This window comes from Rhineura floridana, chromosome 3 (genome assembly GCF_030035675.1).
Source record: "Rhineura floridana isolate rRhiFlo1 chromosome 3, rRhiFlo1.hap2, whole genome shotgun sequence".
In the NCBI taxonomy this organism is placed as follows: domain Eukaryota; kingdom Metazoa; phylum Chordata; class Lepidosauria; order Squamata; family Rhineuridae; genus Rhineura; species Rhineura floridana.
In genome coordinates this window covers 215,150,526-215,218,067 of record NC_084482.1, presented here as the reverse complement: position 1 = coordinate 215,218,067, position 67,542 = coordinate 215,150,526, and the positions used below count along the sequence as shown (strand labels likewise).

Sequence of the window (67,542 nt, the reverse complement as noted above, 5' to 3'; positions counted from 1 at the left end):
GTGTGGCAAACAGAAATAACAAAACAAGATTTCTTGTGAGAGTGACTGGCAAAGAGTGTGTGGCAAAGAGTGAGTGAACTCAAACACCATGGCTGAATACATAAAAATGAAAAGAGAGGAGCTGGTGGAGAAGTGCATAACATTCAATTTACCTCATCAGGGTAAAGGGGTAGATGAATTGAGGGTAGCACTTATAGGATTTGCAACTGCCCAGCAAAAACAACCTGTCAGAGAAGAGACCCCAGAAGGATATTTAAGCAGTCCCGCTTATATAGAGTACTTGAGAGAGAAGTTGAGGATGGAAGGTGCAGAGAAGGAAAAACAGAGAGAGTTGGAAGCTGAGAGATTGAGGATGGAGGCTGAGGAAAAAGACAAGCAGAGAGAGTTGGAAGCTGAGAGATTGAGGATGGAGGCTGAGGAAAAAGATAAACAGCGGGAGTTGGAAGCTGAGAGATTGAGGATGGAAGGTGCAGAGAAGGAAAAACAGAGGGAGTTGGAAATTGAGAGAATGAGATTGGGGTTTGAGGAGAGGGAGAAGCAACGAGCATTGGATGCTGAATTACAAGTAGAAAAGTTAAAATTTGATAGAGAGAAAGTTCACTCTGAGGAGACAAGGAAAGAGAGAGATGGAGCAAAAATAAAAATTACTCCAAAGGACTTTGCTGTCTATGAGCCTGGTCAAGATCCTCAAATTTACCTCAGCACCTTTGAAAAAGCAGCTCAGTTGTGGGGGCTACCTGAAGATAAATACATGCAGTATTTATCAAACCTGATTAAAGGGGAATTGGCTGAGGTATACCAATATTTCCCCTCAGACAAGCCCGTCACCTATGCTGAATTCAAAGAAGCAGTGTTTAAAAGATTCAGACTGGGGCCTGATTATTTTAGAAAGCTTTTCAGAAATTGCCAGATACAGACAGGGAGGTCTTTTGTGGAACTGGGAGCAAAGTTGATGGATATATTTGGAAAGTGGGTGAGTAGTGCCAAAGCTCAGTCAGTGGAAGAGGTGAAAAGCCTCATGATACTGGATCAATTATACCATCAGTTACCACCAGAAATAAGGCTCCTGGTCAAGGACCGTTCCCCTACATCTGTGCAGGAGGCCGCAGAGATGGCGGATCACTTCGCCTCCAACAGAACTGGCTGGGTGGGGAAAACATCAAGAGAGTTTAAACCCAGACCATATAGTGCTGGCAGAAGGGATGTGGTACCACAGCGAGTGAGTCCTCCATTGAAATCTGAAGGGCACAGGACACCCCAGAGTGGATCTGTGTACCCTAAAAGTGAGGAGAAATTATGCTACAAATGTGGTAGACCGGGGCACCTACGTTTTCAATGTGAGGTTACCAACCCCAGTAGTAATCCTGCTCAGACAAGGGCAGTGAAAACAGAGCCCAAGGCTTTAGAAACAGCGAAAAAGGTTCAGTTTTGCCAGATAAACTGGACAGAAGTAACAGACCTTGATTCAAGTCTGAGAGAGGAAGTGAGAGTACAAGGGGCAAATTATTGGGCATTGCTTGATACTGGTGCCGCTCAGACATTACTGAGGCCAGATTTAATAAAATCTGAGGTAATATTACCTCAGGAAACTGTGACTATCCAAGGAGTGAGGGGTCAACCAGAAAGTTTGCCTGTGGCCCTGGTGGAAATGACTTGGAGAGGCCGAGAGGGCCGATATAAAGTAGGCATTAATGCCCAGCAACAAGAACCAGTAATACTGGGAAGGGATGTAATGGGCACCCAAGGAAAGATCTATGTAGTGACCAGACAGCAAATTGGCAGAGAAAAAGAAGCCATATTAAGGGGGGCTGAAACAAACAGGGTGGAATCTGTTAACCAGCCTCAGGTCACCATAGCAACCACTAGCAGGCCTGCTGAAGAAGACAAACTGTATCAAGTGGTCTCTGGGGAAGAAGCAGATCAATTCAGGGAAGAGCTGCATAACGATACCAGTTTGAATCAAATAAAGGAACAGGCTCTGGCCCAACAGATTCCTTTCACTGACAAACTGAGGAATCAAGTTGTGTGTGAGAATGGGATTTTATATATGCCTGCTGAGAGAAAGGATGAATGTGAACCAGTGAAACAAATGATGGAGGTGGTGAAAAAGAATTTGAGTCATGCACAGGAGAAGCAAAGTTACTGGTATGACAGAACAGCCAGAGAACGTGTGTATGATGTGGGAGATATGGTTATGGCGTTCATACCCAGGAAACATGACAAATTACAGGCTAACTGGGAAGGACCATATACCATCAGAGAAAGGCTTGACACAGTGACATACGTAATCACCACAGACCAATTAAACAAAAGCAAAGTGGTTCATGTAAATATGTTGAAGCCTTACCATACCAGGGATGCACAGGTGTTGCAAGTTACCTTATTCCCTGAGGGAAGTGGGCCTGAACTTCCAGATTTGGTACAGGAAAGCAAAGACAAAGGAGGGGTAGATCAAGTGGAATGGTCAGAGGAGGTAGAGGAGGAAGTAAAAGAAGAGATTCTGAGAGTTTTGAAAACCTATAGGAATCTCTTTAGCAACAAACCTGGCCGAACCAGTATAGTTATACATTCCATTGATACTGGAGATCATGCCCCAATCAGATCTGTTCCGTACCGTGCGAATGGGAAAGTTTTGAATGAGATCAAAAAGGAGGTGGAAGATATGCTGGAATTAGGAGTGATCAGGGAATCCATCAGTCCCTGGGCCTCAAGTATTGTCCTGGTTCCGAAAAAAGATGGCACGACAAGGTTTTGCATTGATTATCGGCTAATCAATAAAATTACTGTCCCAGATGCGTATCCTATGCCTAGGGTAGACGCTATGTTAGAGTTATTGGGGGCAGCAACCATTATCTCTACACTAGATCTCTGTAAAGGATTTTGGCAAATGGAACTAGACGAGCAATCCAGAGCCAAAACTGCCTTCAGTACACCAGATGGGTTATATGAGTTTGTGACCTTACGCATGGGACTAAGGAACTCACCAAGTTCATTTCAGAGGCTAATCAATACTGTGTTGCGAGGCATGTCAGATTTTGCAGTGGCCTATATCGATGACGTGGCCATTTTTAGCAAGTCGGTGCCTGAGCATGTCCAACACCTGACAACAGTATTGGAGGCCTTAAGAAAAGCAGGCCTCACAATAAAAGCTAAGAAATGCCAGTTTGGACTAAAGGAAGTAATCTATTTAGGACATAAGGTGGGGAGTGGGAAAATCACCCCCTTATGGAGCAAGGTGGAGGCAATACAAGCCTGGCCGATCCCCTTAACCAAAAAACAAGTAAGGGCATTTCTGGGTGTGGCTGGTTTTTATAGGAAGTTTGTGAGAAATTTTGGGGAAATAGCAACCCCCTTGCATGAATTGACCAAGAAGAAGTGTTCTGAGCGTGTGGTATGGACGGATGAATGTCAGAAGGCTTTTGATCTGCTGAAGCAAGCCTTGTGCCAAGGACCCATATTAATAGCACCAGACTATGAGCAACCATTCATCGTGGCTACAGATGCGTCAGACCTCGCGCTGGGAGTCGTCTTGCTGCAGGAGAGAGAAGGCACCAGACATCCAGTGGCGTACCTGAGTCGCAAGCTGACGCCGAGGGAGAAAAACTATTCGTCGGTCCAGAAGGAGTGCCTAGCGGTCGTGTGGGGACTGAACAAGTTGCGCCCATACGTGTGGGGACGAAGATTCACAGTGACTACGGATCATCGGGCCTTGTTATGGTTGCAGACTATGAAAAACCATAACACTATGCTGCAGAGGTGGTCCTGGGCCCTACAGGACTATCAAGTGGACTTCCAGTTCATCAAAGGCAAGGACAATGTACTGGCCGATGGACTTTCCAGGCAAGTGGCTGGGACTGCAGTGACGTGACCAGACAGAGGAACAAAGAAAGACATTTTCCCCATAGAGACTTTTATTTGTTAACGCGACGTATAAATCCTGGAACAGGAATAATACTCTGCAGTTGTTTAAGGGGGGGGAAATGTGATGTTCCTATATATTAGTGTATATATGGTAAGTGCTGGTTGTTTAGAGTATACATGGTAAGTAGTGAAAGAGGAGGGGGAGTGAATGGGCAATAGAATGCTTGATGATTGGCTGAATGTTTAAAATGGCTGACAGTATAAATGAAAGGATGACAGGTAAATCTGGGTGAATGTGAGGTGGTGAATTGTGGAATCTGGGGGGAGAAGAGAAAGAGTGGATTGCTTGGTGGGGTTTAGAGAGTTGTTTACCAGGAGGGAGGTGGAGTTCGGATTAGTATTGAGTAAAACCATATGCTTATGTGCCTTAAGAAGAAATCTTGTTAATTTTGTTAGCTTTGTTATCTGTAATAAATACTTAATTTGGTTTACCAAAGGCCTGATCCTTGGCTGGGGTTTCACAGACTAGAAGGGAGGGTAAGGTAATGACCAAGGCTGAAGGGGAACTGTAACAAATGGTGGCAGCGGTGAAGAGAATAACAATACCAGTATTCAGAGTCTCTGGGAATACTAGTATTGGGACGTTACTGGTGGTTGCCTAGCAGGGGGATCTGTTGAGATCTGTGCTAGAGCGGGGAGAGAAATCATAAGAGAGAGCAGTCCGGACTGGTGGAGTCCCTGGTGGTGCCTAGAGACAGGCAGTAACCACGAGCATGTAGGAACCTGACAGGGAGAGCCAGGGAAGGACGCATCACAGAAGGCGCCGGGGTGGGTTGGTCTGTCTGCGTTGCTTTCCCCACCAGGCCAAAACTCTCTCCTGTATTGGCTTTCTGAAAGTATTTCTGTGCCGCCATCGCGGCAAGTCTCCAGGCGGGGTAGGAACATCTCAATGCAGCCCAAAGTGGATCGCCGTTAAAAAGAAATCCCGGGCAAAATCCTCATGGAAACGGCGGGCCAAGCTTCGGCCTGTCTTGCGCCGAAAGGACTTGGCAGGGGCTCCGCCGCGGGGGACCCGCCGACGCGGCCGGGGGGATGAGAAGGAGAAGCGGCTACTTGTCTCTCTCTCTCCCGGCTGGGCGCAGCGCAGCTGCCTGTGAACTCCGCCCGTCTCCAAAGGGGGAATCGCCCTGGAGTGAACCCTTGGCGAGGGAGACGAGAGGAAAAGGTGGATCAGCGGGGAGGGGAGGGGGTCCAACCTTTGGGGCGGGGCGGCAAGAGCGGAGAGGCAGGAAAGGGGGAGACGCCTCCCGCCTCCCCTTGCAGCCCCCGAGGGATTCTCCCCGCCGGGCAAATGCAAAGCGGAGCCCAAACCCCACACGATGTATACCTGTCGGTGGGTCTTGGACTTGGTTTTCCTTTGGCACATGTGAACCCAGCCTTGCAGTATATATGTATTCTTCTTCTTCCGAAGAGATTTGCAGAAATACTTAACGGAGAAAATCCACCTGGCTCCTATTATATTATTAAGCGGGGTTCCCTGCCCTTCATCTACAGATCCCAGGGCTGGTTGCAACAGTTTAAAATTCAGTGCTAAAAAACGAAAGAAACTACAATCACAGGAATAGGGTGGGTCCTTGAAAACATACATTTAATTTCAAAAGGCCAGGGTAAAAAAGTGCTTCCAACACCTGGCTTGCCTGAAACCTCTTCGCGGATTGCATCCCATCATTCCCAAACCTTCCCTCCCATCGCTTCACTGATCTAATGAAGGAGGCTTTGGAGCTGAATGCTTCCCCACTCCTCCTCCTCATACAGCTATCGGGGTCGTTCCCCACAATCGTTAAATTCCCCAAACACATTGCCAGTTGTCAATCTCAGCCAATGTATTTTGGGGGATATAAGGTGACCTCCTGTAACTGAGGATGGGAGCTTAGGGGGATTCCCATACAGAAGTTGCAGCACCCGCAGGCCTGGCAGCAGCAGTTGGTCAGGTCAGGCACTGACCAAGGGCCCACATGTTCAGAAGGGCCCTCACCAGGCCTGAGGTTGCAAATGAACAGTGAAAAAAGCGGATAAGAGAAAAATCAACTCATTTGAAATGTGGTGTTGGAGGAGAGCTTTGCGCATACCATGGACTGCGAAAAAGACAAATAATTGGGTGTTAGAACAAATTAAACCAGAACTATCACTAGAAGCTATAATGATGAAACTGAGGTTGTCATACTTTGGACACATAATAAGACACGATTCACTAGAAAAGGCAATAATGCTGGGGAAAACAGAAGGGAATAGAAAAAGAGGAAGGCCAGACAAGAGATGGATTGATTCCATTTCCTTGACAAGGTGCTCCTGGAGCCAACAGTGTTATCTTTTCTATGCCAGGTCAAGACTTTCCTCTTCTCCCAGGCATTTTAGCATGTGTTTTTAAATTGCTTTTTAAAAATGTGTTTTTAAATTTGTATATTTGTTTTTAATGTTTTTAATTGTTGTAAACCACCCAGAGAGCTTCCGCTATGGGGCGGCATACAAATGAAATAAATAAATAGATAAATAAATAAACAAAGGAAGCCACAGACTTCAACAAACAAGATCTGAACAGGGTGGTTCATGACAGATGCTCTTGGAGGTCACTGATTCATAGGGTCGCCATAACTCAAAATCAACTTGAAGGCACATAACAACAACAAACCAATATATCACAAGTTTTCAAAGGGGGTTCTGTTTTCTTGATTACAATGTTTATCTTGCACCTTAATCTTTTTTTCTCAGAATGCTGCTGCTGTTTTTCCTCCTCTGGCAAAAGAACTCTGTTCAAGCTCAAAGGCATGCAAGTTTCTCATTATCTGGGGAGGAAAGCCTCTTCACAATTAGTTGCTGTTGCAGAATTTCAGTGACTCCGACAATGTGGTTTTGTGGAGATAAATATCTGCAAGTGAGAGCTGTCTCTGAGAGCTGGGCTCTTTAGAGAGGACAGGCAGGAGAGAAATCTTCCTTATCTTGGCTGACAAATGTTGTTGCACTTTAAAGAAAGATTAGAAATGGCCAGGGAGAATCCATTTTTGGTAAGGGAGGTGTTATACTTGGGGACAAAACTACAGTACACTTATGTTCAAAGAGAGCCTCAGGCCTCCTTAGATTTTAGTGTGAGTGAAATAAGTTATCCTGGGTGTTAAGTTGATGGGCGAGGAATTCTCTCCCCCCCACCCACTTCTGCATATCAATAACTGCAGCATCAAACCTACCCTGAAGATCCTGAACTGCAGCACCTTTTCGTTTCTTTATTTAAAAGAATCTGTATGCCACTTAAAGGTCAGAAATCAAAAACAAGTTGACCTTAAGAAAATAGAAATATGAATAAAATTAAAATATATATTATAAAACAAAACAGTACAGCACAGGCACCTGCCTAATGTCAATGGGAAGGGAGTTCCAGAGCATAGGTGCTCTTGCATCCTTCTTCTCTTTAATTAAATGGACTGCCTTCAAGCCGATTTTGATTTATGGCAACCCTATGAATAGGGATTTCATGGTAAGAGGTATTCAGAGGGGGTTTACCATTGCTTCCCTCTGTGGCTGAGAGGCAGTGACTGGTCCAAGCTCCCAGGTCATACTCTAACCGCTACACCACGCTGGCATTCTCTCTTTAATACTTCAGGGGGAAAAGGGAGGTACTCCTAACTTCAGCGAGCCTGCAAAGATGGTCCACAAGGCTCGGCTGTTACCAGATGAACCAGCCCCAGACAACAGATTACAGTAGAGCTCACTCAATGGCACACACAGGCTACCTCTTGGCAGAATTGGAAGGGCTGGTTATGACCAGGGGTTGTGTGGATGCTGCAACTCCAGGACAGCACAATAAAACCCAACTGAGATACTGAGTAAACTAAACAAAAAAAAAACTTCCTGTCACTATCAGCTATCCTTTTTCAAAAATGTCAAGTTCCTAGTCCTTAAGGCCTGGTGGACACCTGAAAGTGGTCTGACAATGGCTGTCGAATCTAAGAAGCCAGAGAGGGAGGTGGATCAATCAGAGCTCCAGTGCTCAGAGAGGGGGGAGGGAGCGGCTTCAGGGCCCTCCGGAGCTCCTTGTCCCTTCCTCAGATATACAAAATCAGAAAAAATTACGCAAAATGTCCTCCCTATAGAGAAATGTAGCTTTTTCAGGGGAGGGGTGCAGAATATTATTTTGCTTTTTAGCCTGGTTGTTACTTACAAAGTGTCAGCTATTCTCAGAGAAGATATTCTCCCAAATGATTAACTGAAGATTAGGTAAAAATGAAGAACACAGAAATGATTATTATTATTATTAGTTTATTATATATAAAGCATCTAAAATGTACTAAGGAGCACAAACTGAAGATGCATGTGGAGAGAACTAAAGATGCCAGGACAGAGCTGAAAAAAAAACTCTATTTCAACATGAAATATTTCAACTGTCCATTTTCTAAGATACAGACTGACAACAGATACGTGAATATTGGTCTTGTTTTCTTAATTGCACATACATGTTCAAAACTAAAATATGTATTTTTGACATTTTTCCATTATCCCTTTCTTAAAAATAAATATTAAATTGCACATATATTCAGCGAAGAAACACTTCAGTGAGAAAATCCCCCTCCTCCCTACATCTCACATTTGCCTGGCCATTGTTCACCAATATCTGATGATGACCTCCCCTCCCTCAGTTCCAATGGTCCAACATTGGAGTGGTGTGATGACAAGGGCCTTTTCCGTGGCAGCGCCTCACTTGTGGAATGCTCTCTCCAGTGAGGTCCACCTGGTGCTACCGCTAAGATCTTTTTGGCACTAGGCAGAAACATGCCTCTTTCCCTAGGCATTACTTGGACTATTATGATGTGCATTGCTGGCACTTCTTGATGAAATGTTGCTGCCAAAGCTTTTGCTGCTGAGTTATTGGGGGTTGGCTGCATTTTTTAATGAGCTATTAACACATTTTCATTATGCACTGCTATTATTTATGCTTTATTTTAATATTTATAAACTGCCAAATGATACAAAATATCAAGGCTATGTAGAGTAAAATCATTACAATCAGAGTAACTTAACAATTTGTTGTTATGTGCCTTCAAGACGATTATGACTTATGGTGATCCTATGAATCAGTGACCTCCAAGAGCATCTGTTATGAACCACCCTGTTCAGATCTTGTAAGTTCAGGTCTGTGGCTTCCTTTATGGAATCAATCCATCTCTTTTTTGGCCTTGCTCTTTTTCTACTCCCTTATGTTTTTCCCAGCATTATGGGATGCACACCTTAACGTGGTGAGGGGGTTTGAGAGGGTTGAAGAAGCTGAGAGCAATGCCGTCAGGAGTCTAGTACAAGAAGCTAGACTCCTAGCAGGGGCACCCAAGGTGGAATGGTCAAAGCTGAGACACCAGACTAAGATGCATCCGAACTCAGAGAAAGGCAATGGTAAACCACCTCTGAATACCTCTTACCACGAAAACCCTATGAACTTAGCAATATCTACTATATATTCTGGGTTTGGGTACTTCTCGAGGTATCATTACTTAACTTGGTGTGATGGTTCCTGAGGTGGAGGTGCTTGTCATCTATGTTTGGATGCTGTCAGGTGCCATTTTGATCCAAGATAGTGGATGCAACTTTCCAGAGCAGACCATTCAGAAGTGTCCCTGATGATAATGTCATCCAATTTGGATGGTGGGCCAAAACTTTCCAAACTGCACTAATTTGGACACTTCTTAAGATATTATTGCGCAATTTGGTGTGATGTTTCCTGAGAGTGAGGAGCATGTTTTGGCCTACATTTGGACATAGTTGGAGATAGCATTTTGAACCAAGATGGCGAACCAAACCATTCCAAACTGTGCGGGTTTGTATACCTCTGAAAGTATTGTTTGGAACAGTTCAGTCCAACCATCTTGATTCAAACATAGGCCAAAACCTGCTCCTCACTCTCAGGAAACATCGTGCGAGTGCCAAATTGAGTGACAATATCTTCAGAGGAGATTACGTTTGCCTGCATGACTGAGCCCAGCAGGCAGTACAGGCATGCTGTCAAACTAAGCAGGGAACACACTGGGGGAAGCAGACACCAGAAGAGATTGAAAAGGGAGTGCTGTCATGAGCCCCTTAGAGACCTCCTGGCAGAGTGCACCAGAGGAGGAGGAAGGCTGGGATCTTGGGAAGGGGCCCAGTGGTCTGCAAAGGAAGGGGGTTGAACTGGAGAGGACTTCAGAAGTCTACCCAGCAAAAGCCTCACCCTGGAGGCACAGACTGCAATAGATGAGACAGTGACTGACAGTGATTTTGCCCTTCCAACCCTGCCTTGCCTCCTGAACCGCTCCCACTCCGCCCCAGGAGCTGGAGGAGTTGGAGATGTGGGCTGAGGTGGAGTCTGGAGAAGAACTGAGATCTCCTCCCCCATCATCAACGACACCCCACCATATGTGCAGGCATGAACAGACTAAGCCCACACACCAGACCATCTGCAGGAGTGCCCGCTTCTTGGTCCAGTCCCTACCTGGAGAAACAGTTCCTGTGCAAATAATGTGCCTGCTTAAGTGATCCAGGGGGGTGTCAAAAGCACATCAATGATCCAGAGTCTGATTCCGATGGGATGAGCCAGGGCAGGTGGCTAAGACTGCAAAGTTCCCAAAAAGAGGAGACTTACCCCAGGACCACCAGGGTGGACAGGGGGAGAGAATGACCAGCTACCACCCGTGTTGGCCCATCACAGGGGTTGGCTGATCTCTTACCATCAGTCATGGCCGCCATGGGGATGGCTGATTCAGGAGTTGATTTGGATGGGGGGCAACAAGAGAGGTGGGTCCCCATAATGTACTGTAGAGGAACTGACAGCAGCCATGGAGTGGAAGGAGGTGGCGCTGTTGTTGATGGTTAGGGCTTGAACCGCACTGACCCCGGACACATTGGGGATAACAATGTGGGGGGACAGCAGAGAGGGCAAGGGTGCCTCAAACGGAATGCACTGCTGAATCAGTACCCAGCAAAATTAAACCCTCTTGCTCTCTGCAGTACAGTCAGGAGGGGGAAAGGAGAGGCCCCAATTCAACATTAGCCCTCCCCCACAATTGATTTATGGCCAAATCCTGATTGGGTATACCCACATCGGGTTGGGGGGGAATGCCAGCCCAAGAACAGAACAAATGGCATACCCAAATCTCAATTTTTTTTTCCTTTCTGAGAATTCCCGAACAATGCCTGGTACTTTCCGCTGTGATCAATAAAGATGCTCCCAGGATTATAGTCCAAAAGACACCACACACACAGGAAAAGGATATCAGGAGGGAAAGGGGGAGGAATAACAACCAAGACTGTATTTCTTTGTTACAGAGTTATTGTGATGACCAGCTGGAATGGAACGAGTTCAAGGAGAGTAGATGGAACCAAACATGGCTGATCTTTCCGAACAGTCAAGAGAGGCCCTGCAGCCTGATGGAATAGCTACTGCTTGGTGGCATTTGAGGAAGGACCCTGGTGAAGCTCACCTGATGGAAACTAAGGCTGCAATCCAATACATGCCTACTCAGAAGTAAGTTCTGTTGGGTTCAATGGGACTTATTCCCAGGGCAGTGTATATTGGATTGCAGCCTAAGGTAACTTTCTGCTAAGGCTGAGAGTGAATTGAAGCCCATTTGATAAATTAAGCAGAGGATCTGAAGATTCCTATTCCTTTTTGCCAGCTGGGAGTATCTATGGCAGGGATTGTTAATCAGGTCATCATTGCTGGACACTACCCATTTACATGCAGCAGTCAGGTTAGAAGTAGATGCACAGGACAGAGCAGCCAGAGTGAAGCCATGATGGATTAAGATGGTGGACAATTATGTGTGTGTAATTTCTGAAGGCGGCTTGCAATTCTGTAAACGTGGCACTTTCTACTGCCGGAGAACAGCTTCTGATAAGAAGTTGGTACAAACCTGCTGGATAGCCAAAACAATACCTTAGAGGAAGAATTATGTACATGTGTGGAGGTGACAATATGCAAAGAGGCACTGCTTGGAAAATCACTGATGCAAGAGCCCCAGGTATTCATTTTATCCCCCTCCCAATCAGATTATGGTAATTCATGGTCTGCGTATTTGGGGGGCCCACCCTAAATTGCTAAAATTCATGTTCCGTGATTGGATAAATTCCAACCTCCTCATCCTACTTTGCTGGGTGATATAAAGGAATGTATTAAAGTTTTAGAAGAAAGCCTGATGGGACGGCCACTGCTCAGCGGCACTTGAGGAAGGTCCCCGGTGGAGCTCATCCAATGGAAACTAGATGAATTTCTTCCTAGGCTGAGAAGTGAACTGAAGAGCATTTGATACCTAGCTGCAGAACACAATCGTGCAGTCACATTAAGTAGGGAACACACTAAGGAAACAGATCCCAGTGGGGACTGAAGAGGGGGTGGCTGAGGTCACAAAGGTCCAAAGGCAGGAAGTTGAGACTTAACCGCAGGACGGGCAGGGTGGAAAGGAAGGATGAGCAGCTACCATCTCAACGGGGATCGGTCCACCTTTCACCATCGGTCACGGCCCCCACGGTGATGCTGACGGCTGAAACAGGAGTTGGTTTGGGGGGCGGTGAAAGACTTGGGGTCCCATAGCATAGAGGAACTGGTGGCAGCCCTATGGGGAGCAGCAAGGGAGCGGAGGTGACAACGCTGTCATTGACAGTGGGGGTGGCGAGGGCCTGAACAGAATGAACAGCAACAGCAGGGGCATGTTGGGGGGTGGAATGAGAGAGAACAGAGAGCAAGGATTTCCTGAGGGGAACACCCTCGTGAAGCATTCTCCTGGAGGAGAGGAAGCAACTCGTTCCCCCGCTGCCATTCTGAACGAGAAATGGAAATGGACTGCCTTCAAGTCGATCCCGACTTACGGCGACCCTGTGAATAGGGTTTTCATGGCAAGCGGTATTCAGAGAGGGTTTACCATTGCCTTCCTCTGACAGGCAGTGACTGGCCCAAGGTCACCCAGTGAGCTTCATGGCTGTGTGGGGATTCGAACCCTGGTCACCCAGGTCGTAGTCCAGCACCTTAACCACTACACCACACTGGCTCTCTGCCATTCTGAACACATAGGGTTTTAAAAGCACCGATTCTTAGAATTCCCAAGCAACGCCAGGCACTTTCTGCTAGTCATTAATGAAGACAAGATTCTCCTCTCAGGGTTATAGTCCAAAATACACAACAGACAAGGAAATATTGGGGGGGAGCAACAACCCAGAGTTTTATGGAATAGCTACTGCTTGAGGAAGGTGGAGCTCAGCTGACGGAAACTAAATAAGTTTCTGCTAAGGCTGAGAAGTGAATCGGAGCACGTTTGAAACATTAACCAGATACTCCTTTTTCCCAGCTGGGAATATCTACGGTAGGGGTCTCCAGAATTATGGGGCCTGTGAGCACACTGGGAACTTAGAAAAAGTACCTGTGGAGAGCATGGACAATCGTGAATTTTCTGCATGGAGCAGGCCAAATGGTAAGGAGGCAAAAATCAGAGCTAGGAAATAATAAAAAAAAGAAACATCATGGATTTGCATGATATTTTAAAGGAGGATACTCTCTCACCTCCCAAATAATCAAATGAAAAATTACTTAGATGTTTATTGACTGCACAGTAAAAATCACCGGTGCTTGCCAGTACCACCAGGACGCACCAAAAAAATCTATTGAAAGACAGTGTCAGCTTTAAACTGATGCGACTTTTCAGGGGATGCTGAGCTAAAAATCTTCCAAATTCAAGAGGGCCCATTTTATTAGCACTGGATTCAACTTTCAGCCAAACACCAGAGTGTGTGTGTCTGGGCGGGGGCTTTGTGGGAGTGTGTTTTCGGGGAGCGGTTTCTCTTCCTCTGTCTGTAGCAGGGGTGGGGAACCTCTAGGTTAGGAGATCAATGTGGTCCTCCAGGCCTCACCTTCTGGTTCTTGGATCCGCACCCAAATGATGCTCCATCCTTCTGGCCACAACCCTCACCAGCCCGGCTCCAATCTGAAGTGGAAGTTAAACTATGCCAGAATCATACTCCATATTCAGACCCCTTCTATAGTTTCCCTCCTGTATTACTTCCATTAGGAGTTGCATAGTGTTTTTTTCCATGCTGCAAGCATTTATGTGGTTTCTTCCGTATGATTTGTTTGATGAGTAGTGACATTTATTTTTCTTGTGAAGCTCTTTCAACATTCCAGGCATTTATATGGTTCTGTCCCTGTATGAATCCTTTGATGAGTAATGAGGTGTGTCTTCTGACGGAAGCTCTTTCCACACACCAAACATTTGTATGGTTTCTCCCCTGTGTGAATTCTTCGATGAATAGTAAGATGTATCTTCTGTGTAAAGCTCTTTCCACACTCCAAGCATTTGTAGGGTTTCTCCCCTGTGTGAATTCTTTGATGCCGAGAGAGATCTCTCTTCCGACAGAAGCTCTTTCCACACTCCAAGCATTTGTAGGGTTTCTCCCCTGTGTGAATTCTTTGATGCCGAGAGAGATCTCTCTTATGACAGAAGCTCTTTCCACACTCCAAGCATTTGTATGGTCTCTCCCCTGTGTGAATTCTTTGATGCCGAGTGAGGTCTGTCTTCCGACAGAAGCTCTTTCCACACTCTAAGCATTTGTACGGTTTCTCCCCTTTGTGAATTCTTTCATGCGGAGTGAGACCTCTCTTCTGAAAGAAGCTCTTTCCACAGTCCAAGCACTTGTAGGGTTTCTCCCCTGTGTGAATTCTTTGATGCTGAGTGAGATTTCTCTTCCAACAGAAGCTCTTTCTACATTCCAAGCACCTGTATGGTTTAACCCCTGTATGACTTTTTTCATGCAAAGTGAGAATTATCTTCTGCTTGAAGCTCTTTCCGCACTCCAAGCATGTAAATGGTTTCTCTGCTGTGTGAATTCTTTGATGCGAAGTGAGATTTGTCTTTTGCGTGAAGCTCTTTCCACACTCCAAGCATTTATATGGCTTCTCCCCGGTGTGAATTCTTTGATGCAAAGTGAGAGTTACCGTATGCCTGAAATTCTTTCCACATTCCAAGCATTTGTATGGTTTCTCACCTGTGTGAATTCTTCTATGTGTAGCGAGGTGTATCTTCTGACGGAAGCTCTTTCCACACTCCAAGCATTTAAATTGTTTCTCCTCTGTGTGAATTCTTTGATGCAAAGTGAGACTTACCATATGCCTGAAGCTCTTTCCACATTCCAAGCATTCATATTGTTCTTCCCCTCTGTGAATTCTTCGATGAGTAGCAAGATGTGTTTTCTGACAGAAGCTCTTTCCACACTCCAAGCATGTATTTGTCTCTTTCCTTCTACTGATTTTTTCTTGGACCAGGATAGGATGGTAGTCACAGCCCTGAGAAGTAAGAGATTTCTTCCTCTTCTTCTCTTCTCCTTCAGTTTCCCTTCGCTGCTGCCCCCTCTTTGTGCACATGGGGCCTGCTGGGAACACCCCATGTAGTTCTCCCGGATTCTCTAGTTTCCACTCATGATCTGATGCAAAGAAGAGAAGAAACTGTTAAAAGGGAATGGAGCCTCAAATCACTGAATACACATACACGTAATCCTTGTGATAATGGAAGAATGGGAAAGCCTGAGCTAGGAGGCAGACCTTACCATCTCCTACTGCAAACACCTAAACACACAGCCGGTGTACTAAATACTATTTGATTGGCCTCTAGAGACCAGAGCATCTCCCACCTTAGACATCAAGCTCAGTGGGCGGACTTCAGGAATCACTCTCTCTAAACTTAGCCTACCTGACAGAATCGTGGCACAGAAGAACCCCGTGCATTTCTTAACTGTTTGCAGCAATATCAGGATATAAATATATTAAAACAAAAAGGAGGGGCTCTGTCATTCAGTGGCAGAGCATTTCACTTGCGTACAGAAGATCCCAAGGAACGCTCCAGTAAAAGGATCTGTAAAGGAGCCCTTGGATATGCGTGGTATCAGAACCTGGAGACATTCTGCCAACCAGAGTGGACAATAATGGGTTAGATGGGTCAATGGCTATGGCAGAGCTGTTCTGTCAGGCTGCTGGGATTCCAGAAAAGATCAAGTTTCTATTTGCATTTATTGCAGCCCTCAGTCTTTCCTGCTGCTGACTGTAAACTTCCCACTAGGCAAGAAGAAAAGTATTTGAGTATTTGAAAGTATCCTAATATGTTTAGGAGCATGGGTGATGCCACCTCAGTTTCAGTGATCATAGGTAGAGGTAGCCATAAGGAGGTGACTAGTTACCTGCTGTGCCCATATGGATACTTAGTGCAACATCAGCACAGTCTGCAGGGACTGAGGGGAGTAGCTGATGCACTTGGCGTTGGGCCAAGGAGACAGCAACCTAGGGTTGCTGATGGCATATTGTTCACCATGCTGCCCAGAAGTTTCTCCGACCAAGCTAGCGGAAGCAATCTCACATGCGCTGTTGGAGGAGTCCAGAATTATCATCACAGGTGAGTTCAATATCCAGGCTAGGGATGCCTCTTCTGCCTCGGGACTTCATCGCCTCCATGAAGATCATGGGGCTGCCTCAAATTGTCATTGATTCCACACAAAGGGCAGGGCGCGTCCTCTGTTTGGGTCTTCTCCAGATGGAAGAAGGCCTGGTCTTGAAATAGGAGGGTAGATATCACTCATGGTCAGATGACTTCTGGTGAACTTTGGACTAACTGCTTTGATCCTCCCCTGCAGGGGTGGTGGACAGAATAAGATGGATGCAAAACATTCCTGAATGTCCTGAGTGGGTGGGGAGTTCCAGTAGAGCAGGTGATCCTGTTGAAGCCCTTGAGATGCAGCAAGCTCTAGACATAGTTTTCCTTGAGCACTCTCTCTGGCACTGTGGAGCCCATTCTGGCTCCTGCTGGGAGGAACAGCGGGATATAAATCAAATAATAAATAAATACCGTATGGTGGTGAGGATGGCCAATTAGGCCCACTTCTCTACTTCCATCACATCCTGAAGTAGCCATCCAACAGACATTTTCTTATTGTCTGGGGTCTGTTAAAATCTACTGCACGAAATAGTTGTTTGGGACCCTTTGGAAGCCCACTGTGAATTGTTTGCAAGTTGGTTCGGAGGGTAAAGTCGCTCACCTCCATAGCAATCTTGACACCACAGCCACATTCACTGCAGTCTCCAGTGAGATGTCCGGTACAACGTAAGGTGTAACTTCTTGGGATCAATTTTCAGTTAATATGGCCTGATGACATGGGCAAAGCGCTCATGACAATGTGGCCAGCAACGTGTCTCCTCAACCCCCACTTCTCCTGGCTTATTAAAGCTTGTCAAGGGGTATGACCAACCCAGGGAGTGGTCAACACATATTTATGGGAGGGAGTGGCTCCAGCAGCCCTGACATAGGCAGTGATCTGATTGATTCCTGGACCCAATATGTTTGTGAGAACTACCGATCGGGGGAAGGACAGGGAGATTCTTATTTGATCTCTCGGCGGCTTTTCATACCATCTAGCTTGTTATCTTGCAAATCTGACTTAGTGAGATGGGTATTGGAGGCATTGTAAGAACATAAGAAGAGCCTGCTGGATCAGGCCAGTGGCCCATCTAGTCCAGCATCCTGTTCTCACAATGGCCAGCCAGGTGCCTGGGGGAAGCCCGCAAGCAGGACCTGAGTGCAAGAACACTCTCCCCTCCTGAGGCTTCCGGCAACTGGTTTTCAGAAGCATGCTGCCTCTGACTAGGGTGGCACAGCACAGCCATCACGGCTAGTAGCCATTGATAGCCCTGTCCTCCAGGAATTTATCTAATCTTCTTTTAAAGCCATCCAAGCTGGTGGCCATTACTGCATCTTGTGGGAGCAAATTCCATAGTTTAACTATGCACTGAGTAAAGAAGTACTTCCTTTTGTCTGTCCTGAATCTTCCAACATTCAGCTTCGTTGAATGTCCACGAGTTCTAGTATTATGAGAGAGGGAGAAGAACTTTTCTCTATCCACTTTCTCAATGCCATGCATAATTTTATACACTTCTATCATGTCTCCTCTGACCCGCCTTTTCTCTAAACTAAAAAGCCCCAAATGCTGCAACCTTTCCTCGTAAGAGAGTCGCTCCATCCCCTTGATCATTCTGGTTGCCCTCTTCTGAACCTTTTCCAACTCTATAATATCCTTTTTGACATGAGGCGACCAGAACTGTACACAGTATTCCAAATGCGGCCGCACCATAGATTTACACAACGGCATTATGATATCGGCTGTTTTACAGCGGTTCCGATTTTATCTCCAGGGTTGATTTCAGAGAAACAGTATTGGGTAATGGTCTTTCAGCCTCTCAGCAGTTGCGCTGTGATGTGCTGCAGGGCACCATCTTGTCCCCAGTGCTGGGTAACATCCACATGAAGCCATTGGGAGCAGCCGTTAGGAAATATGAAGTGAGGTGTCAGCAGTACGCTGTTGATACCAGCTCTTATTTCTATGTAGTGTTTGAATTGGGAGAGGCTGCGCAAGGCCTGGACTGGTGCGTGAGCTGGGCTGAAGGGGCCAACAAATTGACTCTGAATCCTGGAAAGATGGCGGCGCTGTGGGTTGGTTGTTCCCCAGTCTGGACAACTGATCAATTGCCTGCTTTGGATGATGTCATACTCCCACAGAAAGAGCAGGTTCGCATTCTGGGTGTGCTCCTGGCACCATCTTTGTCACTAGAGACACAGGTGACCTCAGTGGCTAGGAGTGATTTTCTGGTTTTGGATCAGGATAGTCTGTCCATGCACTGGTCATATCCATAGGTCTGGACGCTGCAGCTGGGGCACATTACAGCGGCTCAACTGCTCACTGGGGCACAATATTGCCAAAGGGTCCTGACTCCTAAATAAACTGCAGTGGCTGCCAATTATCTACCAGCCTTATCTCAAGGTGCTGGTTTTGGTGTATTTATTTATTTATTTATTTTGTTGCATTTATATACCACCCATAGCAAGTAGCTCTCAGGGCGGTAAACAGAATAGGATAAAATACATACATCATCATAATAAAATCACAAAACATATAAGACACAATGAAAACAAAATACAATTAAACAAAATATAAGATGATAAAAGGATTAGTATGACAAGATTAAAAAGATTAAAATGATTAAAATGCCTGGGAGCATAAGAAGGTCTTTACCTGGCACCGGAAAGATAATAATGTAGGCGCCAGGCATACCTCTTCGTGTATAAAGCCTCATACTGCTTGGGACCATTAAGACCTGAAACTGCCCCTCCCCTTATACACCCAATCGATCACTGCACTCTGCAGGTGACGGATGGCCTGCAGATACCATCTCATCTGGCAGCTTGTTTCACACAACATAAGAATCAGGCCTTTAGTGTTAGGGCACCTACTCCCCTTAAATACTAGACAAGCCCCATGTCTGTTGTCTTTCCATCACCCGCTGAAGGCCTTCCCCTTTCAGCAAGCCTTTTAAGTCGATATCTTCATCCCAGTCTGCATCTGCATTGCAATTCTTTTTAATATCTCTGCTATCTTTTCGGCGCCTTTTGAAGACTTTCCTCTTTCCACAAGCCTTTTATGTGGAGACCTATCCCAGTCTGCATCTGTGTCAGAATTGTTTAATATGTTTTTAAGCCTTTTTTTAAAGTTGTTTTTTTTTAAATGTTTTTAATGCTGTTTTGTTTTAATGTGTTTTAAGATCTGTTTTTATGATGTTTTAAAGTGTTTCAGTGCTTTGTTTGCTGCCCTGGGCTCCTGCTGGGAGGAAGGGCAGGGTACAAATTAATTAATTAAATAAATAAAATAAAAATATGCTTCTATTGTTTTATCAGTTGCTGTTCGCTGCCCTGGGCTCCTTTTAGGAGGAAGGGTGGGATATACATTTAATTTAAAATATAGGAAACGTGCAAAAATATTGTTATATTTTCTAAATGATAATATTGTCAGCTATGTAGCCAGGGAGCCTTACCAAGAGAGATGACAATCTGACAATTCTCCTCCATGACTTCCCTGTGCAGCGCCCTCTGTTGGGGATCCAGCAAAGCCCACTCCTCCTCCGTGAAATACACAGCCACCTCCTCAAAGGACACGGGACCCTGAGAGGAAAGGAAAGAGTGGCCCCTTTATAGATAACATAAAGATTATTAGCTGCTAATCTCCAGAAGACTCATCAAGGAAGGGAGGCCAAGTACTATCCTACAGAAACGAGACCCGGAGTGGCATTTTCAGCCTCCCACGTGAGCAGCTTTGACAGAGGAAAAGAGAAGGAGAGGCATTCATGCAAGCCTAGAGAGGTGAGCAAAGGACAGAGGCACCTGGCTGCCCCCAGCCTCTCTCTCCACTGTTAAGCACCCTACCTGATCGTCTTCCTCAGCAGCTGCTTCCCTTATGCCACCAAGAAGAGATGAGTGAGGAGGTCCTGCTGACTCCAATTCATCACCTGTGAGAGAGGAAGGTGGTGGGAAGCCAGTAGCCCATCCTTGTCTCAGAAGCGACGTATCTCTGAGTACATGCTGACATTGCAAAACATCTCATCCATTGGCCATATTTTGGTTCTTCCTACATATCCTATAGTTTAGTTGCATGAATGAACAATTCTCCCCATTGGGACTCTTGAACAGAAGTGCAAGTAGTGGTTTAAATCCTCAACTAGTGGAAATGCTGTTGTTGAACTGTGGAAAAGGCTGCAGAGAATAATCTCCCACCACCAAAGATTCAGGAGAACATAAAAGCACAGGAGAACCTCGCTATAATGCACCTCCGTGTACCACAGAATCAGATATACCACTGGTATAACCATCTGACCCGAGTAGAATATACAGTTCTGCAGTGCAAACATCTCTTAACTCACAAGAGCTGTTTGGCTTCTCTCTAGGAATCAGTACAGTACTCACTGGCTTTAACCCGTAAAGGTGAGCCTGAGCTGAAATGCAACCGGGGAAGGTTCTCCAAGTGCTTTTGCAGGAAGAGGGGTGGCAGGATAGTTCCCACATGGGAAGTGGAGGCTGCCCACAGTGCACTAATGGGGAATCTTACAGCAAATGATCTGGCCATGTGGACTGAGGTGGATGCGGGGGTTCCTACAGCACAGGTCCAGAGCGAGGAGGAAATTGTGGCTTCTGTGATGAGCAGCATGAAGCCAGCGACATAGGAAGTGAGTTGGTGACAATGATGAGGCTTTCTCTGAAGCAAACAGGGTGCTTGAAAGTATCAAGGAGGTGGTTGGAGCGGCACAGCTATTGTGAGCGTCTTCATCTACTCCATCTGAGCAGCATCAAGAACTATACGCTCAGAAAAGGCTCTGCTCCATTTTGCCAAACCAAAGTATCTGATTACTTCCAAAGGAAAAAGGAAACCGAAAATGCAAGTACTGTACTGCACCTTTAAAAAGTTTCACAAGTACTGTACTTTACTGTTGTTCGTATGCCATTCTAAGTGCAGTTTTCATGATAACGTGGAAGACCTATACTGCAGGTGCATTTTTTGACCCCCGACCTCCATGTTATAGGGAGGTTCTAAAGTATCCTATGAATTTATGGCCAAATCAATAGAGGAATATCAAATCAATTCTTACCAAGTGAGATGGCATGTCTGCCACTCTCATGAACGTTCTTCCTTGGCAGGGGACTCTCCAACGCAGCCTTCTGTGAACCAAGGACATCAGTAGCCACTTCTGCAAACAGACCCTTGACCTGAAAAAAAAACAAGGACATAGAAGACCTTGAATGGGGAGAACGATTAGACAATGCATGATATTGGTAAAAGGCCTTGGGGAGTTTGGGACACTCCTCTGTGAAAAGTTTGCAGAAAAGGTATGACAATTAGAGAGTCTTTTAAGTTCTTCCCCTCATATTCTGGGCCCCTTGGAAGAAGCAGGATGAAACTCTCTCTCACCTGCTGCTCTGCCTGCTTCTTGTCCTCTGCCTGACTCAGGAGGAAACCTTCAGCCAGGGCCACCGCCTGGGAACTGGTCTCCGCACCACAGTCCCTCACCCAGCTCTCAATTTGTTCTGGGAGGATGATCAGGAACTGCTCCAGGATCACCAGGTCCAAGATCTCATTCTTCGTGTGGCGTTCTGGCTTCAGCCACTGACAGCAGAGATGGTGGAGTCTGTTGCAAACTTCTCGGGGCCCTTTAGCCTCCTGGTAGCAGAACTCTCTGAAACAGTGGCACTGTGTATCTGAGCTGAGCGTGACCTCCTTACCCAGGATATTCTGCCCTGTTCTCTCCCAGAATTTCCAGGGACTCCCAGCATGGATGATATATGGACTTGTTGTTGCTTCAGGACCTGCTAACTCTTGGTCTTCCATCTTTGATCGCTGTTCCAAGGAAGCCTCCAACTGGGCCCAAGAGACTCCTTCCTCTACTGCCAAAGGCTGCCCTAACTGGAGGTGCAACCTGTTGGAAGTGCAACAGCAGAGATCATTCAGTTTGTAACTTACGGGTTAATTCTGTGATTAGTTAGACAGCCAACCAAAGGTTGTGCTAATTAGAGGTATTACCAAGTCCTGCAAAAACAAAGCATTATTCATTCAGTGAATTATAACACTTTTAGGAGAGGCTTTCCCTGAGAACATGTGGATTGTCTGGATAGCAGCCAAGTCATCCCCCAGAAGGAAAGGCTGTTGAAACTAAGACCACAAAGAAAAATGGGAGACTTATTTGGGAGTTTCCTTCAGGTGAGGTCCATGGATTCAAAGCCTTCAGTCTGGTTAAGAACCAAATGGTGCAACATCCATTCTGGTGGTCCACCCCTTAGAGCTCATGGGAACAGCCCATCAGCTTAAATTGGTTCAAAGGGCAGCTGCCAGAATGCTAACAGGAGCTGACCTACGAGCCCATACAACCCCACTCTTACAACAGCTACACTGGCTACCAATCTGCTACCGGACTCACTTGAAGGTACTAGTTTTAACTTTTAAAGCCTTACACGGCTTTATCTGTCGAATCGTATTTCCTTTTATGAACCCTCTCGGCTCCTGAGATCCTCTGCGGACCCTGGTCTTATGATCCCTCCTCCCAAATCCATCAGATGGGTACTAGAAACAAAGCTTTTTTGGTGGTTGCCCCTACACTTTGGAATGCCCTACTGATGGAGGTACGCTTCTCCTCCTCTCTTGCAGTTTGTCGCCACCAGGTCAAAACGTTTTTATTTTGTCACGCTGTTTAATTGTAATGTTTAATTGTTTTAGAAATTTTAATTTGTTGTTGTACTAATTATATAACTATGTTTTTATTATGTTATTTTAATTGTATGTATATACGGTAGTTTCTGTTCGCCGCTCTGAATTCTTCTGAAATAGAGCGGGTTATAAATATATTAAATAAATAAATAAATAAGAAGAATCATGCCATGCAGAAGCAAGGAGAAGCAACCAGAAGGGCATCCATATTGCCTGGGAGATTGTCATGAATGTTGTTAATGGAGCTGGTGGGAACTTTATATTCAATATGAACAGAGTGGGAGAGTGTGAACTTTTATTAGAGCACTGTTTCCTTCAAAGCTTTCCGTGGAGGCCTTAATGCTGAGTTATATTATGACTTCATCTAGCAATCCTGGGAGAGAGCATTCCATAGATAATGAATTGAGTCAATGAGAGAGGGGGGGTTAAGCTGTAAGAGAAAAAATTTCAACTGATTTTTGAGAGTGTATACTCACCTGTTTTGAAGTCCAAGTGGAATTTGGTTAGATAGCGGGAAGTGGATTTTTTAAAATTACATTAATTGTATTTTTATAATAGCTGATTATGAACTATGGTCCATGGACTATGAACGTATCATTTTTATAAAACCTGCCACTAAGAAATTAATATCTATCTTTGTTAAACAATAAAAGAGTATTAACTTGAAGAACCTCAAACCTTATTTTCTCTATGGGTGCTCTGCAAAGAGCCACCTAACTGGGTTGGATCTTGATTGCTTTGAGAAGTTTGAGGCACCCGTGTCTAGTAAGGGGCCTGTCAAGTTACAGCATAAAGTTTTTCAACCACATAGGAACCAGAGAGCCAGTGTGGCGTAGTGGTTAAGGTGTTGGACTATGACCTGGGAGACCAGGGTTCGAATCCCCACACAGCCATGAAGCTCACTGGGTGACCTTGGGCCAGTCACTGCCTCTCAGCCTCATGAAAACTCTATTCATAGGGTCGCCATAAGTTGGAATCGACTTGAAGGCAGTACATTTACATTTTAGGAGGCCAGACCCCTCCCAACAGCATTCTGCCCTCTTGTGATTCCCAGCAACTGGTCTTCAGAGACAATCCTCAGCTAGACAGACAGATGGTCTGATTCAGCTTAAGGGAGCTTCCTGCGTCCTAAATCAGCTTTCACCATGGGAGTTGTTGTGACGCACAAGAACAGCCCTGCTAGATCGGGGCAAGGGCCTATCTTGTTCAGCATCCTGTTCCCACAGTGGCCATCCAGAAGCCCCAATCAGAATCCTACAAATGTCATCACCACGTTGTGGTAGTGATTTCCATCGTTTTAACAATGCATCATGTCAAGAGATACTTCTGGAGGCCTGTCCTGAATCCCCCCCCCCCCGTTCAGCTTCATCGGATGGCCCTGGATTCTAGCCTTATGAGAGACAGAGAAAGACTTCTCCATCCGCTGGCTCTTAATTTTACACACCTTTATCATCTCTCTCCCTTTCCTTGGCCTCTATCAAACTCAGTCCCAGCTACCTTTCAGTCCTGTCACACAACTACAGAGGTAGTAGCTCAACAACCTGCGGAGTTGTAGACAATTTATTCATCTGTTGAACTCAAAGATGAGTAACGCTTCTATTTCCAGCTGAACCCACGCCTCCCCTCCCCCTTTACTGAGGAGTATAATTTAACTGTTTAACAAAATAACAGTATTCTGCTATCCGGTATAGTTCCTCTGCACATGGAGGTACCACTCCTCTGATAGCTAAGGAGATCACAGACTCACACGGGGTGGCAACCTCCTGTTCCCAGTCTTGACTTCGGAGGATCCCACAAGCTCTGCACCCGAGTCAGGACCTGGGATCCAGCAGCTCTGCTCTGCGGAGGCATTTGCTCCCTACTATTATAATTGTGTAAGTGTATATCCCGCCCTCCCCTCCTCCAGAGAGCCCCCACTCCCTTTCCACCTTCTTGCGACTTGCGCCCACTTTCTAAGGCGTCCACGTCCTGCTCGAGGAGTCTTCTCCTCTGATCAGGGCTCGGCCCCGCGCAAAGATGCGCCAGAGGGGGCAGGTTGGAAATGGGACGCGCCGGTGTCCGATCAGTGGGGCCGTCCGCCTTCCCAATCAGACTCACGTCCCCAGGCAGCCTCCCCTGCGGCTCTGGGACTGCCCTTGCACCCCACCGCGCAACGGGGAGCTCACCGGATCACAGCAAGGAAACACCAGACGCAGCCCTTTGCCGAAGAGCCCGGCGGGGAAAGCGGGGAGGGAAGCGGCTTGCGATGGGCTCTGGAAATTCTAAGGCGAAGCAAGGCCTAAAAGGCCCTGTTAGCGCCACCTACCGACCGCTAAAAGCACACACACACACCATCTCAGCACAAGAGACCGACCAAGCTACAGGCTTGCAAAAAACGCCCAACTCCAGATGAAACTAGAGTCTGCGACACCCACAGTCAGCCTTCCCCTCTTCCTCTCTGGGAATCCAGTTCAGTCTCCTCAACCCTTCCGCGGCCAGGCCTCTTCCTCCTCCTGGTTCACATGGGACCTGAAATCCGGATTAAAGGCGCAGGTTTTCCCGCAGTATCCATATTGGTCATAGAGATGGGGAGGGGTTTTTTTGTGGTCAATATCACGCTAAACCCGGAGACTGGGGGTGGGGGTGCAATTGACAGAAAAAACTTTTTGTCTGTCAGTTTCATTTCCTCCACACACCTTTAGAGTAAAAGCCTTTTTTTGTTAGGAAGGAATGAAATGCGATTGTTACAGTGGCCTCTGTGTGTGTGTGTGAATTGCAGTTGCGGCATACAACGATATTATTGGAGGGTCCAACGAGCATCCTGCAGGGTCATTGGAAGGCAGGCGAGACGGGCTACTTGTAGTGGTTGGACTATGACCTGGGTGACCAGGGTTCGAATCCCCACACAGCCATGAAGCTCCCTGGGTGACCTTGGGCCAGTCACTGCCTCTCAGCCTCATGAAAACCCTATTCAGAGGGTCGCCGTAAGTTGGAATCAGCTCATTTACATTGTTACTTGCCCCCCCTAGTAAATGCCTAAAGCCCTTCTCTGTCGCATCGGAAATCGACCATCCTGCAGGGAACGTTTTGTCCATGCGAGGGCAGGCGAGGGTTAGACACAGGAGAGGACTAGTCGCCTGCTTTGTGTTGGGGGTCTCTGCCATTGAGTATTGCGCCACGCTCCCTTTTTCCCGGCAGGAAGTGCAGGCACGCACGGGCGGGAAATTCTTTTCCCGATACTTTCGTTCCCGGCCATTTCGACCCAGCACAACTTCAAGAAATGGAGCTCAGTGAGTGCCTGCTTCTCTTCCGCGCTCTGCTGAGCTTGCTTCTCAATGAACTGGAGGATATGAGAACTGAATATATGCGCAGGTTTTATTCCTCCAGAAAGCGGGTGCTGCGCATGGAAATGATGCTTCGCAGGCTGAGGAGGACCTGCAAGAGGCATCATGGCTACCTTCATTTCTTCGATGAGACAACCCCTCGGCCAGTGTTTGCTGGAGGGACAGCAAACCACTTGTACTTCGACGCGTCTTTGGCCAGGCATATCACGGCCAGGTGCAACTTGGAGCGTAAAGTGTGGGTTCGGCAGCGTGAACGGTCGTGGTGGGAAAATGAGGTCCTTCCACTGTGGGATGATGAGATGTGGAAGAAACATTTTCGTATGTCAAGGGCCACCCTCTTTGAAATTGCGTGGCAGCTCAGGCCTTACATCGGGAGACAGGGAACAAACATGCGGACACCGATCCCGGTGGAAAAGCGTGTGGCTGTAGCGATATGGTGGCTTGCTACCCTGGAGTGCTACAGGGAGGTGGCTGTAAACTTTGGGATTGGAAAGGCGACAGTGGCAGGGATTGTTCTGGAAGTGTGCTTTGCCATAGAACATGTTCTTCTCCGCCGTATTGTTCAGCTTGGAAACCACCGTGAGGTAAGACTTTCCGCCTTGTTCTCTCTCCCGCCTCGCCCTTCTTTGTGTAATATTCCTTTTGGGGGAAAAACGGGGTAGGGCGGGCGGTTTCATTTTTTCGGATCGCTAATAGTGTGGTGTAGTGGTTAAGGTGTTACACTGCGACCTGGGAGACTAGGGCTTGAATCCCCACACAGCCTTGAAGCTCCCTGGGTGACCTTGGGCCAGTCACTGCCTCAACCTCAGAGGGAGGCAATGGTAAATCCTCTCTGAATACTGCTTACCATGAAAGCCCTACTCATAGGGTCACCATAAGTCAGAATCAACTTGAAGGCAGTCCATTTCCATTTCAATACATAATACTGTTGTGGTTGCTATTTAAAACACCAGATATCCATACAGGAAACACCCCTTTCATCATACAGTCTGCATTTCTTTCCATGAATTCCATTACATATCCAAAAAAAGGGTCGGTATAATACCAGGGCCGGATTAAGCTGAGGAGGGCCCCTAGGCTGATTCTGAGCCGCCTGCCATCCCGTCCCATCCTATCCCATCCCCCCGCTTCACCTACCTTTCCGCTTTTTTTGCAGCTGCGTGCACTGCGCGTGCAGGTTTGCCATCAATCAAGATGGCGGACGAGGTTTCCCTAAGGGGCTGAAGCCTCTGCCGCCATCTTGGTTGATGGGAGCAATGCGCGTGTGTAGTGCAAAAAACAGCGGAGAAAAAGGTAAGTGAAGCGGGGGGGTGGCGGGTGGTTCGGAAGCTCTTGTCCCACAATCCGCGGCTCCTGTCCTGCTTCCGTGGATCACAGGCCCCCAAGAGCTCAGAGCCCCTAGGCTTCAGCCTACTAAGCCTAATGGATAATCCGGCCCTGTATAATGCGTGTGGCTGTGGCTTGTCATTAAAAACAGGATATGCTGTGTACCACCACTGGTTCCTGACTCTGCTTTGGCACGCACACTTTTTTCACCTTGTTTCCAATTTAATTTGTGATGACATTTTGCTAAACAATGCAGGCCTGACATTCTCTGTGGTGCTCTTTGAATTGCAGGTGATGGATGGTTTCATGAGCATGGGCTTCCCTCAGGTGGTGGGCGTGGTGGATGGTTGCCATGTGAAGATCTTTGCGCCCACAGCCCAGGGAGAGGAGTACATTAATCGCAAAGGCTTCTGTTCCATACTTCTACAAGGGACTTGTGACCACACAGGACGGTTCGTGGACATTGAAGTCGGCTGGAGTGGAAAGAACCATGATGCCTTTGTCTTTCGCAACTCCTCTCTCTTTGACGCCATGGAAAATGGACAGTTTGTGCCGGGTAACCCAACAAGAACTATCTGTGGGGTTCAAGTACCACCCTTGCTGCTAGGGGGTGGTGCATATCCGATGTGTCGTTGGCTCATGAAGCCCTACGCGGATAACCTCGACGAACAAAAAACTGCTTTCAATCGCTACTTCAATCCAGTTAGGAATGTCGTCGAACATGCATTTGGGAGGCTAAAATCAAGATGGCGCCGCCTCTCTGGCACCCTTCCTGTTGCAGAGAAAAATTTGGTGACTGTAGTGTGTGCCTGTGTTGTCTTGCATAACATATGTGAGACGGATGGGCGGGTGCTACAGGAACCAAATTGTCCTTCATTGCCCTTTCAAGGACAACCCAGGCACAGGGAATACTGTCCTTATGACAACAAGGATGTTGTTGCGGGGGAAGAGGTGCGCTCAGCAATTGCTCAGTTCCTCTTTGAAAGGCAAAATTTGAATTTCTGACGTTATCCCTTTTCTTTGATTGCTCGCTTGTATGAAGATATACATTTGTTGACTGTATAAGAATACACGACTTTTGTTGAGCACTGTGAGTGGACATTATTTGAAAGCGTTTTTTAAACTTTTCCTTTAAAAAAAAAGAGGTTGCCGGTTATGCTCTTAAGAACATAAGAACATAAGAAGAGCCTGCTGGATCAGGCCAGTGGCCCATCTAGTCCAGCATCCTGTTCTCACAGTGGCCAACCAGGTGCCTGGGGGAAGCCCGCAAGCAGGACCCGAGTGCAAGAACACTCTCCCCTCCTGAGGCTTCCGGCAACTGGTTTTCAGAAGCATGCTGCTTCTTGCGGACAGGCTACTGAATTTCATGCATTTCCAAGTGTTTTACTGCTGATTAAAACTGTGTCTTTTAAATGGCTTTACATCGGTTTCTTTTGCACGTTCTTTCTTTCATGTATACAATTTATAAATTGGCATTGCACAACAGTCTGTAGGATTTGATCAGATTTAATCCATTATTTTTCTCATTTATTTATTACATTTATATCCCGGCCCATAGCCGAAGCTCTCTGGGCGGTTTACAGCAATTAAAAACAATAAAAACAAATACACAAATTTTAAAACAGAAAAAACAATTTAAAAACACAGTTTAAATTTTTAAAAAACAATTCTTATGAGAGGACAAAAAAAAAATACAGACAATGTTAACTACAAACAGAGAAGTGTCATTCACTGCTTTTGGGTAGTGCGATGTTCTTTTGCTCCTGCCAAAGAACAAAGTAGTAAAACATGCACAGACCCCAGTGGCCACTGCTGGCACGTTCCCCTAAAATTCAACGCTGCAAAGGTGTTTCCACAAGGAACTTAAAAGTCTCCGGTGTTACCGTTAATAATGTTCGGTTTTTTGAAAGGAGGGCAGGTGATGGGGGTGATCTTTCGAATCAAACATTTGCAGGATATTGCACTACAGTGGCATTTCATTCATGGAATAAATGCTGCCCCGTCACTTTAAATCTAGTGACGAATTTCAAGGCGACATTATGTTTTCATGCCGCAAAGCATTATGGGTTTCTTCTTTGTGATCTTTTCTCCCGGCTATAAGGCCGTCTGAATGCAAAGAACTGAACGGTCCTTAAGCGATGGTCTATTTTAGTGTGCGGCAAGGTGGGATAGCTTCACGTTCATTGGCACTGTGCCACTGCCCCCCTCCCATGCCTCCGGCAACGAGGCTTTTTGCTTTGGCTACACTGCGCAGTTTGCATAGCTGATCAAACCTGTCAGGTGCATTGTTGCCTGGAGCTTTCTCTCCAACAGAAAACTCCTGAAAATAAAACGCTCCTACAGTGTTTACAAGTGCATTTTTAAAAAAGGAATAGGAAAACTGTATTTGTATTCACCCTGGGTCTTTCGGGGATCCTCCTATCTCAGGTTAAAAGTAGATTGCCATTACAAATATAGCGCTAGCAGAGAATGGATGTTGAGACATTCATTGTTCCTGCGCATGAACAGATTTCTGTTTCCAAAACCTGTGCATAAGCCAGCTATATGTGAGACTATATGTGAGAGGAAGGAGTAAAGGTTTCCTTTTTCCCCTTTTTATTACTCAAGATGCCCCCTGTGGGGTACAGAACAGATAGCACTGCACTGTGGGCAAACATTCACCCTCAGCCAAAGAACCACGTGACACATTTAGAAGAACTCCTGGCCTTGTCTACAACACAGGAAAAGAGAGTAATAACGTTTAATGTCAATCATTTTTCTGCCAAAGAACAAAAGAAGTACGTCAATAGTTTTTACCATTACATTATGTCGTGCGCAACAAACTTTTCTTTTGCCATTCTGCCACAAATCATAGTTTTGTGTTGCTCCATTTGTTATACCACTGCAGTGTTGGCATGAGGCCTGGTAGTTTTCCATCAAGTCTGAAAGTTTTGAAAGTTAAGAGGAGTTATGTCTTTGCCCAGTCTGGGAACGGACAGTGAAGGCCGTTGTTATGGTAACCATCAAGATAGACTGGGAAAGTTCTAACAGAGTCTGTGAGTTGTGTCCTTCTGCATCGTGCCTCTGAACTGAGAGGCTGTCTTTTGCTTTTGGAGAAAGATGTGCTGTAGAGCTAGAGGGGGGTGGGAAACTGCTGAAAAGCCTTAATGTCTTAATAAAGACTCTTACATGATTTAAAAGATCTGAAGAAGTTTCTTGCTCAACTTAACTCCAACGTAATGTATGCTGTTTCACGCAACAACGCACACACGCCAACATGCAGTACTACCACATGCCTTGCTTCGGCCTGCAAGCTTCCGTCTCTACAACAGGTTGAACGCAAGATACTCGGATGAAGACACACAAATCTTTACATTCGCTACATTTTGAAAAACAAAAAACTTTGCTTCAACCACAAGGAAGTGTGCAGGCCAAAACAAGGCATCTGGTTCTACTGATATAGTTATAACAAATGGGGCAACACGAAACAATGCTTAGTGTCATAATGGAAAACTACAATATTTAGTTGCACAGCTGGTATAGCACAGTGGGGAGGAGGGCCTGGCTGAGGGTCCAGAGTCTGTGAGTTCAAATCCCCGCTCGTGTCTCCTGGGCGTCGAGGGTCAGCTAAAGACCACCCCACAGTGAGTGGTTCAGGGGTTACGTGCCCTGCCACCTGTACAGCCATGGGCAAGCAGCATAGTCCCAAGAAGCCCAGTTGCCCCCCAGCTGGCAGTTGCGGACAAGGAAGGGGTTGGCTTGTGGCAAGCTGAGCAGGCCCTAGCCAGCTGGGGAGGACTAGCCTCAGAGGGAGGCAATGGGAAACTCTCTCTGAATACTGCTTACCATGAACACCCTATTCATAGGGTCGCCATAAGTTGGGATCGACTTGAAGGCAGTCCATTTGTTAGAACACCGCACTCACGTTTACTGTAAATTGTTCTTTGCCAGAACAGTAACTTCCATTATTTTCTCTCTGTTATTGTATTGTGGTTAAGGGCAGGTGTCCAAGGTTTTTGCATTAATTACTACGGAACATTTGGATCCAGATGTGCAAGTCTATGTTGAGAAATGAACTAGCATTGTCTGTTAACTTAGAAATATTTCCATGGACTATGCACTTTTGCATTACATGTGCTCTCTAGGAAGCTCCATCAGAAAGCACTTATCCACTTGCTGTGCCATTTTCAGGGTGATGATTCTGATGATTCCGTGTGCACCTTTGTTATGTTCCATTAATTATGTATGTTGTGCGCTCTTACTTAAGTGCCATTATTTTCAAAATCGAAACACAAGCTGCCATTTCAATTGCACCATCTTCTTATACAGTCTGCGGTTTAATTTTTAGTATTCTTAGTGTGTGCACCCCACATGTTACTGGCAACTGTAATCATCCCTTTATTCCTTTTTCGGCAAGCCCAGGTATAAAACGGCTTCACTTTTGGCAGAAAAGCATGCACAAACCATTTCAAGACAACCTATCCCCAGGGACAGTTTTACAAACCATCGCCATGCGCAGCAAACCACAAAACGTCATGTTCTGCACACATACATGCTTTCTACTTGACCGAAAACAAAAAAAGGAGTGAACTCGCTTCAGTTGGTTTTACAAACATAAACTTCTATTTTGCTTTCATGCCGTCCATTCACCGTCCAACAACAAATAAAAAAAAAATTTTTTTTGGATCCTTCCCTATATTCTTTCTCCTTTTGAAATTGCCTTCATTTTCCTTCTGGTACCTATAAATAGTGTGCATTTGCTGTAAACCACCCAGAGAGCTTTGGATATGGAGCGGTATATAAATGTAATAAATAAATAAATAAATTTAGAGTGCCCTGCTTAGGAGCTGTACGACACCCTTTTGCGGACTGCCCGTGTGGGCCGGGACATGGACTGTGTGGAGGACAGTGGCTGCCTTTGTGTGTGGCAATGCTTGGGGAGCTTTGGCTCCGAGTAGTGTACATTTGAGAGTGCCTGGATGGTTCAGTTGGGCTGTGGGCTCCCATGCACTCGTTTTCTACCCCAGATGTGTTGGATGTTGTGCCCGGGGCAATGCCTGAAAGCGTGCTCTGGGATGATGGGCTCATCTCTTCCTCACCATCACAGCTTGTTAAATAGGGATTGCCTACAGGTTCCCCATTCTCAGCAGGGATATATAGATCTTTATGTGTGTTAAAGCCTTGTTGTGACTAAATATTTGTCACCTGGCAGCTATTTGGGGCAGGTGTTGTTTTTGCCTCTGTTCATTGCACACATAATCAGCCAGTTGATTGAGGGTATTAAGCATGGCACTCACCGCTGCTTCCATTTCACTCATGCGCCTTTCATAGGCTTCTCTCTTTCCTGGACTCCTCCAGCTCTTCTTGTACCAGCCTCATTAATCTATCATTGTTGTTTTGCTCGGAACGCATTAAATCGAGGAACTGTTCTCTCGTCTGCTGGAGACGTGTGCTTTGTCTTCCGAGTGCTCAAACATTGCCTGAAGCAGCGACTCTATGTGTCCTCCCTTGGTTTTTCTTGTTCTTAGAATTGCTAGGCGTTCTGCAGGGCAAAGGGTTGCCACAGGATTTGGGATGGCATTATCTGCAGCGAAAGCAATTTTGAAGGAAGTTCATTACAAACAAACCAATGTTGCTTTGCCAATGGAACAGCAGCAGTCATCCTGGCTGTTTCCTACTTTTAATTCTTAGGTAATAATAATTTAAAAAGGGGAAGTTCTCAGATGGCGGTTGCAAGGGCAGTTTGTAATTAGATGCTACTTTATAAGCGGCATTATTAAAGAGTTTACTGGGATTTCATCTGGCAAGGGTCTGTGCTGCAAACAATACCTTTATGCAATCCCAGAAGCAATTGATTCAGGAGACAGCCATCAGTGCTTGCCTGCTCAGCCTCTTAGTGGACAATGCACAGAAGCGGTCATACAACTATCAAGTTTTTAACAGTTTTAAAAGGCTGTGGGGGGTATCATCTGGCATAAAAACCACGGGGTAGCTACACTTGTGCAACTAAGTCTTTGGTGGGCACAGAATTATATATAGATCAGCAGGCCCTGGGTACATCCTCCTAGGAGTGGGGATACTAAGATGTCGCTTTTCATGTGGCCGCTCAACAGTATTTCATCATGACTTCAGTGGCAATATTTGCAGCATTCATTTCAGGGCTGGTGGTTTCACAACCGAGCTACGAGGTGACAGCACAGAATTGGCTCTTCCCATAAATAAGTGTTGGTGGGTAACCGATGCCTTTGCCAAATCTTTGTGTCCAGGCACACACAGCCCAACGTTTTGGACACCGCACAATTCATCCCATACAAACACATTTTGCTTGCCTTTAGAGACGGAGCCATCAGAGTCAGAGAAGGGAAAGGAGGGTTGTGTTAACTGTGCATTCGTAACTGAAGGTGTTTAATGGTCTGCCATCCAGTCCGAGAACAAATGGATGTGCAGGATGGAATCCAGGCAACTTGGATCCAGCTTTCTGTTACCACAGTGGAAATGGTTGAAATTCGATAGCCCATTCTTTTTTATTTATTTTATTTATTTATTATTTTATATCTTGCCCTTCCGCCCAACAGGAGCCCAGGGCGGCAAACAAAACCAGTAAAAACACTTTAAAACATCATAAAAACAGGCATTAAAATACATTAAAACAAAACAACTTTAAAAGCATTTTTTTAAAAAAAGCTTTGAAGACTTAAAAAAAAAGGTTAAAAACCGTATTTTTTTAAAAAAAAGTTTAAAAGCATATTAAAAAGCAATTCCAACACAGAAGCAGACTGGGATATGTCTCAACTTAAAAGGCTTGTTGAAAGAGGAAGGTCTTCAAAAGGCGCCGAAAAGATAGCAGAGATGGCGCCTGTTTAATATTTAAGGGGAGGGAATTCCACAGGGTAGGTGCCGCCACACTAAAGGTCCGCTTCCTTTGTTGTGCAGAATGGACCTCCTGATAAGACGGTATCTGCAGGAGGCCCTCACCTGCAGAGCACAGTGATCGACTGGGTATATAAGGGGTAAGACAATCTTTCAGGTATCCTGGTCCCAAGCTGTATAAAGCTTTGTACACCAAAACTAGAACCTTGAACTTGGCCCGGTAATTCAGTTATGACTTTTCAAGTCATTGTGTTCTTTATAAAAATTATCCGATGGAAATATATAACGATCCGTTAGGAAACATCATTTGTCTCTGAGGTAGCTCTCTCTAAGCTAGTGCATTAAAGTGTGTGGAAGGGATTTAGAATGAAAAGCCTCACTACCAGATTGATGGACCTTTCCACAGGGGATGGGGAGTGGGAGCAGGCAGGAGGGGGAGGAGGCGGGTGGTTTAGATAGTTTTCGGGGACGGGTTTCTGTGGCATTTACTCAGAGAAAACCATGGTTCCGATTGCCAAAACTGGCCATGTGGGAGGGTGAGGGCTAGTGGGTGTGTGGGGAAAGGAGGATAAGGGCCCAGGAGGGCATTGGAAGGGGGTGCTTGTCCTGAGCAATGGGTAAAGGAAGGTGGAATTAAGGGGAAAGAGGGAGGGGATAGGAGGAAGGAGAAGTGAGGTTGGGTTTCACTGTTTTTGTGTGCAATTTCTGTGCAGCTCTTTCCACACACCAAGCATTCATATGGTTTTCCCCCTGTATGAATTCTTTTATGAATAGCAAGGTGTGTCTTCCGACAGAAGTTCTTTCCACACTCCAAGCATTCGTATGGTTTCTCCCCAGTGTGAGTTCTTCGATGAGTAGCAAGGTATGTTTTCTGACAGAAGCTCCTTCCACATTCCAAGCATGTATTTGTTTCTGTCCTTTTCCCCATTCTTTCTTGGACTGGGATATGATAGTAGGCACAACCCTGAGACGTAGGGGATTTATCCCTCCTCTTCTCTTTGCTTTCAGTTTTCCTTCTCTGCTGCCCTCTCTTTATGCACCTGGGTCCTTCTGGGATCAACGCAGGTAGTTCTCCCACTTTCTCTGTTTTCCATTCATGATTTGCTGCAAGGAAGAGAAGAAACCGTTAAGACCTGAGGGAAAAATGGAGCCTGAAAACATTGAAAAACCATACATAATGCTTGTGATAATGGCAGAATGGAAAATCTGAGGTGGGAGGCAGATCTTAACATCCATTTAGGTGCTGCTGCTAAACCTTAAACAGATAGTACACTGTTTCAGGGGTTCCTAAACTTTTTTCCCCACGGACTCTTTGAAAATTGCTGATGGTCTGGGTGAACCACTTAACTGCAATTTTTCTGCCTGTTGCAATACACTGTGCTTGATGCTATATGATTTTTAATTATATTTTTATTGCTTAATTTATTTCTTCCATTGGCCAATTCTTTCAGTCTCTCCTCAAAGGGCTAAAATCTCATTATTATAAATATTAGGCAGGCACCATCTCTGTTATCTTTTCGGCGCCTTTTGAAGACTTTCCTCTTTCAACAAGCCTTTTAAGTTGAGACCTATCCCAGTCTGCGTCTGTGTTGGAATTGCTTTTTAATTTTTTTTCAAAACTATATGTTTTTTAACTCTTTTTTAAAAGATGTTTTTAAAGTTGTTTTGTTTTAATGTATTTTAAGGTCTGTTTTTATGAAGTTTTGACGTGTTTTTAGCGCTTTTGTTTGCTGCCCTGGGCTCCTGCTGGGAGGAAGGGCTGGATATAAATCAAATAATAATAATAATAATAATAATACATATGTAATTATATCCAAATATCTGCTGATATAGCCAGCAATAGTATGACAAACCAGGACTTATAGTTATATTGTAGACCAAATGCATGTCTACCCTGTAAGGGACTTCTTCAGTGGTCAATATAAGTATAAGATTCAATCTTATCACAATATGAACAGTTTGCTGTTGTGCCAATATAGCATGGGCACCCACATCATCATAAATGTGGGTACATTAATCCAGGTGTTGTTTTTTTCTTTACAGGTCAGCGCATAATATATCAATCCAATAGCAAGAAACCCCCCGCTTCAAGGGAGAAGGGATTCACTGAGGAAGGGCATCGAGGCTAATGAAAGGTCACGTTTGGGTAAAGGGAAATGCTTATTGTCGGGAATAAAGTATACAGACTAGATCGGTGGCGATGCGAGCACACAGGCTTGCGAGAGCAAAGGTGCTCCCCAGGTAGTCTCTGAAGGAAGAGACCCCCCTGGGATGCGGACAGTTCTTGGGACTGATAGAGGTGGCAAGCCCTGACGCACACTTTTATACTTTGGCTTCTAAGTTAATCAGCCCCAACCATCTTGAAGTTCTGTCACTCAGCTACAGAGATGCCAGCTGATTCATTTCCACATTTGTAGGCAGCTGATTAATCTATTGAACTCATGTGTAAAATTTACATTTCTAGATAAACCACACATACCCCTTATTTAAACATACATTTGTTTAGTTTTAAAAAAACAACATTTCTCTGCATTGTCTGCTTTCTGGTACACTTCCTCTGCACATGGAGGTTCCACTCTCACCGCTCATGGGCCGCCTCACAGATTCTGCAGGGGCAGCAACGCCCGGTTCCCAGCCTTTCCTTCCGAGGAGGCAACAAGCTTTGCACCCGGCAAGGATCCGCCAGGGCTGCTCTGCAGAGGCATTTTCTCCCTATTATGAATATTATAGCTATTTAACCTGAACATACAAGATCTGTACAGAGTGGTTCATGACAGATGCTCTTGGAGGTCATTGACTCATAGGGTCGCCATAAGTAGTAATCGACTTGAAGGCACATAACAACAACAAATAGTTATTTAAATGTTTATCCCCCCCTTCCACCCCCAAAAAGGTTTATCCTCCTCCATCCCTTCCCACCATTTTGAGCCCCCTTTCTTAGGGCTTTTCCGTCCTGCTTGAAGAGTCTCGGCCACGGGCAAAAAAAGCACCGGAAGAGACTGGCTGCTGTGGATCGGGGCGGGGAAATCCACAGCCCTATCGATGCGCCCCCTCAGCGGCGAAGGCGGGGCAGGAGGACCCAGCCACTCCCCACCCCAAATCCCCTTCCTCTCTAGGACTCCCGTTCACGTTCCTTAACCCTTCCGTGGCCACGCATCCTCCTCTCGCCAAAAAGCGCGCATTGCGCGCGGAGCCTTTTGCGTCCTCCTTCCTTGCGCGCCCCTCTCCTCTGCGGCTAGCTGAGATTCTCTGTTGGCCTGGAGAGATTCCTTGGCGGGCAAGGAGATGGAGGTAGCAGAGAGTGAAAGATGGATGGGTGGGGGAGAGAGAGAGAGAAGAGAGGCAGGAATAGGGGGGAGACACCTCCAAACTGCCCTTGCAGCATCTGAGGGGTTCTCTTTGCAGTCCCACTGCAAATCGATGTCCACTTTATGTGTGAATACATCTTGAATATGTATGAAGATATAACTTGTGTATGAGTGTCGGTCTTAGTTTTGCTTCAACACATTTTAATTCAGTATCTTCTTCTTCCTCCAAAGTGGCCTCTAAAATGTCCATTCACATCACATTTTAGGGTTTTCCCCCCCAGCCCTGCCTGGCAACTTTGCCAGTATAAAACCAATTACCAGGCTTTAAATTTTTTTTTTTTTGTGGAGGGGACTTTACTTTTTCCAGAGATTCTGTTTAACTTATCACCTGGATAAAAAGCGCTATGTAAAATAGCTATCAAAATTATAAATAATACTCAGCAATTAAAAACAAGTTGACTGTAAACAAATCAAACTATAAATGAATTCAGAACTTAAAAGAATATATTTTCAAATAAAACAGTACAACAAAGGCACCTGCCTAATATCAATGGGCAGGGAGTTCCAGAGTGTAGGTGCTCTTCCATCCATCTCCTCTTTAAACCTCTGGCCGAGTAAAAAGGGGAAGGCTACTGATGTCAGGGCGCCTTTAAAAATGGCCCACAACCTTTGGCTGCTACAAAATGAACCGGTCCAGAGAGCAGATTATTTATTTATTTATTTATTTTATTATGTTTCAGCTCACTCACTGGGATGAACAGGCTACTTCTTGGCAGAATTGGAAGGGCTGGTTATGACCAGGGGCTGTGTGGCGCTGACACTCCAGGGCAGTGCAATGAAAAATCAGTGAGGTCCTGGATTTAAAAAAAAAAAAAAACTTCCTGTGACTCTCAGCTATCCTTTTCTCAAAAGCATCACGTTCCCAGTCCTTAAGTCCTAGCAGACACTTGAAAGCTGGCTGAAAATTGCTGTCAAATCTGAGAAGCCAGAGAGGGAGGTGGATAAATCAGAGCTCCAATGCTCAGAGATTGGGGAGCGGCTTCAGGGCCCCCTGGAGCTCCTTGTCCAGAACTAATATGCAAAATGTGCTTCATATAGAGGAATATTGTAATTTTGGTCAGGAGTGCATAATATTTTGCTTTTTAATCAGACCTGGTTGCTACTTAACAAAGTCTTTATCAGCAATTCTCAGTGAAGATATTCTCCCAAATTATTTATTGAACATTAGGTAAAAATGAAGAACACTATATTATTATTATTATTATTAAAGTACCTAAAATGTCCTAAGGAACATCAAAATGCATTTGGAGATAACTAAAGGTGACCCACTATAAAGACAACACAAAATATTTCAACTTTTTCCATTTTCTACACTGCAGACTGACCACAAATACGTGAATACTGGATGATTTCTTCATTGCACGTAAGTGTTCAAAATTGAAACATGTATTTTTAACATTTTACCATCAATCCTTTCCCACAAAAAAATATTGTTGAAATTACAGGTTTTAAGTGAAGAAACTGGTTTTTTACTGTAATGTGGATGACCAAGATGGTTGTAGCGAGAGAAGAAAAACTTTATTTCACTCCAAGTCTATTATTACTACTATTACTACTACTAGGCTTTGATCCAATGGCATGGGTACCATGACGATTGGAAGTCTTTTATCTGCTGCAGCCTTCATCCGCCTTCACAGCCGTTGTAACATACACATTGTTATCCTCCGCCTGTTCTGCTGTTGAGGACATTCTTGGATCGTTCTTTGTCTGGTTCCTATCCCCTTGCTGGGAGCACGACTCCTGATGACATCGCTCACGGGGTTCAGCTCTTTCCTCCATGGGTCGCCAAAGCTCCTAGGAACAGAGGAAGCTGCCTTATATTGAGTCAGACCATTGGCCCATCTAGCTTGGTGTTTCCTACACTGTCTGCCAGTGGCTGTCCAAGGTTTCATGCAGGTGTCTCTCCCAGCCCTGCCTGGAGATGCTGGGAATTGAGCTTGGGGCCTTCTCTATGCAGAGCAGATCTCTGCCACTCAGCTATGGCTCTCTCCCTTTTACCCCCATGTGTTGCCAAAACTCTCTCCGCTCGCCCCCCAATCTGCCACCCAGCCTCCTGCCCAGGCTGCAGCTGCCGCCACCACTGGCCTCCTGCCCAGGTCACTGCACAGCTGTGACATCATGATGGCACGAGGACTTACTTTATATACATATATATATATATAAAATTATTAGAACTTACTAGTTGCTTGTTACACAAAAAAAGTCTGCAAGCTACATGCAATTTTTTTATTAACTAAATTTATTCGCAAAACAAGTACAGCTTCCAATCTCAGATAATAATACAAGGAAAAGGAAATAACACATCAATAAGCCGTACAGTTTTTTTAAGCGCACAAAGCAGTGCTGATTCACTGTTGGTCATTTGTGCAATTATTTTATGATTTTACATTTTTAATAATTTGAAACTGTATATTTTAATGATATCACTGTATACTGCCTTGATGTTTTGTATCATTTGGCAATTTATAAATATTCAAATAATTAAATAAAAGCATAAATAAAAGTACATTGTAACAAAAATGTATTAACAGTTCACAAAAAAAAAACAGCCAGCCCAAATAAATCAGTAGCAAAAGCTTTGGCAGCACACATTACCAAGAACTGCCAACAAGCAACAGAAATGCCTAGGGAAACAGGTTCATTTCTACCTGGTGCTGAAAAGGTCTTAGTGGTGGCATCAGGTGAACCTCACCGGGGAGAACATTCCACGAGTGGGGAGCCACAACTGAAAAGGCCCTTTCATACTGCCCTATGTTAGCTCACTGGAATCGCAGGAAACAAGATTTAGGAATCATCAGGTATTGGTGAACAACTGCCATGCAAATGTGAGATGTGGTGTGGATTTTCTCACTGAAGTGTTCCTTAAAAAAAAACACAATTAAAAAATTCAGGAGTCGTAAACAGCAGACATCTCCAGGACTGGTGGCAGCAACTGCAATAGCAGCAAATGCCCCATAGATAGCAAGGGAGTGGCACTGGAAGGACATTAAGGCAAAAACAATCAGTGGGCTCACAATTTGTCCTTTCCAACATTTGACCAATGTTGAAAAATAAAGAATTGAATATATTGAGATGACCTTGTCACTAACCACATTTTGTCACAGAACATGATTAAACGCAAAACGGTAGGTAATGTTCTCCCTATCTTCAAAAGGGGCAAAAAGGAGGAACCGGGCAACTACAGAACAGTCAACCTGACATTAATCTCTGGGAATATTCTGGAGCAGATTATAAAGCAGTCAATCTATAACCACCTTGAAAACAATGCAGTGATTACTAGGAGCCAACATGGATTTATCAAGAACAAATCCTGCCAAACTAATCTTATCTTGTTGTTTGATTGGGTAACCTCTCTTGTAGACTGTGGGAATGCTGTGGACATAATATATCTTGGCTTCAGCAAAGCTTTTGACAAAGTGCCCCATGATATTCTGATTAGCAAACTAGCTAAATGTGGGCTGGATGGAACAACTATCAGGTGCATCCATAGTTGGCTCCAGAATCAGTCAAAGTGTGCTTATCAATGGTTCCTTCTCAAACTGGGGGGAAGTAATGAGTGGGGTACCACAGAGCTCGGTCCTGGGCCCTGTGCTCTTCAACATTTCTATTAATGACTTGAATGAGGAACTGCAAGGAATGCTTATCAAATTTGCAGATGAAATTGGGAGAGATAGCTACGACCCTGGAGGACAGAAACAAAATTCAAAGTGATCTTGATAGACTGGAGCCATTCATCATTGGCGATCACTCGGGGCCAAGTAAGATTGACTTCCAGGGTAAGGTCTTTAACAGTGGGTCCATAAGTGACTGTGGAGGCCAATTCTGGGTCCACACAGCCTCCCACAGAGAGGACATAGGTTTCCAGATGGAAGATGGTCACAATGAGGATTTGCTTGACGTGCCTTCTGCTTAGTTCATTTGTCCCTTTTGCCCTGTACTTGTGCTTCTTCAAAGTCTATAGCACCTTTGATAATGGCTGACCTCCAATTGGGACGCTCTTGGGCCAAGGCTTCCCAGTTCTGGGTGCTTATGTTACATTTTTTTAGAACATCTTTAAACCTCTTTTGCTGTCCACCGATATTCCATTTTCCATCCTGAAGTTGGGAGTAAAGTCATTGGCAATCACTCGTGGCCAAATAAGATTGTCTTCCAGGGTAAGGCCTCCACAGTCACTTATGGATAGACTGGAGCACTGGGCTGAAGACAACACAATGAAACTTAGTAAGAATAAGTGCAAAGTTCTACACCTAGGAAAAAGAAACCAAGTGCATAGTTATAAGATGGGGAATACTTGGCTCAGCAATACCACAAGCGAGAAGTATCTTGGAATGGTTGTTGATCACAAGTTAAATGAGCCAACAGTCCGATGTGGCTACAAAAAAGGCAAACGGTATTTTAGGCCGCATAACAGAAGTAGTTTCCAAATTGCATGAAGTAATAGCTCCTCTCTACTTTATTTATTTTATTTTTTATTTTATTCAATTTTTATACCGCCCAAAGCCAAAGGCTCTCTGGGCGGTGCACAGCATAAAGTAAATACAATACAATAAAATACAATAAAATAACAATAGAAACACTAAAAGTATACATATTAAATATTTAACAGCCTGGTATATATTAACAACAATAAAATATGTTAAAATGCCTGGGAAAATAAAAAGGTTTTCACCTGGTGCCGAAAAGATAGAAGTGTAGGCGCCAGGCGCACCTCGTCGGGAACGCTATTCCATAGTTCAGGGGCCACCACTGAAAAGGCCCTATATCTCGTTACAACCCTCCGAGCTTCTCTACTTGGCATTGATTAGGCCTCATCTTGAGTACTGTGTCCAGTTCTGGACACTGCACCTTAAAAAGGATGCAGACAAACTGGAATGGGTTCAAAGGAGGGCAACAAGGGTGATCAGGGGACTGGAAACAAAGCCTTATGAGCAGAGACTGAAAGAGCTGGGCATGTTTAGCCTTGAGAAGACGAGGCACTCTTTCCGTACTTGAAAGGTTGTCACATAGAGGAGGGCCAGGATTTCTTCTCGATCATCCCAGAGTGCAGGACACAAAATAATGGGCTCAAGTTGCAGGAAGCCAGATTTCGGCTGAACATCAGGAAAAACCTCCTAACTATTAGAGTGGTACAACAAAGGAACCAATCAACTAGAGAAGTGGTGGGTTCTCCAGCACTGGAGACTCTTTAGGAATGCTTTAATCTGTCAGGTATGCTTTAATCTGGATTCCTGTATTGAGCAGGGGTTGTACTCAATGGCATTATAGGCCCCTTCCAACTCTATGATTCTATGATCCAGTCCAATATGAATATTGGGAAATATGATGGCATCAAGCCACCTCGGGCCTTGTACTACCCGGGCAAGGAAAATCCGGTCCAACCCACCCTTCCCAGTTTAAGAATGTGCTGTCTTTAGATAAAGGGGACTTGGGTTCCCATAACATGGAGGAGCTGGTGGAAGCCGCATAAGCAGCTGCCATGGAGTGGGAGGTGGCAGTGTTGTCATTGATGGTGGGGGTGGTGAGGGCCTAAACGGAATGAAGAACAACAGCAGGGGCACATTAGGGGGCGGATGAGACAGAACAGAGAGCAAGGATTCCGAGGGGAACATGCTGGTGACGCAGCACCCAGCAGGATTGAACCGTTTTGCTGTCTACAGTACGGTCAGGCGGGGAGGGGGGAGGAGAGGCAGCATCTCCTTCCCCCGCTGCAATACTGCACATATAGGGGTTTTAAAGGGCTAATGAAACACCAGCCCTGCCATAAAACTGATTTAAGGCCAAATCCTGATAGAGTCTTCCCAGGTCGGTGTGTGTGTGTTGTGAACAGCCCTAGAACTGAACACACTGCATTGTTTATGTACAAATTTCAGTGGCGTTTTTTTGTTTCTTAGAATTCCCAAACAATGCCAGTACTTTCCGCTAGTCACTAATAAAGGCAGATGCTGCTCTTAGGCTTATAGTCCAAAAGACACAACAGACAATGAAAGGATATTGGGAGTGGGGGTGGCTGGGAACAACCCAGGCACCATTTCTTAGTTAGAGTCCTTACTTACAGAGTCCTTGTGATGACCAGCTGGAACAGGAGAAGGAACCAAACATTGCTGATCTTTCCAGGAGGGGAGATGGAGAGGCCCTGCAGCCTGATGGAACGGCCGCTGCTAGGCGGCACTTGAGGAAGGACCCTGGTGGAGCTCAGCTGATGGAAACTAAATATATTTCTGCTAAGGCTGAGAAGTGAATTGGAGCACACCTGATGTTAGGCAAAGGAGCTGAAGATTTCTAATCCTTTTTGTCAGCTGGGAGTATTTATGGCAGGGGTCTCCAGCCTTTTGGGACCTACGAGCACATTGGGAATTTTAAGGAAGTGGCAGGTCAATCCTGAACTATCTGCAGACAGCTGGACAGCCGCAAAATGGCAAGGAGGTAAAAGACAGATCTAGGAAAATTTTGAAAACAAGCATCATAAATATGCCTGATTTTTAAAGAAGGATGCCCTCTCACCTCTGAAATAAGGGTGGGTTAGGTTTTACTATTATTGTTGAGATTTTTAATGCGCTAATGTAATTATATGTTCTTATTTTGTACATCACCCAGAGTGGCTGGACAACCAGCCAGATGGGCGACTAATAAATTTAATAAATAAATAAATAAGGTGAAAGTTTGCTTAGCTGTCTATTGCCTGCAGAGTAAAAATTGCCAGTCCAGTGCTCGCTAGCCCCACCATGGCACAAGAAAATCCATTCAAAGACATCAATGTTAGCTTTAATGTAATGGGTGTTTTCAGTCTTGCAGGGTAAAAACCTTCCAAATTCAAGAGGATCTATTTTATTTCTAATGGATTCAACTGTTAGCCAAACATCATGGAAAAGCAGAGAGTGCGTGTGTGGGCAGGGGCTTTGTGGGAGTGTGTTTGGGGGGAGTAGTTTCTCTTCCTCCCTGTCTAAAGCAGGGGTGGAGAACCTCTGGGATGGGAGATGAAAGTGGTCCTCCAGGCCTCACCATCTGGCTCTGGATCCCCACCCAAGCTATGCTCCATCCTTTCAGTCCACATCCCTCACCAGCCCAGCTTTAATCTGACAATAATGGATAACCTTGGGTGGGCCATTCCCCATTGTTGCCCTAATTTTAATACCACAGTTCCATATTATCTCAGGCTGTTGCCGTATGTTTCCTTCTCTATATAATATTGACATGTTTTATTGTTTGCTATTTTAACATTTTATAGTGCTGGTCATTGACCGTAATAAATGATTGATTGATTGATATGAATTGTGCCACAATCATATTTCATATTCAGACCACTTCTGTATTTCCCCCTCCTGTATGAGCAGTGTGGTGTGTCTTTCCACAAGCATTTCTGCAGTTTCTCTCATGTGGATTCTTTGATGAGTAGAGAGGAATGACTCCTGACAGAAACTCTGTCCACATTCAAAGCACTGATGTGGTTTCTCCCGTGTGAATATTTTGATGTGAAGTGAAAATATGCTTCTGCGTGAAGCTCTTTCCACACACCAAACACTGAAATAGTTTCTCCCCTGTATGAATTCTTTGATGAGAAGTGAGATTATACTTCATTGTGAAGCTCTTTCCACACTCCAGGCATTTGTATGGTTTCTCACCTGTGTGAATACGCTCATGCAAAGTGAAATGTGTCTTCTGACAAAAGTTCTTTCCACACTCCAAGCATCTGTATAGTTTCTCCCGTGTGAATACTTTGATGTGAAGTCAGACTTGTCTTGCGCTTGAAGCTCTTTCCACATACCAAGCACTGAAATGGTTTCTCCCCTGTATGAATTCTCTGATGAGTAGCGAGGTGTGTCTTCCGACAGAAGCTCTTTCCACACTCGAAGCATTTGTATGGTTTCTCCCCTGTGTGAACTTTCTGATGGCGAGTGAGACTATCCTTCTGTGTGAAGCTCTTTTCACACTCTAAGCATTGGTATGGTTTCTCCCCTGTGTGAATTCTTTGATGAATAGTGAAGCGTGTCTTCCGACAGAAGCCCTTTCCACACTCCAGGCATTTGTATGGTTTCTCTCCTGTGTGAATACTTTCATGTGAAGTGAGATGTGTTTTCCGACAGAAGCTCTTTCCACACTCCAAGCATTTGTAAGGTTTCTCCCCTGTGTGAGTTCTTTGATGCCGAGTGAGATCTCTGTTCTGACAGAAGCTCTTTCCACACTCCAAGCATTTGTAAGGTTTCTCCCCTGTGTGAATCCTTCGATGCGAAGTCAGACTATTCTTCTGTGTGAAGCTTCTTCCACACTCCAAGCATTCATATGGTTTCTCCCCTGTGTGAATTCTTTGATGCAAAGTGAGATTTGTCTTCCAACAGAAGCTTTTTCCACACTCCAAGCATTTGTAGGGTTTGTCCCCTGTGTGAGTTCTTTGATGCCGAGTGTGATCTCTCTTCCGACAGAAGCTCTTTCCACACTCCAAGCATTTGTAGGGTTTCTCCCCTGTGTGGATTCGTCTATGCAAAGTGAGAATTATCTTCTGTGTGAAGCTCTTTCCACACTCCAAGCATTTAAACGGTTTTTCCCCTGTGTGGATTCTTTGATGCCGAGTGAGACTTATCTTATGCATGAAGCTTTTTCCACACTCTAAGCATTTATATGGTTTCTCCCCTCCATGGCTTCTTCTATGAATAGCGAGGGGTGTTTTCTGACAGAAGTTCTTTCCACACTCCAAGAGAGTATTTCTTTCTTTCCTGTTCCCCATTTTTTCTTGCACCGGGATATGATAGTGGTCGCTGCCCTGAGAAGTAGGGGATTTATTCCTCCTTTTCTCTTCTCCTTCAGTTTTCTTTCTCTGCTGCCCCCTCTTTATGCACACGGCTCCTTCTGTGATCGCCCCATATAGTTCTCCCAGATTCTCTGTTTTCCATTCATAACCTGTTGCAAAGAAGAGAATAAATTGTTAAGAGCTGGATGCAGAAATGGAGCCTCAAATCACTGAATACACATACACGTAATCCTTGTGATAATGGAAGAATGGGAAAGCCTGAGCTAGGAGGCAGATCTTACCATCTCGTACTGCAAACACCTAAACAGACAGCTGGTGTTCTATAGACTATTTGATTGGCCTCTAGAGACCAGAGCTCAACTCCCAGCTCAGACATCAACCTCTGACTGTGGTTGTCCATGCACTAGTTATCTCCAGCCAGGATTACTGCAATGCATTCTACGTGGGGCTGCCTTTGAGGTGGGTCCAGAAGCTGCAGCGGGTGAAAAATATTGCCAAAAAGGTTCCCGGCTGCTGAAAGAATTGAATTGGCTGCCAATTAGCTACTGGCCTTATTTCAAGGTGCTGGTTTTGGTGTGTAAAGCCTCATACCTCATGCTTGGGACCTGAATACCTGAAAGATCATCCCTTATATACCCAGTCGATCACTGTGGTCTGCAAATGAGGGCCTCCTGCAGATACCATCTCATCAGAAGGTCCGTTCCGCACATCATAGAGAGCGGACCTTTAGTGCAGTGGCACCTACCCTTTGGAATCCCCTCCCCTTAAATATTAGACTTAAATGTTATCTTTTCAACGCCTGCTGAAGACCTTCCTCTTTCAACAAACCAATGAAATAGATATCTTTACTAGATACTTTTATCCCAGTCTGCATCTGTATTGGAATAGTCTGCATCTGTATTTTAATTGTTTTTAAGACACTTTTATTGTTTTATCACATGTTGTTTGCTTCCCTGGGCTCTTTTTGGAAAGGTGCTATATCAATTTAAGTAACTAACTAATTAAATAAAATAAAACTACAGTAAATGCACAACAATTCTCATTATTATATTTTCTAAATCATATAATCGTTAACTATGCAGCTAGGCAGCCTTACCAAGGGAGGTGATGATCCGACCATTCTCCCCCATGACCTCCCTGTGCAGTGCCCTCTGGTCAGGATCCAGCAGAGCCCACTCCTCCTCGGTGAAATATACAGCCACATCCTCAAAGGACACGGGACCCTGGGAGGAAAGGAAATATTTGCTCCTTACAGATAGCGTAAATATTATCAACTACCAAAATCAAGAAGACTCAACAAGGAAGGGAGGAAACCTTCTTCAGTGGCATTCACAGCCTCCCTAGTGAGCATTTTGAGAGAAGGAAAGAGAAAGGGAGAAATTCATTCAGGCCCAGGGAGGTAAGCAGAGAACAGAGGCGCCCAGGCTGCCCCCAGCCTCTCTCCCCCCATGGATATTTCCCCCCCATACCTGATCCACTGCCACAGCAACTGCTTCCCCTCCATCACAAAGAAGAGATGGTTGAGGAAGTCTTGCTGGCCTCATTTCATCACCTGCAGGAGACAAAAGTGATGGGAAGCCAGCAGCACGCGCTTGTCTTAGAGGTCAAGTGACGTATGTCTAAGTACATGCTGACACTGCAAAATATCTCATCCATCGTATACATTTTGGTTCTTCCTACACATTGTCTAGTTTAGTTGCATGAAAGAACATTTCCTACAACCAAAGATTCAGGAGAACATGAAAGAATCTTATGAATCTCTGGCAAAATCAACAGAAAGAGATCAAATCAATTCTTACTGAGTGAAGTGGTATGTCTGTCACCCTCCTGAACGTTCCGCCTTCGCAGGGGACTCTCTCTGGGGTCCAACGGAGTCTTCCGTGACTCAAGGGCATCAGTGGCCACTTGTGCAAACAGACCCTTGACCTGGAAGAACAAGGAAGATATCAAAGCCGGTGAACTGAGAAAAGGCTTAGAAAAGGCATGCGAGAAGCAAAAGTTCTTGGGGAGCTTGGGACAGTCCTCCGTGGAAGATTTGCAGAAAGGTTTTGACAATTACAGAATGTTTTAAGTTCTTGCCCCTTACATCCTGAGCCCCTTGGAAGTACCAGGATGAAACTCTCTCTCACCCACTGCTCTGCCTGCTTCTTCTCCTCTGCCTGGCTCAGGAGGAAACCTTCGGCCAGGGCCACCGCCTGGGAAGTGGTCTGTGGTTCACACTCTCTCACCCAATTCTCAATGTCTTCTGGGAGAACGATCAGGAACTGCTCCAGGATCACCAGGTCCAAGATGTCATTCTTTGTGTGGTGCTCTGGCTTCAGCCACCGACAGCAGAGGTTGTGGAGTCGGCTGCAAGCCTCTCGGGGCCCTTTGGTCACCTGGTAGCAGAACTGCCTGAAATGTTGTCGCTGTACATCTGAGCAGAAGGCTTCCTCCTTACCCAGGATGTTCTGCACTGTTCTTTCCCAGAATTCCCCAGGACTGCCAGCAAGGATGATATCTGGACCTCTTGTTGCTTCAGGACCAGCTGAGTCCTGGTCTTCCATCTTGGATTACTGTTCCAAGGAATCTCCAACCCGGCCCAAGAGATTCCTCCCGCTTCTGCCAAAGTCTGCCCTTACTGGAGGTGCCACCTGTAGGAAATTCAACAGCAGAGACCATTCAGTTTGTAACTTATAGTTTAATTCTGTTATTAGTACAATAGCCAACCAAAGGCTGAACTAATTGGGGGTACTACCAAGGCCTGCAAAGCCAAAGCATTGTTTGGTCAGTGCGTTATAACAGCCTGGTCATCTCAGAGAAAGGAAGGCAGTTGGCTGCTAAGACCACAAATAAAAATGGGAGACTTGTTTGTGAGTTTCCTTCATGTGAGGTCCACAGATTAAAGCCTTCAGTCTGGTTGAGAACCAAATGGTGCAACATCCCTCCCAGTGATCCGTCCCTTAGAGCTCATGGGAGCCTAAGAGGAACCTGGCTGCTGGATGAGTCCGAAGGCCCATATAATCCATAATCCTGTTCTCACAGTGGCCAATCGGATGCCCTCCTGGGAAGCACAACGGTGTGACAAACCTCAGCTGAACTGGCTAATCTGATCATTGTGCATGCATGCCATGCAAAAGCAAGGAGAAGCAACCAGAAGGGCATCCATATTGCCTGGCAGATGGTCATTAATGTTGTTAATGGAGCTGGTGGGAACTTTATATTCAATATGGATACAGTGGGAGAGTCTGAACTTTATCAGTGCACTCCTTCCTACAAAACTTTCAGTGGAGACTTTAATTATACAGCTCGGGACCAGGATACCTGAAAGACCGTCTTACCCCTTATATACCCAGCCAATCACTGCGCTCTGCAGGTGAGGGCCTCCTGCAGATACCATCTTATCAGGAGGTCTGTTCTGCACAACATAGGAAACAGACCTTTAGTGTAGTGGCACCTACCCTGTGGAATTCCCTTCCCTTAAATATTAGGCAGGCGTCATCGCTGTTATCTTTTCAGCGCCTTTTGAAGACTTTCCTCCTTCAACAAGCCTTTTAAGTTGAGACCTATCCCAGTCTGCGTTTGTGTTGGAATTGCTTTTTAATATGTTTTTTTAAAAAACAATATGTTTTTAAACCCTTTTCAAAAGATGTTTTAAAAACTTTTTTTAAAAAAATGTTTTTAAAGTTGTTTTGTTTTGGTGTATTTTAGGGTCTGTTTTTATGATGTTTTGATGTGTTTTTAGCGCTTCTGTTTGCCGCCCATGGCTCCTGCTGGGAGGAAGGGCGGGATATAAATCAAATAATAAATAAATAAAGCTGAGTTATATTATGACTTTCATCCAGCAACCCTACTTGTTTAATCTATACACAGAACATATCATACGGAAAGCGGGATTGGACCAAGATGAAGGAGGTGTGAAAACTGGAGGGAGAAATATCACTAATTTAAGATATTCCACCATGCTACTAGCAGAAACCAGTAATTATTTGAAACAAATGTTGATGAAAGTGAAAGAGGAAAGCACAAAAGCAGGACTACAGCTCAACATCAAGAAGACTAAATTAATGACAACAGAAAATTTATGTAACTTTAAAGTTGACAACGAGGACATTGAACTTGTCAAGGATTATCAATACCTTGGCACAGTCATTAACCAAAATGGAGGCAACAGTCAAGAAATCAGAAGAAGGCTAGGACTGGGGAGGGCAGCTATGAGAGAACTAGAAAAGGTCCTCAAATGCAAAGATGTATCACTGAACACTAAAGTCAGGATCATTCTGACCATGGTATTCCCAACCTCTATGAATGGATGTGAAAGTTGAACAGTGAAAAAAGTGGATATGAGAAAAATAAACTCATTTGAAATGTGGAGTTGGGGGAGAGCTTTGCGCATACCATGAACCGTGAAAAATACAAATAATTGGGTGTTAGATCAAACTAAACCAGAACTGTCACTAGAAGCCAAAATGATGAAACAGAGGTTATCATACTTAGGACACATTATGAGAAGACATGATTCACTAGAAAAGAACATAATGCTGGGAAAAACAGAAGGGAGTAGAAAAAGAGGAAGGCCAAGCAAGAGATGGATTGATTCCACAAAGGAAGATCTGAACAGGGTGGTTCATGACAGATGCTCTTGGAGGTCACTACTTCATAGGCTCGCCATAATTCATAATCGACTTGAAGGCACATAACAACAAGGTCGTAATCGACATGAAAGCACACAACGAGCACACATAGTCATTTAATTTCACAACCAAATACCATTTCTCTGCACTGCCTGCTATCGGGTACACTTCCTCCACACATGGAGGTTCCACTCCTCTGACAGCTAACGAGCTGCCTTGCTCCAGCAGATCAGACATTCACACAGGGCAGCCTCCTTGTTTCCGGAAGCGCCAGGTCTTCGCTTCCGAGAGGCCCACAAGCTTTGCACCCTACAGGAGCTGGGACCCACCAGCTCTGCTGTCCGGAGGCATTTTCTTCCGATATCCTCCCTATTATTACAGCGATTTAACCATATCCCGCCCGCCATCCCCCAAATGAGCCCCCTATGCCTTCCCACCTTTTGGCGCCCACTTTCTAAGGCGTTCGTGTCCTCCGTGAACAGCCTCCCTTTCCCATTAGGGCTCGGCCCCGTGCAAAATATGCACGGGGAGGGAGAGGTTGGAACCGGAGGCGAGAGCCAGTGCTCCATCAGTGGGGCCCTCCACCTTCCCAATCAGAACTGCTGCCCCCATTCCCTGATCTCCCCCTCCTCACTTTCCCAGGGATCCTCCCCTGCGCCCCCGGGACTCCCCTTCACCCCAGTGCAGAATGGGGAGCTTACCCGATCCCAGAAGGGAAGCGCCACGCGCTGCCTTTGCAAAAAACTCCGGCCTCTCCCCAGTGAAGAAGGCGGGGCAGGAAGCGGCTTGTAACCCCCCTCTTCCTACCCCCCAAATCCCCTTCCACTCTAGGAATCCAGTTCTCTTTCCTTAACCTTTCCGCGGCCAATCTCCTGCGCCTCTTCTCTCCAAGAAAGGCGCATGGCCTCCTCCCGGGCGCGCCGCTTTCCCCCTAGGCCCAGGATGGTTTGTGTGTTTTGCTTTCTCCACCAGGGCAAAACTCCTCTTCTTTGTGTCGATACCCTCAAATAAAATATCGGACGAATGTGAATGTAAACCCGGTACAAACCGTTATTGAAAACATCGGTACAAAACTGACATGAAAGCGACTTGCTGATCAAGAAAGTTTTGAAAGTCCTTTCTGCACGAAAAAGGACTTTTAAGAGACTCAGGTGGTGGAAGAATCTTCCGCAGCGCGGGATTCTTTATTAGACCTAATAGTAATGATATGATGAGAATAATAAACTGAGTGATGAACGTGAGAAGGGGACAAGACCTTTTTTCTCTGCAGCTGGCTGTCTCTGATCCAGACACAGTGCAGCTTTCTTTTCTGAGATATTCCTTGGCGAGAGGGCAGAGAGCAAAAGGTGGAACATGATAAGACGGGAGGGAGTCAATCCCTTGGGAGGATGGGGGAAGAGAAGAGAGGCAGGAACGTCATGTAGCGGCAAATTCAGAAGCGCAGAGTCCCTTCTCTTCAGTGCTACCCACCCAGCTTAAGGAGGGGCCCTTCAGGGGACCCAGGAGCCCTCAGCCAGAGCCCGACCTGACCACCCTCTGGCGCCGGCCCTATCCACAACCTCCGTTGCAAGACCTTTTTGCGACTTCCAAACCTCCAGTCTCTTATGGGGTAGGGGAAGGAGGACTTTGTCACACATTACTTTTTGAGACCTGTAGATTCATGTTGGAAAGAACACGTGCACGTATTGAATGGTGGCTTGGGTGCTGTTTTTTCAGTCTACGCTGCATGCGTAGGGAAGGTGATACATCATCTGGCAGCTAGCTTCATAATGTGAGAATGAAAAATATTTGGATCACCATTCACTTCTTTACTTTTCTCACTATTGAGACCACTTCATATATTACTTTTTCATACACAGAAATTTAATCTTTGTGTAGGAAAAAGTATTTTGTAAAATGTGAAGGACAGTGGCTGCCCAGTCAGTATAACCACTGTACAACATCTACTCAGCCACTGTAATTACCTTTTTGTTTTGAGTGCCCTTTTGTCTGGGTCTTGGTTTGGGTATGTATCCAACTTTGATGTGCTTATGGAAGGGGTGTGCAAGTAGTGCCCCCCCCAAGTGTGGAGGCTTGGACAAACATTGTGTTATGGAAAACCAAAATCTGTGTGAAAGTACATATTTGGGAATGCCATCAGTGTAATCCTAAACACAATAAATAATATCGAACTTGCACTTTACAAAATATATTACGGTCATGTCCATAAGCACCAGGAGCGTAGTCGCCCAGGGGATCTTAGTCCCTCTGCTTTTTTGGGAGCAGGGTCCCTATGTCTCCAAGCATCCTACAGTCAGCATGAAAAGGGAATGTGTTAGTCACTGAGAAGAGTCTTCTAATATGCTTCCTTGCCTTTTCTGCAGATTGGAGCCAATCAAAGTGAAAGGAGGTGAGTCAGCCACTGAGAAGACTCTTCTCAGTTGCTAATGCTCTCCACTTTCATGCTCCTAGAGATGTTTGTTGTTGTGAGAGAATGCATTAACAAAGATCTCATTCTTAATCCAGGAGCAAAAAAGGGTGTATGTGGCTGTAACTATCATGAAGGGACTCTGCACTTCTGAATTTTCTACTAAACAACTGATAAATACTGATGTAACTTTGTGTCTGGAGACTTATTATTAAGAATCACTTTCCATAATTGTAAGGAGGTGTGTCCGCACGCAAGCATCCCAGGCCCGTAAATGAGGGGAGAGAGCAGCATAGGGACATAAGCAGGTGTCTTATTCCAGGGGTTCCCAAACCTTTCTTCTACGTAGACCACTTGAAAATTGCTGAGGGTCTGAAAGTATCTGAAAATTTACTATGGGCATATGCAAGATAATTAGCTCCCATTAGTGATGAGAGCAAGAATTTGAGCTGTGCGTATGATATTGTAATTCAAAGGTGTAATTTTAATTTTGCTAGTTGTTTATGTCACTACTATTGCCATTACGTTCAGTGATATATGGGAATTACGATTTACGAGTAACATCAGTACAAAAAACATTACTAAGGATTCTGTATGGTCTGATACGGGAGGAGGTCCATGGGGGTGACACCATGAGTTACCGCATCAGGTGACACCAACCCTAGTGACGCCACTGGTTCTTCCCCAGAATTGCCCGGGGCTCCTAGCCTCGATGATATGGGAGCCTCTTCCTGCTTCAGGACCAGCTGAGTTTTGGTTGTCCGTCTTTCAGCACTGTTGCAAGGAAGCCTCCAACAGGGCCCAAGAGACTCTCCCTTCATCTGCCAAATGCTGTCCTAACTGAAAGTGCAACCAAGTCCTGCAAAGACAAAGGTTGTTTGGATAGCAACAAGTCTGGGAGTTTCCTTCACGTGAGGTCCATGGATTAAACCCTTCAGTCTGGTTGAGAATCAGAAGCCCCAGTGGGAAGCCTGCAAGCAGGACGTGAGTTCAATAGCCCTCTCCCAAGTTGCAACTGGTATTCAGAGGCATTTAGCTGGTGCTAAAGGTAACAGAAATATAATCCTTATATACCCAATAGATCACTGCAATCTGCAGGTGAGGGCCTCCTGCAGATACCATCTCATCAGGAGGTGCATTCCACACAACACAGGAAGCGAACCTTTAGTGTTGTGCCACGTACCCTTTGGAATTCACTCCACTTAAATATTAGACAGGCGCCGTCTCCTTTATCTTTTTGATGCCTTCTGAAGACCTTCCTCTTTCAGCAAGCTTTTAAAGATACTATCCTAATCTGCATCTGTATTGTGTTTTTTAAATTTGTAAATTTATTTTTAATGTTTTTAATTGTTGTAAACCGCCCAGAGAGCTTCGGCTATGGAGCGGTATGTAAATGCAACAAATAAATAAATAATAAACTGTTTTTAAGATGTTTTTACATAGTTTCTTTTTTAAAAGATTTTTAAAAAGTTTTAAGATGTTTTGTTTTTGAAAAAGTTTCTGGTGTTCTATCGCTTGTTCTTTGCTGACCTGGGCTCCTCCAGGACTTCTCCATCCACTTTCTCTTAATTTTACACACATTTATCATCTCTCTCGTTGCTTGGCTTCTGTCTAACCCAAACGGTCTTGAAGTCCTGTCACTCATCTACAGAGTTGGTAGGTGATTAATTTGCAGGGTGGTTGACAGTTTATTCATGTTTTGAACTCAATTATGCATAAGAGGTTTTCAGGTAAACACTCCCTCCCTCCCTTTCTTTCGACATGTATTCAGTTGCTTCATTTCAAAGCAAAATAACATTTCTTTGCATCATCTGCTGTCGGGTACACTGCCTCTACACATGGAGGTTCCACTCCTGTCACAGGTAAGCAGCTGCCTTGCTGGGGCAGATCAAAGATTCACCAGCCTCCTATTCGTTTCCCCCCCATCCCTTTCCACTTTTTGCGCCCACTTTCTAAGGCTTTGGTGTTCTGCTTGAAGAGTCTCCCTGCCCCCCCCACTGATCAGGGCTCAGCCACGTGCAAAAATTCACCAGGGCGTACAGGTTGGTATTGGGGGTGGGACAAGGAGAGTGCCCGGCCAGTGGGACCCTCCACCTTCCCAGTCTGAACCTCTGCCTTCCTTCTCTTCCCATTTGAGTAGCTGGTCTTCCCCCTCCTCAGGATCCCAGGAACCCTCCTCTGCACCCCCGGGACTCCCCTCCACTCTAGTACAGAATGAGGAGCTTACCTGATCCCAGAAAGGAAACAGCAAAGGCAGCCCTTTGAGAAAAGAGCGCAGGCACCTTCTCCCCCCACCCCCGAACCCCCAGCGGAGAAGGCGAGGCAGGAAGCAGTTTGCAAGTTCTTCTGGAGGATGGACCCTCAACTCCCTCCCCAAATTCCCGTCCTCTCTAGGCATCCAGTCCAGCTTCCTTAACCCTTCCCTAGCCAACCTCCTCCTCTTTCCAAGAAAGTCGCATTGCGCAGGGAGCCCATTCATATAGCGGGATGGATGCAAAATGTTGGTAAAACCCTTGTTGCTATTTTTAGAAATATACAAACAGGAGAAAATGAGATTTTGACATTTTGAACTGCCAGTATATGAGCCCTTATCAATGAGAATAATATTAACTAACAGGCAAAAAAACCTTGTAGTTTAAGATATTTCTGTTAAAAAGCAGGGAAATTGGGCAGCTATAGTGAATTCACCAGGGGAGCAGGAGACCTGACCTCCTCTCTGAGATATTGGACTGCCCTACAAATTTGTCAAACTGCAAATACAATTTGGATTGGTCTTTCACAGTCCAATCCACTTGCTGTGTAGCTTGGAAGAATTTGGTAACATGTGCCTCTCTGAGCATATGGTGAGTGGTGGCAACACCTGCAATCAGCCCAAATAACAGAAAGAAGACACGTGCTGTGCTGATCTTGTTTTAGCAGGGAGGAAGCAAGATTATTAAGACAGTTGATATAGTTCAGATGGTCACTTTAAATATGTCTGATTTACTTTGCAATATTAGTGAAGTTTCTTATAGTAAATCATTTTCTTTTGCTTCTGTTTCTGAAACATGTGACGTACAGCAACACTTTGCAACACTAAAAAAAAAGCAACTAAAGCTTGTACAAAGTATTTTATTTACATCCGTGGATTCTAAGGGTTAAAATGAACTGAACTGGATTCCTAGAGAGGAAGGGAATTGCGGGGAGAGGGAGCAGAGTCCTCCAGAAGGCAAACACCTCCCTGCAAAGTCTTTTCCTTACTGGCTTCTCGGGGGCGGGGGGGGGAGTGGTCTTTGTCTCTCTCGGGGAAAGCATCGCTGGCACCTTTTGGGAACTGGTGAGTCTCTCACTGCCCCCCCCGCTTCCATTTTGTGCATTTGGGTGAAGGGGGTCCCAGAATAGCAGGGGGAGAATGCGCGGGGGGGGGCTGTGCAGCTGATCCATCAGGGATGCACCACAATACCCAAATCGCGGACCGGAGGCTCGCTCTCATCTCTGCAAAGCCAGGAAGGCCCTTTTGATATGGGGTGGTTTTTTTTAGAGGATTTGAAATAGGTCTGCAACACTGAGCTGATGGAAGGGAATCCTCAGTTGCATCTCACTCGGCACGCATGCCCCTCTCCATTAATCACGCAGTGATGCTTTCCAGCCTCCTGTCTGACCCGCATGTGCCCATTCAGACATGCAAAATGTTGCCGGCATCTTTGGAGACGGAATAGAAAGTCCTGCTGAGAACTATTGACAGTATTTCATCGAAGGAATCGAATGCAAGACAGACCCCCCACTGAGGGTTTTAAAAAACAACTGTTGAATGGATGGTGGGAGGAGTAAGGAAGGTACTTGCCTCCCCCCCCCAATAATCCATAATCCATAGTCCACAGATTCCCAGCTTTTATTTTTTGGAAAGGAAAATAGGGTTCTAACATTTGTTGAAACTGAGATATGAGGCAAAATGTTTATTTTTCTCTCTCTTTGTGTGGATGTTAGAAACTAGCCTCGTCCCACCTTTCAGTGCTTTATTCCTTTGGGAGGAGGAGGAGCATATAAACCTCCATTTCATTATTTTAGCTTCTGGTGATAGTTCTGGTTTAATTTGTTCTAACACCCAATTATTTGTCTTCTTCACGGTCCATGGTATGCGCAAAGCTCTCCTCCAGCACCACATTTCACATGAGTTGATTTTTCTCTTATCCACTTTTTTCACTGTTCAACTTTCACATCCATTCATAGAGGTTGGGAATACCATGGTCAGAATGATCCTGACTTTAGTGTTCAGTGATACATCTTTGCAGTTGAGGACCTTTTCTCGTTCTCTCACAGCTGCCCTCCCCAGTCCTAGCCTTCTTCTGATTTCTTGACTATGGTCTCCATTTTGGTCAATGAGGTGCCGAGGTGTTGATAATCTTATGGTGACCCTATGAATCAGAGACCTCCAAGAGCATCTGTTATGAACCACCCTGCTCAGAGCTTGTAAGTTCAGGTCTGTGGCTTCCTTTATGGAATCAATCCATCTCTTGCTTGGCTTTCCTCTTTTTCTACTCCCTGCTGTTTTTCCCAGCATTATGGTCTTTTCTAGTGAATCAGGTCTTCTCATGATGTGTCCAAAGAATGATAACCTTAGTTTCAACATTTTAGCTTCAAGTGATAGTTCTGGTTTAATTTGTTCTAACACCCAATTATTTGTCTTTTTCGCAGTCCATGGTATGCGCAAAGCTCTCCTCCAGCACCACATTTCAGAGGAGTGGATTTTTCTCTTATCCACTTTTTTCGCTGTCCAACTTTCACATCTATACACAGAGATTGGGAATACCATGGTCTGAATGAGCAGGAATAAAGTGGCTACAAAAGGCATCATTTTTTGCTTCCTTTAACCAGAGCGATGCATCTTTGTACTACAAAGAACCACATTTTTCTGGGTCTCTTCCCTCTTTACAAATTAATACAACTCCAAGGCTTCAGCCAATTTGTTTAGCATCACACATACACACACTTACTGTGTAGGAGTATTTACAGGAAACAACTTGTTCCTGATCTCAGTGAAGAGGAAAGAGGTGTTCGGGTTGCTAGGATGAAAAGTGCACTGAGTCAAAGGGGGAAACAGCAGCTCTTTAGGACCCCAAGGATTCCTATCTACTACCTGCTGTCCAAACAACTCACTCATCAATCACAGCTCCGACTTCACTCATTGGTTAAAAAACACAGAAAGGTGGGGAGAAGCCAGACTGCCTCTGGTCTTGCATCACAGAGATGTATAAAGCAGCAGCAGCCGGCCTGCAAGTCACAGGGTAAGGAAGGGGAGTGACAAGGCCCATTTGTGGTCCACGGCCCACGGTCAGAGAAATGCTGGCTTAGAAGGCAGCCTGCTTATTTTGCTTTATAACTTTCCTTCTAGGGGGGCTAGAGACTCCAATTGCACCATTACAGTCCGGTCATGGTTGCTAGCAAAACTCATCCATGTTTGCTTTGAGAATTTTTTCCTGTCCTGACAGTGTAGTAATTCTATAACAAAACAATGTCTTGGCTTTGTAGGATTTGGCAGCGTACCTAATTGGGGCAGACAGAAATTGGCAGAAGATGAACGTGTTCCTCTGGACCTCTTGAAGGCTTTCGTGGAACACTGATGGATGAGCAAGACACAGCTTGGCCTGAAGCAGGAAGAAGCCGCGATGCCATCAAGACTGGGTGCAGTGAGGGATTCTGGGAAAGAACCGTGCGGAAGGTCCTGGGTGAGGAGGACACCCTCAGCTCAGATGTGCAACACCAGCAGTTGAGGCAGTTCTGCTACCAGCAGGCCGAGGGCCCCAGAGAGGTTTGCAGCCGACTCCACCACCTTTACCGTCAGTGGTTGAAGCCAGAAAGGCATACCAAAGCTCAGATGCTGGATCTGGTGATCTTAGAGCAGTTCCTCACTATCCTTCCACCAGAGATAGAAAGCTGGGTGAGGGAATGTGGAGCGGAGACCACTTCCCAGGCGGTGGCCCTGGCCGAAGGTTTCCTTCTGAGTCGGGCAGAGGACAAGAAGCGGGCAGAGCAGGAGGTGAGAGCATTTCATTGAGATAGATCCAAGGGGCTCCGGATGTGAGGGAAGGTATCCCAAAATACTCTAATTGCCCAAGCTTTTTTTGGAAAACACCAAAGGAATCCCCTTAGTTTTCTGCCTCCGTCATTCCTTTTCTAATCCTCCGCCCCATTCCCTGTTTTGAACCATCATTACTGTTTCAGGAAAAAGATCCCTTTGCAGAAATGGGCTCTGATCTCCCTGAAGCAGAGAGGACTCCATCAGACACCAGACAGAGACAGCTGGGTAAGGATTAATGTGGGATGTATCTCAATTAGGTCTGCCGATTTTGAAATCAATCCATGGGCTCTTTTAATCTTTGGGGGTAAAACACTTGTCTCCAGCCTTTTCCACAGCTCAAAAACGTGTTTATTTACATTTCACTCTTGGATCTCTGATCTGTGGCCAAGAGTCCAAAGGGGGGAAGAGAGACATTTTCATACAACCGAAATATAAATGTGGAACAAACACTCAGCCTATGCAATGTTTTCCGGCACCCACGTCTGGTTACGCCACATCTGCACTGAATATTTAAAGCAGTATCATACCTGTAGAAACTACCTGGCTGTTTAATGTTGTATCATCCATTGGCGATCACTCATGGCCGAGTAGGTCTTTAACGGTGGGTCTGTAAGTGACTGTGGAGGCTCACAGTGAGGACATCGGTTTCCAGATGGAAGATGGTCGCAGTGAGGATTTGTTTGACGTGCCTTCCGCTTAGCTCATTTGTCCCTTTCGCCCTGTATTTGTGCTTCTTCAAAGTCCACAGCACTTTGAATGTATAGTACAGATGGGCCCCCAGGCATGCATCACAGAGCCACAACCTCTGAGACAGGCACCTGCTACTGGCTTCCTTCCATCTTTGTCTCTCACAGGCGACAGAATGATGCTGGCAAGACCTCCTCAGGCATCTCTTCTTTGTGGCAGAGGGGAAGCAGTTGCTGTGGCACCGGATCAGGTAGGGGGAAGGATAATTGGGGGTAGAGAGGCTGGGGGCTGTCAGGGTGCCTCTGTCCCCTGCTCATCTCCCTGGGACTGAACACATTTCTTTCCTCCTCTTTCCTTCGGTCAAAGCTGTCCTTAACAAAGGCTGCGAATGCCATTCGTGAATGTCTACGTCCTTAGAATAATGACCAGCCGCCTCACCTTCACTAGCCTTTTGGATGTTGCTGGTATTATTTATTAGTAGCAGCAGTATTGATTCATGTATATAACGTTTAATGCTCAAATGGGCTAAGCGGTTTACAAAATATAAAACCCAGTTACACAAAGATTAAGACAGAAACATCTGTTATTAAAATGAAACAATCCCTTTAGAAGAACAACAGAGCAATTACTAGATACGAAACAACACAATAAACAGGTCATCTTTATGCTGTCTACGAGGGGGAAATGATTTTTTTTTCTTTTTAGGGATCAGTGTCCTTTGAGGAGGTGGCTGTGTATTTCACGAAAGACGAGTGGATTCTGCTGGATCCTGACCAGAGAGCGCTGCATGCGGAAGTCATGGAGGAGAATTGTGGGATCGTGGCCTCTCTCGGTAAGGCTCCCTGTTGGGTCATAATACCTGTCTTGAAAGTCATTTATTTATATGTGTGATGAGGTAACTCAACAGCGCCACCTACAGATTCTTGGATTCTAATCCCCCTGCGACTGGGCAACTACCTACTGTTTTGTTGCTGAATATGCTCCCTCCTGTTATGCCCTTCTAAACATATATATTTACTTTTTATTTACAAACATGTGTTTGATGGTTCCCCCCCCTTTCCTCCCATTTTTCCTTCCCACACAAACAAAATTATTTATATTGTGATGCTTGGCTTCACTTGTTTTTTAGGCATCTGTGTTTTGTCACTTGATGAAACTGAGGCTATCATACTTTGGACACATCATGAGAAGACATGATTCACTAGAAAAGACAATCATGCTGGGAAAAACAGAAGGGAGTAGAAAAAGAGGAAGGCCAAATGAGAGATGGATTGATTCCATAAAGGACTCCATCCAAGATCGTTTAGCTCAGGAGTGAGGAACTAGATCTCGCCGGTGAGCCAGGTCCTTCCTTCCCCCAGTCCTGTGGCCCAACTTGGATAGGTGGCCATTCCCCAAACATCATTATGACATCAGGCAACAACTTCAAAGGGACTCACTGAAACCCTTTGTAGGCTAGCTGTCAATGCTAATCAGCTGATTGATGCCAAGAGCTTACTTTCAAACAGGATGGCTCATAGCATCACTCAGCTGATTGGCACTGAAAGCCATCCCCTTTGATGTCCGTTTGCAGTGGCTTTGCATTTAAACCTACTGCAAATGGACTTCAGAGCACCCATCAGATGATCAACGCTGAGAGCCCCATTGAGAGCACTGCAGCAAATCCCAGTGGGGTTCCTTGTCAAGGAGATCAGTGGTGACAGAGAGCCCCTTTTGCCAAGGAACAATGGGGAGTGCACTTTAACCTCCCGATTGTTTATTTGCAGCCGTGTCTTTAGCTGTGAACCCGATGTCACAGGTTTGGAGAAAGGCAAAATTAGGACTGCTGCTGGACGCAATTAGCTCCATGGGCCAAAGGTTCCCCACTGCTGCCTTAGCTGCAGAAGCCAAGGATTGACCTTGGGGTCACCTGCATGCAAATGCCATTGTCTGCCTGTGAATGATGGGGCCTAACCTTTTTGTTTCACCATACTTGCATCTTTCCATTGCTTCTAACCTTATATAAGAGAATGCACGTGGTGGTTCCTGCACAACAACCTTGTGAAGTAGGCTAGGCTGAGAGTGAGAGTGGTTGACCCAAAACCAACCAATGAGCTTCATCCATGAGCTGGAAGCTGAACCCAGGTCTCCATGGTGCAAATCCAGCACTCTGTTGCACACTAGCTGTCAGTTACTACCAGTCAACAGGGGCAGTTCTGCAGTAAGACCTGCCTCCCATCTAATTCCCTTCAATTCTTCCTATATCACATGTTAATTGGTATTGTTCCATTTGAATCTCTGTTTCCTCCTAGGGTCTAATCAGTTTCTGTCTTCATTGCAGAAGGGGACAAATTGGAAACCAAGAATAAGGGAGTCAACAACAAAAAACCCACAACAGGGGAGCGGAATAAAAATGTGGAGTGTAAACAGAATTTCAGTCAGAATTGCAACCAGAGAATTCATAAGAAGGAAAAACTATACCAGTGTTTGGAATGTGGAAAGAGCTTCAGTCGGTGTTCCAATCTCACTTCCCATCAAAGAATTCACAATGGGACGAAACCATATCAGTGCATAGAATGTGGAAAAAGCTTCCATCACAGCACCACCCTTACTATACATCAGAGAAGCCATACAGGAGAGAAACCATATACATGCTTGGAATGTGCAAAGAGCTTCTGCTGGAAAAAAAGCCTAATAACCCATCAAATAATTCATTCAGGTGAGAAACCGTATCAGTGCTTGGAATGTGGAAACAGCTTCACATGCAAGGCGAACCTCACTTCCCATCAAAGAATCCATACAGGAGAGAAACCATATCAGTGCATAGAATGTGGAAAAAGCTTCATTCAGAGGTGCCATCTCACTTCCCATGAAAAAATTCATACAGGGGAGAAACCGTATCAGTGCTTGGAATGTGGGAAGAGCTTCCGTCACAGCACAACCCTTACTACACATCAGAGAAGCCATACAGGAGAGAAACCATATACATGCTTGGAATGTGGAAAGAGCTTCAATCGGAGCTCCCGTCTCACCTCCCATCAAAGAATTCACAGTGGGGAAAAACCGTATCACTGCTTAGAATGTGGAGAGAGCTTCCGTCACAGCACAACCCTTACTACACATCAGAGAAGCCATACAGGAGAGAAACCATATACATGCTTGGAATGTGGAAAGAGCTTCAATCGGAGCTCCCATCTCACTTCCCATCAAATAATTCACAATGGGATGAAACCATATCAGTGCTTGGAATGTGGAAACAGCTTCACATGCAAGGCGAGCCTCACTTCCCATCAAAGAATCCATACAGGAGAGAAACCATATCAGTGCATAGAATGTGGAAAAAGCTTCCGCTGGAAAGAAAGTCTTGCTTCCCATCAGAGAAGTCATACTGGGGAGAATCCATATAAGTGCTTGGAATGTGGAAAGATCTTTAGCCGGAGCCACCATCTCACTTCCCATCAAAGAATTCATACTGGGAAGAAACCATATCAGTGCTTGGAATGTGCAAAGAGCTTCTGCTGGAAAAAAAGCCTAATATCCCATCAAATAATTCATTCAGGTGAGAAACCGTATCAGTGCTTGGAATGTGGAAACAGCTTCACATGCAAGGCGAACCTCACTTCCCATCAAAGAATCCATACAGGAGAGAAACCATATCAGTGCATAGAATGTGGAAAAAGCTTCATTCGGAAGTGCCATCTCACTTCCCATCAAAAAATTCATACAGGGGAGAAACCGTATCAGTGCTTGGAATGTGGGAAGAGCTTCCGTCACAGCACAACCCTTACTACACATCAGAGAAGCCATACAGGAGAGAAACCGTATCAGTGCTTGGAATGTGGAAAGAGCTTCAATCGGAGCTCCCGTCTCACCTCCCATCAAAGAATTCACAGTGGGGAAAAACCGTATCACTGCTTAGAATGTGGAGAGAGCTTCATTCAGAAAGCAAGTCTCACTTCCCATCAAAGTATTCATACGCCTATGGGATCTCTGGGGTGGCTTAGGTTTTACACTATTAATCTAAGATGGTCTTCAGATGAGATGTTATGATATTAATAATGTGATGATTATGTATATGAGCAGATTGTATTTTATATTGTACGTCGCCCAGAGTGTCCGTTCAGTCGGACAGGTGGGCGTCTGCTAAATAAAATTTTATTATTATTATTATTATAGAGGGGAGAAACGATATGAATGCTTGGAATGTGGAAGGACCTTTCAGAGAAGTACACATTGCCACCGTCATCAAAGAATTCACAGTGGGGAGAAATCATATTAATGCTCGGAATGTGGGAAGAGTTTCAGCTTCATGAAAAGTCTCACTTCACATCAAATAATTCACATAGGAGAAAAATCATAAAAGTAGGGGTGGCTGGTGGTCTTTAGGCCTCGCAAGGCTGCTAGCAGGTCATGGAGCAGTGGGCAATGAGGTCACGGATAGCCAAGTTGTTCTGGTTTTCTCCCCATTCTCTCTTTGAAGGTTATGGTGGAAACTTAAGCATTACAGACACTCAGCATCTAACTAAACTGAAGAGTGGTTCAGAAGGGACCCCTGCTGTCACTATTGCTTTTCTGCTAGGAGAAATGTGTGGCTTCCACCTGTCCTGGTTCTCTCTCTGTCTACCTCTTTTGCAAAGAAACAGTGGACATTTAAATGGTACAGCTGCATGAATATGTTGCACCCAAGTCTCTTAGCTTGGTTCAGAATTGCTGTCACAGTTTCTAGTGTGGGTTCATGACACAAGAACTGTTCATTATTCAGAAGCAAGCCCCATTGAAGTCCAAGGGGATTCTTCTCCAAGAAGTATATACAGGAGTGCAGCCTGATTTGTTTAGTTTTAAAGGTGCTACACAGGACTGTTAAGAAGGGTCCCCATATATTTCCTGTGGGAAAAGGCTCCCATTTGAGTTCTTTAAGAACTTTTGGGTGGTGGCCACCTGGACCCCAGTGATTTCTCTGTGTTTAATTTGTGAAAAAGGCCTAGAGTTTTGTCTCTTATAACCACTATTTGCCTTGGTTCCTCGGACTCTCTGTGAAAGGTAGTTCAGCCAGAGGCGCTATATCTTCTACTGTGTGGACAGATGCAAAGAATTCATTCAGCCCCTCTGCAACCTCCTTTTAAACATCTTGCAGTCTCTTGTCATCCAAAAGTCCAACTGGCTTCCTAGCTACTCTGGGGAAAGAATAAAAACATTCACTCAGTCTCCTGATTCCACCCTCACCTCCAGTACTCTCTCTCCCTCCTTCCTTGGCCAGTAAAATGTACTGTTTATTTTTAATACATCAGTTTTGTGCAAATCTGATTAATGGAGTATATCCAGCTCAGTCCTACTCAGAGGAGATTCACTGAAATTAATGGACTGAAGTTAGTCATGTCCAGAGTCTGTGAGTTCAAATCCCCACTCGTGTCTCCGGGGTGTCAAGGGCCAGCTAAAGATCGCCTCACAGTGAGTGGCTCAGGGGTCACGTGTCCTGCCACCTGTGCAGCCGTGGGCAGGCTGCATGGTCCCAAGGAGCCCAGTTGCCCCCCAGCTGGCAGTTGCGGACAAGGAAGGGGCTGGCTTGTGCAGCTGTGGCAAGCTGAGCAGGCCCTAGCCAGCTGCGGAGGACTAGCCTCAGAGGGAGGCAATGGGAAACCCCCTCTGAATACCGCTTACCATGAACACCCTATTCATAGGGTCGCCATAAGTCGGGATCGACTTGAAGGCAGTCCATTTCCATTTTCCAGTCTGAGTTATGACTAATGCTGGATACAACCTCCTGGCATAGTTCCATTGAAATCCATGGGATTAAAAAACAACAAAGGGTCTTGTGGCACTGTAAGGAGTAACAAATTGAGTAGGGCAGAATCTTTTGTGGGCCACAGTCCATTTCACTGGATGTATTAAATGTTACCCTCAATTGTAGGTATGTATACACACGGTTTGGGGCCGAGGGATTCTCTTTTTTTTATCATTAATTTTTATTCAAATTTTCAAAGACAAAAAACAAAACAAAACAAAAATAATTAAACAATAAAATAAAATGTGACTTCCGATTTGTCGCAGATCAGTCATAAGTCTACAATATATAACAATCCTGTTTCTAAAATTATATTATAAAATCACTTTCCTCCAGTAGTTATCTTAATTAATCATCAAATCTCATAAACATTACTTTATTCTTTCCACAAAAAGTCAAAGAGAGGTTTCAATTCCTTGAGAGATATATCTTTCAATTTTTCTCCACATAAACATATCGCTTAATCCATCTGATTCAAATCTGTTAGGCCCAATAATTTCAATAGCCATTCTTCCATTATCAATATTAATTCCATCTTCCATCTTCAATAGTCCTGTTAAATCCAGTAGTTTCAGTATCCATTCATCCATTATCAATATCCCATGATAATCTTGCTGTCATAGCCATAGTCATATAACAAGAGTCTGATGGGAATTTCTTTTATCACAAATATTTCCTTGCCATCAATTCTGAATATGTTGCTGAAATATTGCTGCAAAGTCATATATCTGTTCTTCTTTTTTACAAAATGCACTGGCTCATCTCTTAAGAGTTTCTCCACTGTACATATCTGTAGCCAACTCCATAGATTTTTTCTATGTCAAGCTCCATCACATCATTCCAGTCCAGAAAATTATCCAAGACATTGATAACTTTACCACCAAAATCTTCATTAATTTCTTCAGAGACAACGTTGAATTCCAAACAGTAAACTTTATTTCTAACATCCATAAACTCCAAATCTTGTTCCAATTTCACATTTGTTCCAATCTCCAGGGCTTGTAGCTTCCCTTTAATTTTTCTTTTCTCATCTCTAATCCCATCAAACTCCTCTCACACAGAATCCCCTATTTCTTTAAGCTCCTGCGTCATTTTGTTAAATTCAATTTTCATCTCCTGTCTACCCTGTCTCAGGGTTTGTTTCGTTATCTCAATCTCACCCATTATTTTCTGAAACATAATTTCTTCCATGGTCTCAGTCACTTTCCTGGTTGCCATTCTTAAAACCACAAAAACAAAAATTATTTCAGCCACAATTGGGTTAATATTCCAGGCTTGCTGACATCAGTGTAGACAGTACAGCCTGCCTTATCTCTTATGTGTTCAGGAATACAAAACAAACTTAGTTCCCAACATCAAAACAATTAGTGGCGTCGTGAACAAGCAGATTCGTCAAAATGAAATAGACCAAAAAAAAAAAAAAA

At 45.1% G+C, this 67,542-nt stretch overlaps 2 protein-coding genes and 1 pseudogene across 3 annotated transcripts; 2 read left to right on the top strand and 1 right to left on the bottom strand.

Moving 5' to 3' along the window:
- Positions 1-13,450: 13,450 nt before the first annotated feature.
- On the bottom strand, positions 13,451-51,977 carry LOC133381632 (zinc finger protein 420-like; annotated as a pseudogene).
- LOC133381611 (uncharacterized) lies at positions 25,317-28,996 on the top strand. Its single transcript, XM_061620952.1, has 2 exons — positions 25,317-26,890; positions 27,924-28,996. The coding sequence occupies exons 1-2, from the start codon at positions 26,243-26,245 to the stop codon at positions 28,635-28,637; spliced, it is 1,362 nt and encodes a 453-aa protein (XP_061476936.1). The 5' UTR covers positions 25,317-26,242; the 3' UTR covers positions 28,638-28,996.
- Positions 51,978-56,814: 4,837 nt separating the features above from the next.
- Positions 56,815-64,441, top strand: LOC133381577 (zinc finger protein 345-like). Of its 2 annotated transcripts, none has more exons than XM_061620870.1 (6): positions 56,815-56,928; positions 59,121-59,628; positions 59,814-59,895; positions 60,525-60,607; positions 61,063-61,189; positions 62,678-64,441. In XM_061620870.1, exons 2-6 carry the CDS (start codon positions 59,212-59,214, stop codon positions 64,384-64,386), a joined length of 2,418 nt encoding a protein of 805 aa, XP_061476854.1. In that variant the 5' UTR covers positions 56,815-56,928; positions 59,121-59,211; the 3' UTR covers positions 64,387-64,441. The 2 variants fall into 2 exon arrangements, with proteins under 2 accessions (XP_061476854.1, XP_061476855.1); XM_061620871.1 differs by lacking the exon at positions 56,815-56,928 and adding an exon at positions 58,797-58,876.
- The last annotated feature ends 3,101 nt before the right edge of the window (positions 64,442-67,542 follow it).

Excerpts from the sequence above, each read along its gene's own strand:
- LOC133381611 (XM_061620952.1), top strand. The coding sequence starts at position 26,243 with ATGGAGCTCAGTGAGTGCCTGCTTCTCTTCCGCGCTCTGCTGAGCTTG. Across the intron at positions 26,891-27,923 it reads AGCTTGGAAACCACCGTGAG|GTGATGGATGGTTTCATGAG; the intron begins GTAAGACTTTCC and ends TTTGAATTGCAG.
- LOC133381577 (XM_061620870.1), top strand. The coding sequence starts at position 59,212 with ATGGATGAGCAAGACACAGCTTGGCCTGAAGCAGGAAGAAGCCGCGAT. Across the intron at positions 59,629-59,813 it reads AGAAGCGGGCAGAGCAGGAG|GAAAAAGATCCCTTTGCAGA; the intron begins GTGAGAGCATTT and ends TTACTGTTTCAG. Across the intron at positions 60,608-61,062 it reads TTGCTGTGGCACCGGATCAG|GGATCAGTGTCCTTTGAGGA; the intron begins GTAGGGGGAAGG and ends TTTTCTTTTTAG.